This window comes from Eucalyptus grandis, chromosome 3, assembly GCF_016545825.1.
Source record: "Eucalyptus grandis isolate ANBG69807.140 chromosome 3, ASM1654582v1, whole genome shotgun sequence".
Classification (NCBI taxonomy): Eukaryota; Viridiplantae; Streptophyta; class Magnoliopsida; order Myrtales; family Myrtaceae; genus Eucalyptus; species Eucalyptus grandis.
The window spans coordinates 34,343,714-34,412,802 of record NC_052614.1 but is presented as its reverse complement, the minus strand read 5'-3'; the positions used below and the strand labels follow the sequence as shown (position 1 = coordinate 34,412,802).

The 69,089-nt window shown below is 40.1% G+C and overlaps 7 protein-coding genes and 2 long non-coding RNA genes across 11 annotated transcripts in view; 5 read left to right on the top strand and 4 right to left on the bottom strand.

Moving 5' to 3' along the window:
• The window catches only part of LOC104437302 (biotin carboxylase 2, chloroplastic), a 10,786-nt gene extending 3,379 nt beyond the window's left edge, over positions 1–7,407 (top strand). The window contains exons 6-16 of one of the 2 annotated variants that reach the window (XM_010050230.3): positions 180–251; positions 848–937; positions 1,146–1,205; positions 3,270–3,455; positions 3,564–3,656; positions 3,732–3,813; positions 4,845–4,951; positions 6,178–6,253; positions 6,436–6,482; positions 6,586–6,648; positions 7,053–7,407. In XM_010050230.3, coding sequence (XP_010048532.1) covers positions 180–251; positions 848–937; positions 1,146–1,205; positions 3,270–3,455; positions 3,564–3,656; positions 3,732–3,813; positions 4,845–4,951; positions 6,178–6,253; positions 6,436–6,482; positions 6,586–6,648; positions 7,053–7,070 — 894 coding nt within the window. In that variant the 3' untranslated portion in view covers positions 7,071–7,407. Of the gene's footprint in view, positions 1–179; positions 252–847; positions 938–1,145; positions 1,206–3,269; positions 3,456–3,563; positions 3,657–3,731; positions 3,814–4,844; positions 4,952–6,177; positions 6,254–6,435; positions 6,483–6,585; positions 6,649–7,030 lie in introns of both variants that reach the window. The other variant, XM_010050229.3, reaches the window with a different exon arrangement.
• A 6,055-nt stretch (positions 7,408–13,462) lies between these two features.
• Positions 13,463–14,415, top strand: LOC120291140. Its single transcript, XR_005548992.1, has 4 exons — positions 13,463–13,491; positions 13,585–13,650; positions 14,033–14,153; positions 14,259–14,415. It is a non-coding gene; the product is annotated as an uncharacterized LOC120291140 (long non-coding RNA).
• Positions 14,416–15,295: 880 nt separating this feature from the next.
• Positions 15,296–15,976, top strand: LOC120291139. The gene is made up of 3 exons (XR_005548991.1): positions 15,296–15,347; positions 15,635–15,741; positions 15,881–15,976. It is a non-coding gene; the product is annotated as an uncharacterized LOC120291139 (long non-coding RNA).
• A 3,462-nt stretch (positions 15,977–19,438) lies between these two features.
• Positions 19,439–25,402, top strand: LOC104437301 (peptidyl-prolyl cis-trans isomerase FKBP16-3, chloroplastic). Its single transcript, XM_010050225.3, has 8 exons — positions 19,439–19,568; positions 20,447–20,724; positions 21,249–21,332; positions 22,023–22,072; positions 22,752–22,800; positions 24,037–24,111; positions 24,775–24,902; positions 25,011–25,402. The coding sequence occupies exons 1-7, from the start codon at positions 19,520–19,522 to the stop codon at positions 24,892–24,894; spliced, it is 705 nt and encodes a 234-aa protein (XP_010048527.1). The 5' UTR covers positions 19,439–19,519; the 3' UTR covers positions 24,895–24,902; positions 25,011–25,402.
• A 1,504-nt stretch (positions 25,403–26,906) lies between these two features.
• LOC108958567 lies at positions 26,907–28,171 on the bottom strand. The gene is made up of 3 exons (XM_018870936.2): positions 27,925–28,171; positions 27,550–27,651; positions 26,907–27,272 (listed from the first exon to the last, which is right to left on the bottom strand). The coding sequence occupies exons 1-3, from the start codon at positions 28,060–28,062 to the stop codon at positions 27,009–27,011; spliced, it is 504 nt and encodes a 167-aa protein (XP_018726481.2). The 5' UTR covers positions 28,063–28,171; the 3' UTR covers positions 26,907–27,008.
• Positions 28,172–28,487: 316 nt separating this feature from the next.
• Positions 28,488–29,989, bottom strand: LOC120291826 (U-box domain-containing protein 35-like). The gene is made up of 4 exons (XM_039309575.1): positions 29,773–29,989; positions 29,456–29,535; positions 28,893–29,014; positions 28,488–28,689 (listed from the first exon to the last, which is right to left on the bottom strand). Exons 1-4 carry the CDS (start codon positions 29,987–29,989, stop codon positions 28,488–28,490), a joined length of 621 nt encoding a protein of 206 aa, XP_039165509.1.
• Positions 29,990–34,066: 4,077 nt separating this feature from the next.
• Positions 34,067–37,038, top strand: LOC104439564 (U-box domain-containing protein 51). Its single transcript, XM_039309574.1, has 8 exons — positions 34,067–34,289; positions 34,514–34,593; positions 35,008–35,129; positions 35,255–35,428; positions 35,738–36,044; positions 36,346–36,447; positions 36,582–36,800; positions 36,883–37,038. The coding sequence occupies exons 1-8, from the start codon at positions 34,067–34,069 to the stop codon at positions 37,036–37,038; spliced, it is 1,383 nt and encodes a 460-aa protein (XP_039165508.1).
• Positions 37,039–55,679: 18,641 nt separating this feature from the next.
• Positions 55,680–58,289, bottom strand: LOC104437300 (pollen receptor-like kinase 1). Its single transcript, XM_010050224.3, is given in 4 exon segments — positions 55,680–56,492; positions 56,719–57,243; positions 57,246–57,332; positions 57,626–58,289. Coding segments are annotated over 4 exon segments (1,959 nt in total). The 3' UTR covers positions 55,680–55,809.
• Positions 58,290–61,758: 3,469 nt separating this feature from the next.
• LOC104439563 (tRNA pseudouridine synthase A) lies at positions 61,759–68,458 on the bottom strand. Of its 2 annotated transcripts, none has more exons than XM_039310186.1 (9): positions 68,106–68,458; positions 67,899–68,004; positions 66,863–67,010; positions 66,179–66,324; positions 64,023–64,114; positions 63,566–63,912; positions 62,675–62,738; positions 62,431–62,493; positions 61,759–62,140 (listed from the first exon to the last, which is right to left on the bottom strand). In XM_039310186.1, exons 1-9 carry the CDS (start codon positions 68,319–68,321, stop codon positions 61,949–61,951), a joined length of 1,374 nt encoding a protein of 457 aa, XP_039166120.1. In that variant the 5' UTR covers positions 68,322–68,458; the 3' UTR covers positions 61,759–61,948. The 2 variants fall into 2 exon arrangements, with proteins under 2 accessions (XP_039166120.1, XP_039166119.1); XM_039310185.1 differs by having other exon boundaries at positions 66,863–67,044; positions 68,106–68,457.
• Positions 68,459–69,089: the final 631 nt, after the last annotated feature.

Genomic DNA, 69,089 nt, shown 5'->3' with positions numbered 1-69,089 from the left:
TTTCTGAGAGAAGGGAAGTGAATTTAATGTTTGAAGGTTAAATGTCACAAAAAATTAACTTTACTTTTATGGTCTGGACACTTCAACCTTTTCCTTTTCCTCTGCAAATCTAAGCATAAAAACTCCACTTGTGGGTAAGATGGATTCTTTTATGCTAATTTCTCATGTGATCAAGGCAGGCAACAGCAGGTGGTGGAGGACGTGGAATGCGTCTTGCTAAAGAGCCTGATGAGTTTGTAAAGTTGTTACAGGTATTATTTCTGTCTGCTCCATCTTTCTTGTGGATGCATAGTTCTCAGTTCTGATTTTAATTGTTGGCTACTACTTATTCTAAGTAAATCTGCCATAGGAAATGGAAGTTTATATATATATTGATGCTCTGACCTTTATCATTTATCAGTTTTGGTTGGGAGCTATGTGATTGTACCATTTGATGAACAGACAATAAAATCCATTTTCTGATCCATGTCCAGGCTTTCTATTTGTGACTGTATATATGGCCATCATCACAAGTCAAAGAAAAGAATGAAAAAGAACAGTGCGCTAATAATGTCCACCAGACACGATTTTCATAGATCTAACTTTGATGAGATGATTACTTTGAGGGTATTGTTGATTATTTTAGCAGCATCTAGGAGATGACCTGAAGCAAGTTTGATAAAAACATGGAGCTATGCTATACCTTTTGGACTTTATGCTTCATTGCATTACTAGTTTTGTCCCCATGGTTCTATCTTTGGACAATCTCAGATCTTGTTTCTTATCAAATTCAATGTTAATTCTTTTATCCTGCTGTGTTTTATTGATCTTCTGATGATGTTGGGCCTGCTCTGGCTGTGTTCTATAGCAAGCTAAGAGTGAGGCTGGGGCTGCATTTGGCAATGATGGAGTTTATCTGGAAAAGTGTATTCTGAATCCAAGGCACATTGAGTTCCAGGTAATCGCTGTCTTTAAACTTTGACAAGGCTTGCTGGAAATGATCACATTATGGAATTTAGCTGTAGAATATGCAGCTGCATGTGAGTGTTTTTGTCTTTGAGCACCAAAGATAAAAAAAGTGAGTGGTGGTACATCTAATATCTATTTCTTTGGTTGTATTTGTGGATTTTGATCCAATTTTGACTGCTTTACATGGCTCTCTTCAGGTTCTAGCTGATAAATATGGCAATGTTGTTCACTTTGGGGAGCGTGATTGCAGCATCCAGGTACTGCTGGCTTACATTTCTCATTGCAATTCAGTTGTGTCCAGGGGTGAGCATGTTCATGGAGGGGCCAGTTCTAGGCCAGGACTCTGGAACAGGAGAAGCACCAGATCCTCCCTATCTTTTTAACTTTCAATTTCAAATCTATGTTAATCGAGGCCTAACTTAAACAAATGGGCAGAAAATTTTCTGTATAAAGCAATTCAGGTCCAAGATAGTTAATTATCTATGTAAACTTGAAAAAATAATGTTAAAGTGAGTAAAATAGTTGATGTTGAGGCCAAAAAATGCTCAACTGCCTTCTGATGTTGGCACCTTAATGTGGGCCTCTAAATTAATTATTGAATGAGTACTTGCAGGTCACTTCCATCTTGATCGAATGTTACAGCATAGGGCTGTGAATTCCTACCATAGGCTTCCCCACTAAACTTTAACTAAGCCACAACATAATCTAAAACCACTATAAAAACTCAGTGTTACCTTGGAAGGTGGCCTAGCCTGTTCAATTTCAAGGTAGAACCACCTTCCGAGGCTGACATTAGAAACCTACTCAGGTATAGGCCACTGCTAGACCTTTCGAAGTGGACCAGCCAGGCTGGTTCTGGCAGATTCCCAATGTGAAGCAGGGCGGTGCTCAATCCTGTGTCATATTTGTGAAATTTAAGGTGCACGGTATCGCAAAATTGATCATGCTTGTATCAAATATCAAATGGTATCTTGGCCCTAAAACATATATTGAAGTGTACCTAACATTAGAAGCATTGGGAAAGTATATATGGTGGTTAGATTGGTTAAATCACAAGTCTTCAAATATTGAGGGCCTTCTTTATTAGACATAAGTTCTCACTTGAATTTTGATTAGGAAGTCTTACTATTGAATTTTTCTAGTAAGTGATGTTTATTGGACTCTCTAATGTTTAGAGAGTGTATTCACTCATTGGCATGTTATACTTTCAAAAACATATACTTCTAGATCTTGGGTTGGAAGAAGTCCTTGTCATAAATTTCTGGGTTGCATGATTTCACCCCAAATATGAGAGAAATCTTCATAACAAATAATCTCAAATCAAGGTAATGTCTGATTATTAAAAACTGTAGTGGGCTGGACTTTCCTTCCGACATAGCTGCTTAATGTGTATCTAGGTGAAATTTGGTAATCTATTGATATGGTTGTAGCTGGGTATCATGTTTTATATTTTGGTTCTCATGGAAAACATCCATACAACTTTCTAGTTTGGAAATAAGAATAAAGAATATCCAATGTTTTCTAATGTCATTTACTTGTTCTTTATTATCTTTCACTGGCTGTTCATAGGATAATATATGTAGTTCAGATATAATATGCCAACGTGACTATGTACATGTATACACTGTCAGGGTGGATGTGTTTGGGATTTCCTTTTAATCATAATTAATCTTGTCATAAAAGTAGTCCAGGAAATTATAAAAATTGCATCTTTCACTCCCTTCTCTAGCACCCTTCATGCTGTTCATGTGTGTTTGTGTCATTTATAGGGCAGTGAAGTATGTTTGATGTCAACTGGCAAATTTTCACCCTTAAACTGGAGTTAAATCCACGTAACCTGTGGATGCATTTCTTTCCTTGAATGAGTGAAAATTTTCTAAAGGTCAAAGTTGTTTTGATGTGATGCTTGATCTTGCTCTGTGTTATTTTGTGAAACAGTATAAAAGCAGCAGCAACAAACTAAGTCTTTTCCTGTTATGTGGAAAAATAACTTCTAACATTAGGACAGAATTAGCAGGCCATGGTCAAAACAAAAGCAACTCTAATGAAAAATGAGAGGACACACAATATCATCTTCAAGAGATGGTCCATCAGTCTATTCTTTGCCAAGAGCATGTCAAGATCCCAACATACCCTGTGTACCATCTAAGTTTGCAATTTCTGATTGTTGGATGTTCAATGAGGTCTCATCCCCTAATGAGGCTTTAACAGGAGAGGGGATTAACAAACATATATAAGTCTGAGATCCTTTACAAAGATGTAGATTTTGTTTGCTTCTAGCTTTAATCTTATGAATCTCATAAATATGATTTATCGAGCAGAGGCGGAATCAAAAGCTTTTGGAAGAAGCACCTTCCCCAGCATTGACCCCAGAGTTGCGAAAAGCCATGGGTGATGCAGCTGTTGCAGCAGCAGCATCTATTGGGTACATTGGTGTTGGGACAATCGAGTTCCTTTTGGATGAAAGAGGATCCTTCTACTTCATGGAAATGAACACTAGAATCCAGGTGAGAGCTGTTCTTGTTTTCTCAGGTACGGTGTTGAGGGTCTGTGCTGTTTATCTTTAGAAATATTAATGGAATTCCCTTTCTTTCTATGGTGGACTCCATGTTCAGGTTGAGCATCCAGTAACAGAAATGATTTCTTCTGTCGATCTGATCGAGGAGCAAATTCGCGTGGCAATGGGAGAGAAGCTCCGCTACAAACAGGTAAAGAAAGTTTAGAGCCGATAGGCTGCTGAAGTTTGACTTGTGGTCCTTGTTTACATTTTTTTCTGTTTGCAGGAAGATATTGTTCTCAGAGGACATTCAATAGAATGCCGTATCAATGCTGAAGATGCATTTAAAGGATTCCGGCCTGGACCAGGTACCGTTGATATTCTGCGATGAATGTTGGGGCAATGGTGTGAATATCTTGCATTCACGGGCACAAAAAATCTATAGTACCATTGCCTCTTTTCATAGGTCCAAGCTCTTAATTGTTGTAAATTTATTATAGGTTTGTTCCTCCCTTGATTGCATTCCGTCAGAATTCATGATTTGATAGACAGAATTTCCTTGCTTGACTGAGACATGTAGTTTTTCTGTTACTAGTTTAGAATGTGATTCAAAGCTTTGTAGTTTGTAGTCGTAGTTGTCCTATTAGGATATGAATCACGAATCAAAATCTTAATTCTATGTTTTGTGGATCATGAGTCGAATCGATTCACAAGGTTTGGTGAAGCAAAAATTATTTTGTCATGACAGAGATACATATAAATAAGTAGGAGTTGGCAAGGGATTTGGGTGGAAAGACCTATTTAATTCACATTCTCCCATTTTCTTTTGAATATAATAATATGCATGACAGCATACCCAAAACCAATCCCAACACAAACTCAATTCAAACCTGTTTGATTAACTTTTATTTTCAAAGCAATTGCTTAGCCTGCCCCTTCTACCACTCTGGTGCAACTGCCATCACTGCCATGTCTCCACATTTACCTCGATGGACCACAAGCCTATCACCACTTTTGCTGCTACCAACTTTGATACTGCAATAATCACGGCTTCTGCTATTAGAAAACTAATCTGCAGAAACATATTTCTATTAACATTTGACGAAACTTTTGTGCATTTTTGGGCACTAGCTACACCTATTGACTTGCCGTGCAATTTTGTTTTTATTCATTTGTTTGACATTTCATACTGTTAAGGCCTTAAATCAACTTGAGTTGCAAGATTTAGAGTTTTATCTGATAATATTGGTTGTTGGCTTAAATCCTCAGTCATTTTAGAGTTTCATACCTTTTTTGTTTTTTGGTCACGACATATTATTTCATTCACTCATTTTCTTATGAATTTCTCTATATAAAAATTAACTCGTGATCATAAATTTTCTCCTCTCTTGAAAACCAGGGAGAATAACAGCATACTTGCCTTCTGGAGGTCCTTTTGTTCGAATGGATAGCCATGTATATCCAGATTATGTGGTTCCTCCAAGCTATGATTCCTTGCTTGGGAAGGTTAGTCAAAATGTTGTCCCTCTCTGTTATTGTTTTGTGAGATTATGGCATGGTAAGCCAATCAATGGTTCTGTTGTTGGGTCTTATGTTCAAAGCATGATAGTAAATCTTCTTATGGTACATTGCTAATGCATTGTAATCACGAGGTTCTTTTCCCCCAGTTTATTGATTAGGATGATCAATTAAAAAATGGGAAATTACAAAAAGCATCTTGAAGTTTACATATACAAAAAAAAAAAAAAAACTATTCTCAATTTAAAAAAAATTCAATTTGAATCTCCTCCAAAGTACAAGGAAACATTTACCCCCCAAACTGTATAACCATCTCTTGCCGCTCCCTCTCTCTTCTCTTCCACCGTTTATACTTGGTCACATAGAGCAGACTTCGCCCAGCGCCCCCTGCCCCTCCACCCCCTGGCCCCCACCCACCCACCCCCGGCAGCCCGCAGGCACCACTGTCAGCATCACCTGATGCTGCCTTCTGTGCCTCTTGCCTCAATCCCGCCCTCTCCCCTCTCTCTCATGGAGCTGCCAGCAATGGGAGATCAAGCTTTGTGGGCCATGAGCTCAACCAGTATGGTCTTGCGTAAGCCACCAGTTCCGCCCCGAGGCTCATGCAAGCTTGGCAAGCTCCATGACAGAGTTCCTGGCAGCCATGGGATACTAGGACATGATCTGGGACAGTAGGGGGGCCTGGCGGACAGCTGGTGACAGTAGGAGAGATAGTGGAGGAGAGAGATGCGTAAGTTTTAAAGTGAGGACAGTGTTTGATATGCGAGTGCAAACCTTAGAAGGCTTCTTCCAATTATCCCTTAAAAATTTGATTCTGCTTGCAATCTTGAATTTAACATGGATAAAAATCATGAATATCCAGCATAATGAAGGCTTAACATATTCTAACTATTGAGTATGTCACAAGAGTGAGAAGAAATGCAAAGAGTGAGAAACGAGAATTGATTAGCAGTATGTTTGTTGACACTGATGTCTTCATTCTTAGGCTCAGTAAAAGAGCTCTGTGCATTGCATGAGATGAAGGGCTAGTGTTATAAAAGATGATAGCGAGACAGTCTTTGAAGTTGGGTTCTTAGCTTTAATAGATGACTCTTATTTGTTGATATTATTCATTGCTCTTCAGTACTCAAACTTGGTGTTTAGTATCTCTAAATGTATGCTTCTGCATGATGATTTACATGTTTTCTCCTATAATCTTTACATGGTCACTGCAGCTTATAGTATGGGGTCCTACAAGGGAAAAAGCAATTGAGCGTATGAAGAGGGCCCTCAATGACACTATCATAACAGGTAAGCACAGTTTTGTTAGCTCTGAGCTCCAACTGAAGTATTATTTTCCACATCTCCTTTTGTTGTCCTTTTGGTCCAATTTGGAAGAATAACCTTCATCTGCGATTCTTTTGAGGAATACTGAGGGGTTAGTTTGCAAACCAAGATATCTCTTATCCAAATATAATTTCTATTCACTGCAGGAGTTCCCACAACCATTGACTACCACAAACTTATCCTTGACATTGAGGTTCGCACACATCTTATACTTGCCTGGATAGGATCATCTGACTGGTCATAATTTTTTTTAGTCATTATGAAAGCTATTGAATTTGGTTTCTTTTACTCTGAAGGATTTCAGAAATGGCAAGGTGGATACTGCCTTTATTCCTAAGCATGAGGATGAGCTAAGGGAGGTAAGGGTTTGGAAAATTCAGAGCATTATGACCAGACATGAATCTAGTAATTTGCTACTCTGTTGAGTTGGGATGGCTAATCCTGACCCTCGACATTCTGTTTTATGCATAGCCAACCATTCTTCACCATTGTCTGGGTAAAAAACAACTATCTCCAATCAAATCTTGTACTTAGATCCAAACCTAGATATCTGCATATAATTTGGTACGAAATTCACTCATGAGAATATTGAATTATCTTTGATCTGCCTCCAGCATATTGGTCCTCTCGCACACTTCGATGTTCTTATGCATTTCCAATAGTATTGGATGATGATTCATTTCCCAATGCTCGTCTTGACTCACATTGTTTTCGGATTCTTTTGCCCCTGTATTCTAACAGCCTCAGAAAATGGTGTTGGCAGCACCCGCGAAGGAATTAACTGGTGCTACGGTCTAGATGGATCGTTTTACTCGAAGTCACTAGCATCCACAATGTTCATAGATGGAAGTATGTCGTCCTCAAACGGGGAGCTGAAAATCATTAATATACACTGGCGCGGCGGGTTTATCTGTTTTTGTTGGAATAAGTCAAGAGTTGTTGGATGAGTTATAGATCTTTGTTTCGTGTACGTTAGATGGCATGGGAACTCGTTAATTCACTGAAGCTATTTATGGGGCTGCTTCTTTTATTGTTCTGAACTTTAAATGCACATTTATATTTACCTTCTTCCCCAGTTATATTTCAGATTTGCCTAATTGGTTTCGCCACGAGATTAAGTGAATTAGCGTCATGTTCCTGTGATTTCCTACTGTGCCTATGTTGCATGTCATGAATGTATGGTAATATGATCATATTATTCTTTCGGCTTAAAAAATGATCTTCGAATTTCCTCTCCATATTAATTTGCGTGATTGATTTTGGAAATCTACAATTTACATCTCCAACAAGAAAACCGAAAGTAAACATATTAACCTCAACCCCTAATATCAGCAGTCTCCTCTCTGACCAGCATCGCTGCCTTTGACCCACGTTGCCTCCTCCAGCAACAACAAAGACGACGCTTACGACGCGCGGTCACCCCTCTCCATCCTACACCGTCCTCTTTTTCACCCTCTCTTCCCAATGCAGCTTGGTTCTCGACCCCATGACAGAACTCGAGTTCGATGCCACGGCCATGTTTAGGCTTGATGATGTGGTCGGGCTTGAGCCCGCCAGATCTCGGGCTCAGTGTTGGAACTTGGATGTGGGGCTTGAGCTTGGGGCAATGACAGAGCTAGCTCCGCACCGGAGCTTGGGGCCCACTCTCTCGGTAGCCAAGGAAGGGCCACTAATCTCATGGTAGACAGGACATGGGGAGGGAGAGACTGTGGCGGGGTGGCAGCTGTGGCCGAGTGTCATAGATGGATTATCAAGTCATCAATCCAAAGAGACAAGAACCATCGGATCGGCAGGTGGGACTTGATCTCCACCATTGGATCATGACAAGGGAATTTGTATCCATCAAGATGTATCTCTATTATTGGATTGGTCGAGATTGGGATTGAATTTCTCTACTGTTAGATCAATAGGTGGGAGCAAATCTACACCATTAGACTGGTATGTGATATTAACTTGTGAGAATTGATACCTACCATTAGATTGCGAGGTGAGACCAGCAATTGTATTTAGAAGGATTCTTGTATAAACAGGGTGCCTCCCCTCATTTGTATCCTCATATATACTCTTTCAGAGTAATAACACTTATATACTCTTTCAGAGTTTCTCTTTTTTGAACACTTCTCATCTAAGAGGCGATTCAAGCGGGCCTAAATGCTGGGTGGGGCGGGGGCAAGTAATATCAAAGCAAGTTGATTGAAGAAGTCCCTTGGGGAAAGGCTTACTTAGGCATCCAAGTAAGAGGCGATCAAGCTAAAGAGAGCCTAAATGCTGCAGGATTCACGATCTCAAGTATCGGTCTATGACAAGTAATATCAAAGCAAGTTGTCGAGAAGGTGATTGAGAGAAGTTTGTGGCTACATACTAGGCGTTTGAGAAAATGTTGGAACAAGTGGTTACCACTACTGCTGATGTTGGTGAGAAGGCCCAAGAGAAGGACACCCGTGTGAGGGCTAAGAGGGCTTCCTCAAAGGAATTCGTGTATTCCTTCGAAGAGAGACTCGCCAAGATGAAATCAACGATGGACAAGTTTTGCGAGGAGGTGAGGGAACAAATTGACTAGCTCAAAGAGTCACTCTGTGGAGATTTCTTAGGTGCCTTGAATGCAATCGCCTAGACATTGCACGAAAGAGGTGATGCCCTCGAGATCTTGACGGGGTGACCTTCAAGAGGAGCTCGAGATTGTTTAGCATGAATTCAAAGCTGACAATTTAATTATGGTAGGTGAGCTAGAGATGGCCAAAGATGAACTCAAGGCTTGCAAAAAGGCCATGGCACGAGGAGTGGTCACCATGATGCCAAGTCCAAGGGTGGATGCTTCAGAGCCAAAGTAGTTCAAGGAAGATCGGTCCACCAAAGAAGGGGACAACTTCATATAGGGCATGGAGCAACACTTCAATGCCATGATATATCAAGGATGATGAGACTAAGGTACAAATTGCTGCTATATACTTAACTAATGCAGCTTTGGTGGTGAAATAGGATGGAAGGCGGGGTGCCAAACTGATCATTCAATGGTTTGCCTTCGTCACTGCTTTTTGCGAGCAATTCTTCTTGGTCAATGACAAGAATGAAGCCCGGAGTAGACGACGCCGTCTCTCACACAAGAGAGATATCTGCAAGCATGTGCAGAGTTTTCCAAGTTATTCTTGGAGATTCCAGATATGACCGAGTTTGAGTCACTACTAGCATTCACAATGGGCTCAAGCCTTGGGCAAAGTTGGGATTGGAAAGCCTTGGAGTGAAAGAGCTATCGAGAGCTCTTACCATAGCTGAGTTTTTTATTGTTCTCCATTAGTTCAAAGCTCATAAGTCCAAGGGAAAAGGTGGGGGACGGATCACCACCATGACAAGGATGAGGAAGAGGAAGCTATTCATGATTGATGGGATGAGCAAGGAAAGCATCTGAATGGCAAGTTGACGAAGCCACAAGGAGAAGTGTATGAGAAACTGATCAAGTGCTTCTTTTGCAAAGGTCCATGCCTTGCTTGGGATTTCCCAAAGAAGGGTAAACTTTCAGCAATGCGAAGCGAGGAGGAGGACGAGGAACCAAAGCAAGAGAAGAAAGAAGTGCAGCTTGGGACATTGAATCTTCTCAACTCCATCAAGACTCGAGAACTACCCAAGAAACCTGCAAGTATGAGTTTGCCAATCGTGGAAGTCAAGGTTAATAACACAGAACTCTATACCTTGGTTGACATGGGCGTGTCAAACATGTTCATGTCGAACAAAGTGGAGAAGGGCTTAGGACTTTGAGTGGAGCCAACTAGACATAGGTTACAGGTGATCAACTCATATGATGTACTGGCTGTAGGCATCATTCGGGACTTGGAGTTACGCATAAGTGATTGGAAAGGCAAATTCTTTATCGAGGTAATTTTGCTTGTTGAAAATGATCTTGTTCTGAGTTTAGAATTCTTTGGTAGGATGGATACCATGATTCATATGAGACATTGAGAACTAAAGTACCCAAAATGCCCATTAATGGTGGCAATGATCCTTGGGTTGATGGAGACCAAAGTTGTCTTCGTGATATGACTGGATAAAAGGCCGAGAGTTGAGGGTGAAGGCACAACCTTTGGAGGAGCCAAAGGTGGAGTTGGAGCGATCGACCCCAACTCAAATTGAGATGTCAGTTCGTGTGCTTTTTCCGGAAGTGGAGGGACTTGTTGGGCAACATGGATGTGGCCGAACTGAGGAAGGAGTTGCGGTTCAAGAGCCATATAGCTGACAAGTACAGAATGGAAAGACCAAGTGACATGGGAGACGGAAGAATTGCTAATGTTTGATAAAGGCGATGGATTAAAGGAAAGATGCGATCGGGCAAGGGGAGAATTTCAAAGATTGATTGCCAAATCATCAACCCAAAGAGACATAATAACGGTGGGTGGGAGTCGATCTCATGTGGGCGGAGGGAATAAAACTGAAATTGGCATTTTCCCCATTCTTTTTGATTTTTTTTTTTCTTTTTCCTTTGGGTTAAAACCCTGCATCAAGATGGAAGATCGATTGAATTAAGTTGGCCGATCTTTCTTGCCTTCTACTCTTTTTTTTTTTTTTTTTGGTCGAAATAGAATATATATTAGATGAACGAGGATATACAACCAGCGAGAAGTGCATCACTAAGTACAATATTTAGGAAAGCAGGAGGAGGGAAGATCAGCCAATTGCCTGTTGAACCATGGGCCCTATGGGCTTTAGCAGCCCAATCTGCAGTGAGGTTAGCTTCTCGACTAATATGATTGATCGACGCATTAGGAGTGCGAGAAAGCAAATCGTCTAGAGCGGCAAAAAGGTGTTGCTCTCGCCGGGGCAGCTGCTTCCGTTGAAGAAACTCCACCGATGCGAGACAGTCGGATTCGATCGTTACACATTGAAGCTGCAGACCACTGCTTGATGAGATCTTTGGAGCCCTTAACATGGCGTAGATCTACGCTTGAAACGCCGATTGCGCAGGTACAGTACTGGTAAACATGTCTGTTAGTTCTCCTTTACAGTTTCGATAGATACAGGCTATTGCCCCTTGTGAAGTTCCCGGTACAAAAGCCCCATCGATGTTGCATTTGATTGTGCCGGCATCACAGTGGTTTCAACGATAATCCATACTAACATGTGATTTTGGAACCCTAGATTTTGGGGTTGAAGACTTTTGAAGATTTTCCACTGGGTTATAGCATTCTCAACCGCTTGGATGGAATTCGGAGCTTGCCGCGGAAGATGGCGTTGTTCCGTTGGCACCATATCTCCCACAAAAGGTTAGCAATCACTTGAAATTGGGGAAGAGCGAGATGCGTCGCTCGGTTAGCCAACCGGGCGTCAACCTTTAACGAGGTGAGAGTAAGCGGTATACCGATCTTAGAGTGTTTCCAAATGCCTCGTGTCCATGTGCGTAGAAAATAAGTGTTCAACGGTTTTACGGTTTTACGTTCACAAAGATGACGGTAGGGGTTGGAATGAGATGTCGATATAGAGATTGGCTTTTGTTGCGAGGGCATTTTTTGCGAGCCAACCACGGAAAAACTCGATCTTGGGAGCCGTGTGCATATGCCATATCCGTTTCCACAATTGATCCGGAGGTTGATAGGAAGATGAGGCCGTTGCGGGTAGGGCGTGATGAAGTGACGATAAGTGGTGATAGCAACTCTTTCAGTGAATGATCCTGATGTTGTGGCTGTCCATACTAATTGATCGAGTCGAGGAGGGATTTATAGAAGTGTTATAGATAGCATTTGCACTAACTGTGCGGTAAAAGAAATTGGAAATAATCTCCTGTTTCCAAGTTGCCGATGAAGAATCTAAGATATCACTGTAATGGTGGTTCCCCTTCATCTGCACTTCCTCCTAATTTACCAATAGGAAGCCAATAATCGTTTCTGATATTAATGTTGGCTCCATCTTTCACGAGCCATCGAGTTGTAGGAAGAATAGCATCCCTACCCTTTAAAATGCTTTTCCACCCCCATGAAGGCCTATAACCCAAAGTAGCAGTTTGAAAAGAAGAGTGTTTAAAATATAGACCTTTGAACAACACTGCTCCAAATTACATTAAGTCTTTGAAGTAGACGCCACGCTTGTTTGCCGAGCATCGCAAGATTAAAAGTAATCAGATCTCTAAAACCCATGCCCCCATTTGTTTCGATTGCTTGACATCCAACCATTTCATCCGAGTGTATGCCCGATTCATTATGCTGTTTACTCCACCAGAAATTTGATATCTTACGTTCCATTGATCTGCGAGAGGGATAGAGGGAGCATAAAAAGGGACATGGCGTCTTGGGGTAAGGCTGGATGATCGCCTTTAATAGAATCTCCTTTCCCTTTGGATAAAATTTTTCTTTCCAGCCAGCTAATTTAGCATCTATTCTTGCCAAAATCCAGGAAAACATCTCGCATTTTGAACGGCCCCAAATCAAGGAATACCCGGTATTTACCGAATCTGCTCACCACAGGTATTCGAAGTTCTCTTTGTAAAGTATCCTGTAGTGGTATAGGACAATTGTGGCTAAAAAATATGGCAGATTTGTTTCGGTTTAGAAGTTGACCTGTGGCCTGGCAGTACTGATTTATAAGATTATTGATATTTTGGCATTCAGAGAATGAAGCTTTGAGAAAGAAAACTGCATCATCTGCATAGAAAAGATGGGAAAGCTGAGGGCATGCTCTGTTGAATTGAATCCCCCGTAAGTGGCCGATATTAATTGCTTGTTTGATAACTGTCGATAAAGCATTGGCCATTAAGATAAAAATATAAGGAGAAGGGATCTCCTTGACGGATTCCTCCGGTAGGTGTAAAATATGGAAGCTGTTCTCCATTGAAACGGATGCTAAAAGAAACTGTTGTGATGCATGCCATAACCATCCTTACCCATTTATGCGAGAAACCTAGTTGTGTTAAATAAGCTTCAAGGAAATCCCATTCAACACGATCATAGGCTTTCTGCATGTCATGTCTTGAGTATAAGGTTGAACTTTGTTTTGTTTTGGATCGAACCTTAAGCGATGAAGTACTTCTGAATAACCATAATGTTATCTTGAATGCATGCGCCACTTACAAACGCTGCTTGTTCTTGATTGATCGGTGTGGGGAGCCAACACTTTAATCTGTTTGCCATGACCTTTGCTATGATCTTATATGCAAAATTACGAGAGACCGATAGGACGTCTTTTTGTTCAATGCTTTCGGGCGATGAACTTTTGGGACCAAGGTTAGTACCGTGCGATTTAAATTTGGATGCATATGGCCAGATGCAAAAAAGTCTTGCACATGCTTGACAATTGTATTTTTGATTATGGTCCAGTGATGCCTATAGAAGAGGCCATGGAGGCCGTCTGGACCAGGGGCCTTGGAAGGACCCAGTTGAAAGGTAGCTTGAGAAACCTCCTCTTCTGTTACTGCCCTGATAAGATGTTCATTCATTTGTGAAGTTACTATTGCTGGACATTGGCGGAGGAAGGGATGAAAATCTCTATGGCCTACTGATTGATAGAGTTGGGTAAAAAAACCCATTGTCATAGATTTAAGCTGATCGGGCTCTCTATGCCGATTCTGGTCTGCATCTTTAAGTAAGCAAATTTTGTTTATGTCTCCTTTGCACCTTTGTACAAGCATGAAAAATTTTGAATTCTTGTCTCCCCATGCTAACCGGTTGAGCCTTGAACGCGGCGCAAAATTGTTCCTCCCGATGCCACGGTTGCTGAATTTCATGTCTAATAGAAGTGGCTAACTCTTTATCTCCCCTTTGATAGGATGTTTCATTTGTAATATTCTGAAGTTGTTGCTTGAGTTGCATAATACGTTGCCCGGCATTACTGAAGCGAGATCGACTCAGTGTAGTGAGCTTATGAGATACTGCCTGTAATTTAGAGGGTAAGGAGGAATGGTTTCTTTCCCATGCTGCTTTAACGATTTCAGCACATTCTACATGGTGACTCCAATAAGCTTCATAATGAAATCTCTTCTGTGGCTTAACAGGCAGATAATGAGAGTGCAAGACAAGTGGGCAGTGATCAGAACCGATCGATGGTAAGGCGAAGACCATGGAAGATGGATAAGTAAAATTCCAATCCGAAGAGCAAAAAGCATGATCCAGCTTCTCCTTCACTAGCTCATCCCCATCTCGATTGTTTGACCAGGGTGAACTCACATCCTTTACTTGCTAACTCTATTAAAGCACAATCATCAAGTAATTTCGAAAAGATGTCATTACTGGAATAATGAGCTGGTCTTCTTCCGTCTTCTCCTGGGATATTGGAAGTCATTGAAGTCTCAATACATATCCGGGGTAAGTTTGTGGAGGCATGAATTATCCGGATCATATTCCAAAATCCTGCCTAGGATGGAAAGAAGGCTTTGGGCATGGAGACAGTAACTTGCATAGATATAGAAATCAGGTATCCAAAACTAACATATTTACATAATACCGACTCGACGAAAGAATCAGTAATGTCAAACGAGTCATTCCAAAAACTGCAAGACCTCGGAAAAGCCAACGGGATTCCTCAAAAGGAGTGAGAGAAAGGAAACGCTGCTGTAAGTTACGTACCCTTTGAAGCTGTATTTTTCGTTTCCATTAAAAACACAATATCGGGCCTTTTAGAGGCTACCAAAGCCCTTAATGCTTGGATTGTCAGGGGAGTGCCCAACCCCTGACAATTCCAACTTAATAGTTTCATTTTGACTGTGGGGGCTGTTTAGGGCCAGCCGCCAAAGCCCATGAGGAATGGTCATCAGCCTCGAAAACAGGGGTATCCAGTAAATGAGATTCATCCAACTCTGAAAGAGGATTTGCTCGGACATCATAAGGGGAGTATCTTTTAGTTTTCTTACTAGATCCTAGTCCTAGTTGAGTTCGAGGAGATTTATGTTTTTTCTGATGCGAAGAGTCAGAAGATAAAAGTTGAGTACCCTTTAACTTTGTTTCTGGGGGACCAAATCGGTGGTTAAGGAGTTATCTCGGCGAGTGCGGGTGGGATGACGAGAGGAAGGGATGGGAAACTCGGGAAGCGGGACTGTTGGAGGCGGAGGCTGGAAGAGGGAGGTGAAGAGATGGGGGAGTTTCAGGTATGGTCTCTTCCATAGGTTACGAATGTGAGAGAGGATTGTAAAAGGCATCCCAATAAGGGTCATGTCTTTGTTTGATTTTACACTCTTAGCCAAGGGCCATACACCATTGTATCACGTCCCTCGAATTGAGATTCCTCATACTGGAAATCCTTGCATGAAGTTGCATAATGGCCTAATTTCCCACAAGAGTAACAATAATGTGATAGTCTCTCATACCGGAAATCAAGCCAGAGAGGTTTTCCAGCGATACTAATGAGCTTCCCTGATTTTAATGGTTGATGCAGATCTATTTCAATGCGAATTCTCCCAGATGTATCGTGTTTAACTTCTAACACTCTGCCTATTTGTTGTACTGCTCTACTTAAGAGTTGTGGAGTGTTCCATTCCAGAGGTAATCCTATGACATGAACCCAGAAGGGGCATTTGGAGAAATCGTAACAATGTAATGGTGTATTTGGTTTCCAGGGTCGCAAGTTAACCGAGATGACCCGAGAACAACCGGGGTTCCATCTAATGCTCTGCGTTTTCAGTTTCAGAACGAAATTTGAAGATATAGATCCCACCATCCCGAGAAGAGATATCAACATGATCCACCCGCCGGGCCTTCGTCATTGCAACTTGAAAAGGTAAATTAATGGTGGGGTTTGTAAAGATATTACCAATCAAGATGAGGCGACACTCTTTGATATTGTACATTGTTGGAATATCTTCCCAGGACCTCCAATTCTTGTTCCGCACAGAGCCGTCCAAGTCGGTGACACAATGAAGCGATACGAGAGGAATCATCATTCTCTTCCGTAGCCATGAAGGAAATGTTAAGCAAGAGGAAGATTAGCGAAGAGGGACTCAGACCAGAACAACAAGTTTCAAGGGTTGCATGTGAAGGATCGGTGACATGCAGAACGAAAAAACGGAGAATTTGAGTGGAGACGGTTGAAAAGGAAGCATCCGAAAGCTAAGATGATAGAAAGTGAAGCAGAGAGAAGATGAAGATGGTCGAAGAGAAGGCAAAGTTGTTTTGTGGGGAATCTGGAAAAAGAGGAAGTAGGAGAAACTCGAACATAGCGCGAGAGAGAAAAAACTTGCCTTCTACTCTGCAACATGGAAACGAGCAATGATGACTTGAATCGTAGAGGGGCAGAGATTCATTCCGCAGTTGTTCATGCTCGAACCTACGAAGATGACTCTAAAATTACGTTTTTTTTTTTTTTTTTTTTTTTTTTTTTTTTTCCACTGCCATGCTTTACTCGTGTTTTCTGCAGTCAGTCATTTGAAATTTGTGAATATTCATCATTGGATATGTTGAACAAGTGCCGTTAGCCATTTTCACCAAGACCCTTTTCGCAAAATTATGAATCAAATAGGGATTAAAATACAAGAAATCGGAAAGTAAAAGGACATTGAAAAAAAAAAATTGGAACCTACAGGAAATGTATTTTGCAAGATTCCACCAGAGATTGGATTGCCAAATTCCACCGCGTAGGCATTTTCTATTGGAATTTGGTCGGCATTTATCTGGTGTGAAATTAGTTTTCTGAAAAGTATTAATTGTAAATAAATGAAAGCCTAATGCATTCACCTGTTGTTGACACCAAAAATATCCGTGTAAGCACGTGTTGGTCATGAGGGACAAAAAATTCTAAAATCGCTCTCATGGCTGTATATGGACCATAATCTACATCAGCTCCGTCCATAAGTGATTATGAAAATAAAAAATAGTCAAGAAATTTGAGAAACCTTGGGCTGAATTTCAACAAACACATAAGCAAAGACGTATGATTTCATAATGAAGCAATTGGTTGTCATGTGTTGAAGCCAAGGATCATTGATGAAGATATAACATTGACGGTAGAAATAGGCGAATGGTTAAAAGAGCGCCGAACTCAAGAGGAGTAGTTAATACTTGTTGGATAAGCTGCGAAAATGTTGTCAATAGGTTAGAAACTAAATATGAATAAGGCGGGTCGACATAGAATGTAGGGCAACTCTTGAGGAGGAAGTAACTGATTATTTTTTATTTTATTTTTTTTTGGTAAAGTAGTAACTGATTATTGACGGTTACTAGATTGGCCTATAAATACTGCAAGCAATCTAACAAAGAGCCCCTTCAAACATACATAAAATTATTTTATCTTGCTTTCAGCCTTATGTAGTGTAGCCTAGCTTAAAATTCCTATCATAGATTCAATTTCGGTGAATATCTATATCTTGGCAGTGTTGTCGATTAAATTCTAGGGCTAACCCATTATTCAGCGTTGTCAATTAGATTCCGATGTTGTCTACTCATTCTCATCTAAGAACAATGTTGGTTAAGTGTTGTTGCCTCTGTCTAGCATCGTTGATTAAATTTTGACGTTGTGTCCTCATACACACCTAGAAACAGTGTTAGCTAGATGTTGTTGCCACTATCCAACATTGTCGATTAGATTCCGACATTGTGTTCTCATACACATCTAGGACAATGTTCACTAGGTGTTGTTGCTTTTATCTAGCGTTGTCAATTAGATTCTGACGTTGTATCCTCATACACATTTAGGACCAGTGTTCACCAAGTGTTGTTGTCTTTGTCCATCGTTGTCGATTATATTCTGACGTTGTCTCCTCATACACATCTATAGATTAGTGTGCGCTAGGTGTTGTTATCACTGTCTAGTATCGTCAATAAGATTTTGACTTTGTGTCCTCATATCTATTTAGGAGTAGTGTCTACTAGGTATTATTCTCATTGTCTAGCGTTGTTGATTAGATTCCAACATTGTGTCATCAAACTTAGTAGAGAGCAATGCTTTTTAGGCATCCTATTAATATCTAGTATTATTGAAGCATCTTCCATATTGTATAAACCACTTTAATTTTAATGGGCTTTTATTATTATGTTAAAGTGAGTTTAACTGACCTCACTAATTAGGTTTTGATATTGACTATCAACTATCATTGATATTAAGCTCGTGTTAAGTCCACGAACTTCTTTGAATTTGATATTATAAAGTGTATAGTCTCATTTACATTTGACCATCTTTGTTCAAAACTAACACAAAACCTAAGTGTTTTTTAATAAAAATCAAACTATAATACTTGATGAAAAATATTTCACTATGAGATCCAAAATCGGCGAAACACCTATTAAATTAAAAAAAAAAAAAAATTGAGTATCTAGATGGAATTTCACTCAATTTCCATTGATGTAGTAATTACATCTTGTGTTGCATCATGCATCGCGTGTTCGTGTCTATGTTGATACTACTTAGGCGACGGCAACTCCATTGACAAACGCTGACACCCCACTTGTGATTAGGCAATAGCCACAGGCAAAGGGCCTAGCCCTCCTTGCGATGGTGGTTTTTTTGTCTTTTTTTTTTTTTTTTTAAAAACTTTTAGTCTATTTTTTTTGGTAACCAAGGACTCCACCACAAGCCCCTCGTGCCCGGATAGCACCAAGGGCCGGGTCGCTATATCTCGGGGAGACTAGGATAGAACCCCAACACCTTCCGCTTGTCTCTTAAGGCACATGCAGGTGGTTTGTTGCTTCTTATATCGAAGCGAAGGCCTCCACTTATAACGCTAGCAATTACGAGTTTTGAACTCTTGACCTCAGCGATTAAAGAGAGGCTCTTAATCAACATGGCTACCACAATCAACACTCAACCAACTTTTAGCCTTTTTTAGTTTGTCTTTTTTTGGAAAGACTTTAGGATTTTTATCCTACTCTAATTAAGATTTAGTGTAAAAATTAGGATTGAGATCAAAACGAGATGGTTTTAGTGCTTTAGTTAAATTTAACGTCACATAGGGAAGTGAAAATAAACAAAAATCACGTAGTATTTTTTATTGGTCAAATTGGATATAGTTAACAAAAAAACTTGACTACATCAAGTTTTAAAATTTAATTATATATATATTTTTAAATTTAAATATTCAAACGCACTTTGGTGATAAGTTTTAGAAATTTTAATATACTTATCTCATTAAATTTTATCACATTATGGCTATATGTAAAGATATATATTTTGTATATAATTTTTTTTTTTTTTTTTTTTTTTTGGTTTTTAAAACATAAACAAAGTAGCGAGAAGACTTTACCCAAAAAAAACAAAGTAGCGAGAAGATATCGTTATCCAGAGAGGGAGGGACGTTACTCTTCTCAGTTTCTTTCCACAAAGGAAGGGATTATGGCCGCTTCCTCTGTTTCCTCTCTCTTCCTTCCTTCTCCTGCTCCTGGTAATCTTCCCCTACCTTCTCTCTCTCTCTCTCTCTCTCTCTCTCTCATCGTGTTCTATTTCCATTCGTTCTTTTTGTTTGTCCTGTGTTGGGTTTCTGGAAGCGTTCGAGGTTATTGTCAATAATCCTCAATTCACTGATCTGCAAGCTTCGAGGTATCTTGAATGGTCGAGAGTGCTCACCATATGTATGCCCATGGAGACTTTATTAAGCGAACTTGCGAATGAGAACTTTCGTGATGATACTGGGCATTTTGGTGCAGTCATGTCATCTCATGCGATGACTTAATCAACCTGTGGAGACAGTTGACATTGTTTCTTGCTCTGAGAAGAATACACATAAGCGTCTCGTTGACCATATGGCTGGTGGATGTTTTGGGGCGTTATGCTGGATTTCGATTGAGTCCCTTTTGAATCTACCTTAAGTCGACCGAGTTTAACCAGTTGGGTCGGCCTGCATTGCTTGAATTTCCCTATTGGAAAGCTACATTTTGCATTTCTAGGACTCAGGTTGACATTTTTGTGGGTCATGTCACCAGTTTGACAAGGGTCTGAATAACAGGCAGTGAAGGAAGCTAGATTCCCAGTGCTTATTGAGGTAAATATGCTGTTCTGATAGAAATAACTTTGAGCTCAAACTGAACTGTTGATTGAAGCGCGGCACTCTTATTTTTAAGTTACCCCTGTTCAACCAAAAAAAAAAAAAACAAGAGTTACACCCCCAAAAGAAGCTGGATGGAGTTGTTGAGGTGGATTAGCGTTTATTGGCTGTTACTTTTTTGCATGACATGGAATAATATTCCTCTGAATTTCTTCTAGATTTTTCCCGTGTACTTATTTGTGGGCACCAGATTTGATGAGGAGTTGAGATTTTGTTAGGTTTGGATAGTGGTAAAACATCATGTACAAGTTGCCAAAGCAATGCTGGGAGAAGACTTGGAGGCCCATTTGTGCGGTGTTCTGGTGCAGTACCCAAAGTTTCAAATCTAGTGAAATGCGATGGGCATCTAAGCTCACTCAAACGTCGGGATGCAATTGGATTGCTGTGCGGACTATCTAGTTTCTTCATCAACTCATTCAATGTGATTGGAGCTGGCTTACCACCAGAGGAAAAGCCCAAATTATGTGATAGTACTTGTGAGAAAGAGCTTGAAAATGTATGGTGAGATCACATACCCTCTTCTCTTATGTTTTAACTAATTCAAGATGACTTGAATCTTGAGATGGCATAGCCTACTATCTAAGATGTTTTTTGGAGTTACTGCTACAAATTTCGTACGTAGTTATTGTAGGAAATCTTATCGGCTGATAGGTGTTGCTGTGGAATATTTTGGGGCTTCATATAAATTACAGATCCACTATAGAGGGTCTTGTTATTGAACTTTCCCTTCGACATAATGCGGTGTTTTGGAATTTGGGAAAAAGTGCTAGAATCCCAGTGTGCTGTGACAATCTTTTAATTTGTGGAAAATCATGCAAAAGGATTTAGTCTGTTGCATTGTAGTTTGCCATATCAAAGTCTAGAGTAGGACAATATACTACGCAGCTATTGCTTTGGCATATAAGTGCAGTTTGAAATCAAGTAGTGATATTGGGGTGATTATGATCATTGGCTTATTTATTTGCTTTTTCTTTCTATTTAATGGTCATTCTTAAGTTTGAAATCTTCTTTGCCATGAAGGTGCCAATGGTAACCACAGAATCTGGTCTGCAGTATAAGGATATAAAAGTTGGCGAAGGCCCTAGTCCACCTATTGGATTCCAAGTCAGTGAGCTCTTCTGCAAATTGGTTCTTCTACCTTCCTTCACCAAAAATATTTATGAATGAATTGCCGTCATTGGAATCTTAAAGTTCTGACATATGTAATTGCTACATGTCTTCTCTCCAGAGGGTCTTAACTGTACTAGTAAGGCTGACCAGAATTTCCTTGTCTTAACTGTACTAGTAAGGCTGACCAGAATTTCCTTAGTCTAACATTTGATAATGATGTTGATAGGAATGATTCATGAGATTTGTCTACACTCTAATTAGGGCACATGCATGAGATAGGCCTAATTATCTTAGTACATAACGTGGATAGGTAATTAATATTCTTTTTCTTCCTTTTGATGAGAGCAGTTTCTTTTTACATGTTTCCAAAACCATTGGAGTTTCAGCATAAATTAGTTTACTTCGGATCAAATTGTCTGAGTTGATTGAGTACTGAGTTAAAAAAGAATCCGTTTAAATATTAAGCTGTTGGTAATTCCTCTCCCATTTTGGCTTGGAATGTTTTAGTCACGTGCTGGTTTTGAATCAATATGTGCTGCCTAGCCATTTGACATTAAATTTTGGAAAACTTCAGGCTGAGAACTTTCCAAATATAGTGATGCCTCATGTTGACTAATAGCTTGCTTATCTTAGAAACTTATCCTCTTAAATTGACTTTCTTCATGTTAATATCACCACCCTTAGGTAGCTGCTAATTATGTTGCTATGGTTCCATCTGGGCAAATATTTGACAGGTATGCGAATCATTCCTTTGCTGCCATCTATCGATTTATCTTCGAAATCTTCTATGGACGACAATCATTTTTTAATGTTAGAAGCTGCTGTCTGAAATCTTGAAAATTTTCCCTCTTAACTGGATTGAGTTCAATCTGCTACAATAAAAGGTGTGTGCCTAGTTGCCAATTGAAGTATGTAGTTTATGTGTTTGGAGGGACGCTAGGGATCGGTGAAGGGAAAGAACTCTCTTCAACGCCTAAATTGTAATGTGGATTTGTGAGGTCATCAATGTTTTTCACTAGGAAGACGCTTGCCTTTGCATGTGCCACCAAAAAGCTGTAGGACAGGGAGAAATTATCTGATATTTATATCAGATGTTTCCTTGATGCTGGTGCTTAATTTGGAGGCACCAATCAAGCCAAAGTTCAGTTGTTGAGGTTTATGTTGCTTCTTTTTGTCTGGAGATTGAAGTCATTTTGATGCCAATCTTAAGTTAAGTGTGCTTGATAACTTTGTGTGCTCTTATCAACAGTTTTGTTGAAGTATCCCACATTGCTTGTCTAGGGGATTTTTATGGGCCTTATATTCATGTAGTCTCACTCCACCTGTTAGCTTAATTTTTAGGTTAAAGTTTCTAATAAGGTTCATCAACAGATCTTGATCTCTTCAGAATCATTTTCATGCTTCACTTTGCAGCTCATTGGAGAAAGGCCAGCTTTATATATTTCGTGTTGGCTCTGGTCAGGTGTGTTCTGCATATATCTTAAACACTGCATGTTGTTCATCAGATCATAAAATGAGTATTAATATATCTTTCTTTATGTTCACCTCTTTCCTGAAAATAGAACGGGTGTCATGTTGAGCACTAGTTCTGTTAAACGTCGTCGGAATATTAACATTTGTAGCTAATCATTTTTTCTTGTGATTGCCACAGTCTAAAAAATAAGCTAATCTTAGGAATCACACATATATGATCTTGTTTGGCCGTCAAAGAAGCACTAATCTTGGTCATGCCTTTTGATTTGTACTTTTCTCCTTTACAAGACTTGTCATCCCAACTATGTAATAGGATTGCTGATGATGATCTGGTGGGTTTGATCAATTGGTTTGAGAGAACTGGGTTTTGATTTGCAAACCTACAAATATCCCTCCAACCCAGGTTGTCTTCTGGTTGATTTTTTAACCTCACCTTACCTCATGCGCGTGGTTTTAATCCAAGATTTATCACAATGAATAACAAAATGATGTATTAGCATCTCTTTTACGTTTCTTAGGCAACTCTAAATGTCATGATTTGATCTGGAAATGACGTTAGCATAAATAAGGAAGTGCAGGCTAAGTTTGTTGCAGTTGAAACTGCATATTGATAATTTTAATGCCCACAAGTTTGAAGTTTTGAGTTTGATTCTTAAGGTTAAATAATTTGGGAAGGAAAATATATTTTTGCTGTTGATATCTACTTTTCATAAAGAAGCCGTTTTTTTTTATTCACCAAGTTCTAGATGTGTGCAAGCATGTGCTGAAGAATTTGGATTGCTTCTTTGCCCATTACAATCGTGTGCCCATTTGTAGGATCAGCTTTAAAGAATTTGCAAACTTAATGGGTTCAAATTGAATCAGTATTTCTATCTTTTTTTATTCCTCTGGCCAATTATTGGTACTTTCGATCTAATATACTATCAATAGTAAGCTCTTCTTAAACCAGAAGAGCCATATATGTAGAATTTATAGTGCCCAGTATTGTAACCTCTTTTATAATTTTCATGTTGTCGCATGATGATTTAAGAGACCCAAATGTCAAAGTTGCTACCTTTCTCCAGCTAATGGTGTTGTTTGCTGCATTACACAACAAGCATACACATTAAATGGCTTGTGTTAGTGCGCATATGCATGGATAGTTACATATTCACACAGCATGACCGTAGATATGCCATGCCTATCATTTTGCAAATGACAAATAGCAGTTGAAACGCTGGCTTAGGTGATCAAGGGACTTGACGAAGGGTTACTCAGTATGAAAATTGGAGGGAAGCGTCGATTGTACATTCCTGGATCAGTAAGTTCCTCAATTTCACAATGCCTGATTTTCAATGAGAAATAGCTGTAGGGAGGGTTCCCAAAGTAGGAAATGTTCTAGCAGCTGAATCATTCTTTATAGGGGTTTGGAGGTGTCCATGTTAATTGTTCTTTTCTTCTGGTGTGAAATTTTGAATTATAGGAAAAGATAGTGGGCACCGGAATTGATTAGCATTCACATCTTGAAACCGAACTGAATGGTATAATGAACTCAACTATGCTAATTCATTTAGTATATTTGCCTCATTAATCAGAGGATTCAGGTTTATGAAAACAATCTGGATTTTGGAAGGGATTGGAATCAAATTTTCCGTAGTTTAGCAGTAACAGGTAAATGCACCAAAGGGATTATTCAAGGAAGGAAAGCTTTTCGCATGTCATCTCTCATTTTAAATGTTTTGGAAGTTGAGTGCAAATTTATGGCTTTGAATTTTATTTTGGCCTTTTGACTACTTACATTTTTATCATCTACCAATTTAGCAACTTTTCATTGTCATACTTTGCTTGTCTTGCAAACTTACGTACATGTAGAAACAAGTACTTTTATTTCCTTTAGTGAAGTTTCTTAAAGATGAGTCAAAAATCTGTTTGACAAATGACGGTATCAGCTTAGTTCTGATGGTGAGATTTGCTCCTTCAACAGTTGGCATTCCCAAAAGGTCTCACTTCAGCTCCAGGAAGGCCGAGGGTGGCTGCAAATAGTCCTGTCATCTTTGATGTCAGTCTGGAATACATACCAGGACTCGAAGTTGATGAAGAATGATAGAACCGGTTGGTCTTCTTCTGTACTCTAATAACTGCACAAGCTTGGATGGTAAATCTATTTCGCTACTGTCATGGTATCATTGGGTTAATTCATTGATTTTTTTGATAAAACAGAGAATGAGAATTGTAGTCAACTGCATTTTTATCAAGAAGGTACCTTTTTTGGCCGTGGACAGGCAAAGGTTGGCGGTAAATAGAGTGACATGTTAACTCTTGAGATTTCAGCTCATGTTCACAGAACTCAAGCCTATTTTTCGTAGTTCCTTCTCATGTTGATGGCTGTGGAACTTAAAGTGCACTTAAATTATGTTTGGAAAATTCAAACTTTTGATAGATAGTGTGTTATACCATTTGCTCGATGAAGAGAAAACCTTTTGAATCTTGTTTCGAAGGATTTGGATATGTTTGACATTTTGTGACTTTGGATATCACGCCATGTGAATTTGGCGACTCGCAATGTCAATTCTGAGTAGCACATGAAAATAAATGTTCTTGTTTGCCCTATCCATTGTCATGTCAAGGAACGATTGTTATCCATTGTGTCTGTTTCTTTTGGGATAATGATAAATATAGTTTATAAATTTTGGCCTAATGTACAATGTAGTCCCTAATATTTTAAATTGTTCAATGTAATCTTAGAATTTTTAGTATATGTTCAATATAGTCTCTAAATGATATGAAAATGTTCAATTTAGTCAATACAATCCCAAATTGTATGAAAATATTTAATGTTTATTGAGTATTTTCATACAATTTAGAGACTGTATTGAACATTACAAAAAATTTAGGGGTTATATTGAATAAATTAAAATTTTAGGGACCATATTGCACATTGAGCTAAAGTATATGGACCGCATTGAACAAATTAAAAGTTTAGGGATCAAATTACATATTGAATCAAAATTCATGAATTATTTCTGTCATTTTCCCTTTCTTATTTCACTTCATTCTCCAGCTCTCCTTTTGGAGCGAGCAGATTTCCTCCCTTCTATTGCTTCCAATGGGTTTTGAATTAATGGGCTGCGGCTTTGGCATATGGAATAGGTTAGTGGGGCTGGAGAGGATGGGCTTGAGGGGCTTGTGGCTTGGGCGAAATTTGTCCATCTATAAAGGGGAAGCGCAAAAGCCTTTTTTTTTTCTTCAACACCATCATTTTTTCTACTATTTTTCTAAGAACTTTTATTTGCTAAGTTCGGATATAAGCATATCCTTAAAAGGTTTCATCTAGATTCTTGTTTGAATCTCAAGATCACCTGGATGCAAAACAATAATAGGGTATTGCCAAGTATAGAGCAAGAAAAAATGTACTATACTAACTAGGGGTTTAAAGTATGCGGATACTGACACATTAAAAAAAGGAACTCATTCGTGGAGTCCACCATCCCTATATATCAAAGGGACAGACCGGCGGAGGCCCTTGTTAGAGATTGGAGGTTCAGAGAAGGAGAATACCTCTGCTTCTTCTGGTTCTCCCAACAAAAACCAATTATCCACATTATCCCTTATTTATCTTTCTTTTCTTGTTTTTGCTATTTTCTATTTTTATAAGAACAAACGCTTGAATAGTCGACAAAATTTGGTGTCAACGGTCGACACAATGACCACAAGTGCACAAGGATCGTGACGCCCCGATACATGGTGATGGAAGAGAAAGAAGCTGGTGGTGCCGGTCAACGAGGGCAGCGATCGCAGCACAGTACACGAACTCACCCTTGCTAGAAACATAAAGCCCTATTTACCCTGAAAGTTTTGAAGAAGGAAAAAGAAAGCCAAACCTGAAAGACTGTCATTGTTGGTACCTCTGAGTTTTGTTCTTCAACTTGCAGGAAATGAAAAAAAAAAAGAAAAAGAGGAATCAAGAAAAGAGAGAATTTGCATTTGGGTTGATTTTGGGGGGCTTGGTTTGGATCAACTCGTTGCTACCATTTCTTATAGTGAAATTCCAGTTTTCTTGGGTGTTGCTCATCATCAATTGAATGAACCAGACTAGCCCTAATCAGCACCCTATTTTGCTTAATATTGTCTTATGAACGACCGTCTGAGCCCAACGTTTGTTCAACAACATTCATGTCCTCCTAATATGACAAACTCAACCAGCCCTTTTGACATGAGTCATTTTAGATAGATGAAATAAACATAGAGGAATATCAAAGCCACCATCACGTGGACCAAGCTCTGATACTCGACCTCCTTGCGTGGCTTCTTCTCGGCATCCAACCTCTTCAGTGCCTCCTCATCCGACGGTCGCCAAGCCTTCGCCGCCGCCATGCATTTCCCTCTCTCCTTCTCCATCGCTGCCAATGTGGCTTGCTCCGACAAACGTACTTCCAGCAGCTTCTTCTCCAATTCGTTCTGGTAGATGTGGCAATCCCTCACCTGCAAAATGTCACGGCAAAACATGACAGCATGATATAAAGCGAGATCAGCTATTTGATAAAAGCAAAAATAAATTAAGATGATACGGAGTGGGTGTATTTGTTATCAGATCTAGTGCTCTAAAATTAATTTTACATTGAGAAAAGACTACCGAATCCACATGATTCATGTATATAAACCGAATTCTGCACGTGAACAAGAATCGCCAGTCCTATAGTACTTATTAAACCTCGGACAGAATTTTAAAATATACATGCGATTTATAGCTTTTACTTACCGTCTGCTTCGCTCGGATTGTTTCCTTGCAGGCTGCATGGTACAGGTCTATTGTCCTCTTGAGCTCCAAGTTTGTCCTTAAGATTTCTTCTTCCACTGCTTCCTGCATATTTCACATAGCTAATTAACCAGATAACCTATATATAATCGCAGTATTTCTGGCTAGGATTTTTTCTGTTTAATATTTTCATGCTTGATTCAGTCATCTACGTAGTCATAGAACCGATGATGAATGCCGCTATCAGGTCGCTAAGAGAAACGAAAGACAGCAGCGTAAGTTGTAGCTTTTGACACGAGCTGCGTAACCGAGAGTTAATCATTCATTTCCAAGTCGTCAACAAATTTGAGTCGCATATAACATGGAAATGTTCCTTACAGCAGAACGTGATGACCATGACATTGACCCTCCACCATCTTGCGTCGCTGGCTCATGCGCTGAAGCGAAACTGAATGCGCTCGACCGCATGGACGTTTCATCATCTTCAAAACATAAGCTCGCCGAGGAACTGCTCATCCGTCCCAATCCCAGATCTTCATAGAAGGAAAGGAAACTGCTGTCGGTGCTCAGTCTCCCTGAGCTTGCACGGGAGAAATCATTCTCGCAAGTAGAGAGCTCATCGTACGGCCGGCTTCTCGGGCGTCCAGAGTTCATGATTGTTAGAATGTCAATTAACAGGCTAAAGCTATGGTAAAGAAAATCTGGCATAATGTAATGGCATGAGTTGTCAATGATTTTCATCATTTACCTTTAATCTAAATATCAAAATCGTAAGTCACATTAATTTCATGCGTCATTTAAAACACACTACTTCAACATGCCATGCTTTTCCACCGTCATCTCTTATCAAGAAATTGGAATTTTCCCGTCTTTTAAACATTTTAAAATGTCTAAATTCCATTATATATATAAGCACATTACGGACAGATGTGTCGCGTTGCTCAAAGAATTATTAGGGCAAATCTATACCTCGCATGGTTTAGCGTATCGACCTGTGCTGTCTCCTCAATTGTCAACAAGTTTGGGACGGGACAAGTGGCGGACCGCACAGATACAGCTTTTCCCTTGCCTACCACGTAAATATTGCAATAATTTGGTGCGTACTTCAAGATGGTGTTTGGTGTATCTGCGAACTTGAATAATCTGAAAGAAAAAAGCGTATAAATAAATAAAGGAAGGTTTTTAACCCGTCACGAACAACTGCTGGCTTTGATAAAGGGTCACGGGAACCCTGGAAATTCTTATGGGGACAGGATCCACTATGGATCGGATAATCTCATGGTCTCATGTTATGTTGTATGCAATGGAGGGGCAATGTTCAAACGTGAGAGGGATTGCGAAAGTACCTGGAAAAGCTCTTTCGTGAAGCCGTTCCGAGGAGCAAAGTGTCGACCGCATGTCTTGAGACATATTCAACTAAAGCTTTTGCTACATCTGAATTCTCAAGTACAACTACTTCATATTGTACCTGTCGAAATTAAAAATTAGAGGACAATATGCATGCTGCTACTAATACAATGAAGGACAAAAAGCATGTCGTTTGAAGTATAAAACCGAAAGTCAAAATGGACCTTCTTTATCAGAAGCTAGAAATTGTACTCACAAGAACACATACATGGATAGCGGTGTTGGCTTACAAACTACACAAAAACTTTTCATTCAATCTAGATTCATAAAGGTTTTCAGAAAAGGTACCTTCACAAGCAACTATAACTATAAAATATGGTCTCTACCCATCGGAAAAGCAAAAGTGTTAGAGAATTGTATATTGAACTGTTTGGTGAAAAGGCGTATTGTCAACCAGTGCTAGATGCAAGGCAAAATCTGTTTCATACAAATTTTATGTACTACTACTCTGTTTTTCATACTAATTTGGATAAGAATGGAAGGTGAGGAAGCAGAAATGCACGTGTTTCCGCAAGCAGTAGCAGCGGAAGCGAAGGAAGAGCTCTGTTGTTTGAGCATCGGGTTGCGCCTCGTCCGACCAGGCTGCACCAAAATATGAATCAATAAGTGTGAAAAGAATTGACGAAGAAAAGCGAAACACTAATTTTCAGCGATATTAGTTTTCTTGACCTTTTCTTTTAACTTTCCTGAAGCTCATAGTTCATAAAAACAGTCGATCAGAGAAGATAGGCGACTCATATCCATCAGGAGTCAAATAACGTTGGGGAGAGGGAGAGAGGGGAGGGAGGGAGGGAGAGAGAGAGAGAGAGAGAGAGAGACCTGGAAATGGAGGGGATGTCGAAGGCCGGCACTTGACATGAACGAGCTTTAGGGTCTGGTTTCGTGAGGAGACGACGTTCTCGATGGCCCATTTGAGAGCATATCTGCTGGACTTGTCCCTGTCAATTGCAACTGCTATTAACCTTTCCCTACCACCACCTTCACCTCCTCTCCCCGTCGCCGCCACATTGTCGTTGCTCCCTCTCAAGCTCACCATCGTCGTCGTGACCTTGTCATTGGCATGAAGAATTTGTACATGCGATTGAGATAGGATGTGCACCTCAGCATCTGCATGAAACTTTGGCTTCTCTCTTTCTTTCCTTCCTTCTATTGTCTGGTATTAGACTTTTTTTAGTTCCTTCTTCTAGATTTTCCGGGTTTTGTTGGGCAGTTATGGATGTATTGAGGATGGAGAGACTCGTCTCATCAGTTGGGGTCTTAGTTAGGTTTTGGTTTTCTTGTTTTCCCTCTCCAACTTATAAACACAAGTCAAAAGAAGTTAAAAAGACAGCTTGAGAAGGTCGTAATGGAACGTGTGTCGTAACTTCTACTCGACCGCTTTAACTTCTCCTGTCCCATTTGTCACGGTTCCTCTAGAAACCTTATCCCAAGTTGTTGCAACGTCCTAGTGAAACATCTAAACAGTTTTTGATGGTAAAATTGTCCAAAAATTTCTAAATATATTGCACTTTGACCATTGCTGGGCACTGGGTGAGGGCCAGCAACTCTCATAGGCCACTAGACGAAACGAAAAAATGTGAACAAGTTGTTATTTATTTTGATTTTGCTCCAAAATTTGCAAAACGAAAAATGAAACCCGCGAGCATCCTTTTACTAAGAAATTGGTGAATACATCCTTGTTTTAACATAGTTTTTTCGTAAAAAAATCACAATGACTTGTAAATATCTAAATTTTACATCAACTTACAACCGTAAAAATAGCAAAAGATTGTTTCATTCGTTCTTCCAATCAGTAGTAGGGTCAATATAGATAAATGAATAGTAGATATACATCATTTGAATCCTTGGGTACTTCGACCAAAAAAATAAAATAAAATTAATCCTTGGGTACTTTATGGTATATTAATATGTTAATGAAAGTTGATTGAAAATTTATTCACATTATATTGTTATATATACTTTAGTTATGAAAATCGTAATTTTGAATAATTAACTTTGATATTATGACTTATACTGGTAGTTTGCATTTTAAAATTAGGTGTTCCAAATTTTCCTATTACACCAATTTATTAGGAGATTTAATTTTAATTTCTTTCTTGTTTAAGATTATCTTGTCTCAGATTTTAGATTGTCTTTATTTGTAGATAGCACTACAGCCAAATATTGCTTCAAATAAAGGCTCAAAGTGTTCTTGTTTCCTCAAATAAGGGCATAAAATGAATATTGCTTCAAATAAAGACTCAAAGTATCATCATTTCCTCAAATAAGGGCTTGAAATGGATATTACTTCAAAAAATGACCTGAAGTGACCATATCAGTCTCAAAGAAAAGTTTGAAGTGATTATGGTTATTTCAAATAAGAGCCTAGCTTCGTCAACTAGCAAAAAATTCCAGCCAATCAAGGATATTTTTGTCCAAACACAATTTAAATTAAAATTATATTTGATTAAAAATTTGAAAAGGAAAGTTAAAAAAAGAAAAAAAAGAAATATAGCTCCCAATTGCCTATGGTCGTTGGCCAATTGTCAGTGGTAGGGCTGTGCATGGTCCAAGCGGGCGGTTCCCGACCTAGAATTGAGAACCGCCCACTAAGGACCGGTTCCGAAAAATTGGAACTGGGATCCACCCGGGAACTGGACCGCCCGGTCCGGTTCCCGAGTGGATCCATGGAACCGATCTTGACGCCTCAACTAATGCGACCCGACCACAATCAATCAACTCAATGCCAAAGCCACACAATTCCTAGGGCACAAAAACAGAGTCAGAGAGAGGGGAAAAGAGGAAGGGGATTGTGGAGGGAGGGGTGGCGGCCGTCCTTGCCCCAGCTAATGCCGCGGGTGGACTCAAGGTACTGGCGGACGAGGTGGCGGCACTTCTGGAGGTGGTTGATTCCCTCGACGCGGTAGCACCACTTGACGTGGTTGCGCAGGATCTTGGCCTTCTCGATGTCGATCCACTTCTCCCTCATTGCTGGCACGGTGGTTAGCGCGGAGGCGAGCCATGGAGTCGCGGGTCACTGCTGGGTGGAGCAGAGGCTGTGGCGGGTGGCGGCCGGCGCGAGGGCGAACAGCCGGCGGCGGGCGCGCGAGGGCGGCGACGGTCGCGGTCACTGGGGCGGAGACAGTCACAGAAGAACTGAAGAAGTCGAAGAAGTCAAAGAAGAAGAGAGACAAAGAAGAGAGACAGACGGTCACGGAGGAGAGAAGTCGAAGATGGACAAAGGAGAGAGGTCTCGATTAGGGTTTGTTTTGTTTTAGCAATACTTTAATATTAAAAAGGTTCCGGTTCGGTCCAAGTGGGCGGGCGGGCGGATCTGCCCATGGAACCGAGAACCGGACCGGTACCCACCGGTTCCCGTAAATTGGAACCAGGAACCGGACCGGTTCCCTAAAAAACCGTCGGTTCTGGGCGGTTCCTGAGTATTTTGCACACCCCTAGGTAGTGGCGATGGCCAATGGGGTTGCCTATGCTTGAGTGAAGGTAAGTGACCATCGCCAAACAGAGGCAAGGGCAAACAGGCCCTCGCTAGAAACAGGAGACAATAGCAACCATAAGTAAGAGGGAGTTTTTTTGTTTTTTGTTAGAATTTTTTTTTAATTTTGATATAATATAATTTAAATTTAAAATTAAATTGTGTTTGGACAAAAATATCTCTTATTAGTTAGAATTTTTGCTCGTTGGCGAGCCAGCAAAGCTAGGCCTTTATTTGCAATAGCCAAACCACTTCAAACTCTTTTTTGAGATTGATACGGTCCTTATTAGAAATAAGATCTGCTTCAGATCCTTATTTAAGAAAATGAGGTACCTTGGGCATTTATTTGAAATTTTTCAAAAAGTTAGTACATGGAATTATCAGAGTAATTTTCCAAAGTTCAAGAAAATGATGGGGGAAGACCCTAGAAACTCCTTGGTTCCTTAAATTTCAGTTGCCATCGTCGCATAAGTGAAATATATATATCTAACTATAAAAAGAGAAGTTCTAGACCTATTGCATTTTAGCTAATTCATTTCTAAACTTTTTAATTGTTCCAATTATGAGTTATATTATGTCAATTAAGTCTATCTAACTAATTTTAACTAGAAATTGCTGATGTGAACACTGACATTTCAACATAAATGCAAATCGTTCGACGTGACACAACTATCGCTAATGTGTACAATTTTTATAATTTCTGGATTTTTCATAATTTTTCTTCTTCTTTCTTTTCTTTTCTTTTATTTATTTATTTCTTTCTTTCCTTTTTTCCTAAGCTCGATGAGAGCTATTAGCCAACCCTTGACGATCACAGGCGAGGCTCAATCGACCTTCGTCGCTCACTAGGCAAGGGCACACAACCCTTGCCAATTGTGAGCGACGGTTGCAGCCCTTACCTATGGTCGGCGGCGGTTGGTTGGCCCTTGCTTGTGATCCACAAGGCTCAACCAACAATCCTCACTAGACTTGATAAGAAAAAAAAAAAGGAAAAGAAAGAAAGAAAAAAAAATTTAAAAAATTTGTCCATGTTAACACTAATCATCTTGCATGGTAATATCAATGTCCATATCAACGGTTTTTTTTTTTTTTTATTAAAATTGGCCGGATGAATTTAATTGGTAAAATGCGAAAATGTTAAGGACTCAATTGGTATAATCAAAAAAATTAGAATTAAATTGACAAAAATATAATTGATTTAGGTTTGTTGGGATAATTTTTCGGTTAAAATTTATTTGGATGTTTCCATCAAGGACGTTGCGACAATTTAGGGTATGGTTTTGAGGAACCATGACAAACGGTACAGGAGAAAGTCAAAGCGGTTGGTGAGAAGCAACGACAAACGTTCCGTTACCACCTTCTCAGGCTGTCCTTTTGAACTTCTGTTGATCTGTGTTTATAAAGTTGTAGGGGGAAAACAAGAAAACCAAAACCTAACTAAGACCCCAACTGATGAGACGAGTCTCTCCGTCCTCAATGCATCCAGAACTGCCCAATAAAACCCCTGGACATCTTGGAGAAGAAATTAAAAAAAGTACAATACCAGACGAAAAAAAGGAAAGAAAGGCAGAGACAAGCCAAACCTTTTTGCAGATACTGAGGTGAATATGCGCAAATAATCTCGCCATTGACAAGGTGACGATGACGGTGGTGAGCTTGAGACGGAGCAACGATAATGTGGTGGCGACGGGCAGAGGAGGTGAAGGCAGCAGTAGGGAAAGGCTGATCGCAGTTGCCATTGACAAGGACAAGCCCAGCAGATATGCTCTCAAATGGGCCATCGAGAACGTCATCTCCTTGCGAAACCAGACCCTCAAGCTCGTTCACGTCAAGAGCCGGCCTTCGACATCCTCTCCATTTCCAGGTCGGCTCTCTCTCCCTCTCGAACGTTATTTGACTCCTGATAGATATGAGTCACCTATCTTCTTCGATCAACTGTTTTCAAGAGATATTAGCTTTAGGAAAGTAAAAAAGAAAAGGTCGAGAAGTCTTAATCGTGGCGAATACTACTGCAAATTAGCATTTCGCTTTTCTCCTTCGATTTTCTTTTTCTTTTTCTCTACTTTATTGATTCATATTTTGGTGCAGCCTGTTCGGAAGAGACGCAACCCGACGCTCAAACAGCGGAGCTCTTCCTTCGCTTCCGCTGCTACTGCTTGCAGAGACATGTCCGTTTCGTCTTCCTCCATTCTTATCCAAATTAGTATGAAAAACAGAGTAATAGTACATAAAACTTGAATCTAGCACTGGTTGATAATATCTTTTTCCACGAACAGTTCATTATATAATATCTCTATCGATTTTCATTTTTTCAATGGGTAGAGACCGTATATTTCTTTTATCGTTGCTTGTGAAAGTAGCTTTTTTGAAAACCTTATTAAATCTAGACTGAATGAGAAGATTTTGTGAAGTCTTTAAGCTAACGCCGTGATCCATGTATGTGTTCTTGGGAGTGCAGTTTCTAGCTTTTGAAAAAGAAGGACCTTTTAGATTTTTGGGTTTATACTTCGAACAGTATGCTCTCTGTCTTTCATTGTATTAGTAGCAGCACGCTAATTGTCCTCTAATTTTAACTTCGACAGGTAAAATGTGACCTAGTTGTACTTGAGAATTCAGATGTAGCAAAAGCTTTAGTTGAATATGTCTCCAGATATGCGGTCGACACTTTGTTAATTGGAACGGCTTCACGAAGGAGTTTTTCCAGGTACTTTTGCAATCCCTCTTATGTTTGAACATTGCAAAATTCTCACGACACTTTATCAAAGCGAGCAGTTGTTCGTGACGGGTTAACAACCTTCCTTTATCTATATTTACGTTTTCTTCTTTCAGATTGTTCAAGTTTGTAGATACACCAAACACCATCTTGAAGTACGCGCCGGATTATTGCAATATATACGTAGTAGGCAAAGGAAAAGCCGTATCCGTGCGGCCCGCCACTTGTCCTCGCCCAAACTTGTTGACAATTGAGAAGACGGCACAAGTCGATACGCTTAACCATGTGAGGTAAGGATTTTGCCATCATAATTCTTTGAGCAACGCGACATATCAGTACATAACGGGTATATTCATGAGATCTGCAGGAAAGGAAGTTTAAACTTAAGAAATTTAGAGACTTTAAAATGTTCAAAAGAAGAAGAGAACTCCAATTTCTTGATAAGAGATGACGGTGGAAAGGCACGGCAGGATGAAGTAGTGCTTTTTAAATGACCCATGAAACTAGTGAGACTTTTGCTCAAGGATTTTAATATATAGATTAATGTCGATGAAAAATCATTGTCAGCTCCTGAATATTGCCATATTTTCTTACCATAGCTTATGCCTGTTGATTGATATTCTAACAATCATGAACTCTGGACACCCGAGCAGCCGGCCATACGATGAGCTCTCTACTTGCGAGAATGATTTCTCCCGGGCAAACTCCGGGAGACTGAGCACCAACAGCAGTTTCCTTTCCTTCTATGAAGATCTGGGGTTGGGACGGATGAGCAGTTCTTCGGCGTGCTTACGTTTTGAAGATGACGAAACCTCCACGAGGCTGAGCACGTTCAGTTTCGCTTCGGCGCTCGAGCCACCGACGAGAGATGGTGAACAGTCGATGCCGTGGTCATTGCATTTTGCTGTAAGGAACATTTCCATGTTATATGCACAACTCAAATTTGTTAACGAGTTGGAAATGGACGATTTCACACCTCTCTCTCTCTCTCTCCGCATTTGCTCGAGTCAAAAGCTACAACCCACGTGGCCGTCTTTCGTTTCCTTTAGCGACTCGATCGGCGCATTCATCATTGGTTCTATGACTGCGTAGCTGATTGAATCAAGCACGAAAAAGTTAAACAGTAAAAATCCTAGCCAGAAATATTTACGTGGTTAACATATTAATATATAGGTTATCTGGTTAATTGGCTGTATGAAATATGCAGGAAGCAGTGGAAGAAGAGATGTTAAGGACAAAACTGGAGCTCAAGAGGACAATAGACCTGTACCATGCAGCCTGCAAGGAAGCAATCGGAGCAAAGCAGACGGTAATTAAAAGTTGCAAATCGCGTGTATATTTAAAAATGTCGTCCAAGGTTTAGTATCATCTCAATTTATTATTGCTTTATTCATTGCTGATTTTGCTTTATTTTGTATTGTCTCGTCGCTGCAACATTTTCAGGTGAGGGATTGCCATAAATACCAGAACGAATTGGAGAAGAAGTTGCTGAAAGCACGTTCGTTGGAGCAAGCCGCATGGGCTGTGATGGAGAAGGAGAGAGAGAAAAGCAAGGCGGCGGAGAAGGCTCGGCGAATGGCTGACGAGGAGGCACGGAAGAGATGGGACGCCGAGAAGAAGGCACAAAAGGAAGTCGAGTTTCAGAGCTTGGTCCACATAATGGTGGCTTTGCTATTCTTCTATGTTTATTTCATCTATTTAAAATGACTCATGTCAAAAGGGCTGGTTGAGTTTGTCATGTTAGGAGGACATGAATGTTGTTGAACCAACGTTGGGTTCAGACGGTCTTCATAAGACAAAGATTAAGCAAAAGAGGGCGCTGGTTAGGGCTGGTCTGGGTCTTCCAATTGATGATGAGCAACATCCAAGAAAACTGGATTTTCACTATAAGAAATGGTAGGAACAAGTCGATCCAACCAAACCCCCCAAAATCATCAACCCAAATGCAGATATCTCTCATCTTAATTCCTTTTTTTTTTTTTTTTTTTTTTTGTGTGTGCAAGTTAAAGAACAAAACTCGGAGGCACCAACAAAGACCTCTTCCTGGTTTTGATTTCCTTTTTCTTGTTCAATCCTTTCGGGGGTAAATGGGACTTTAAGTTTCTAAGAGGGGAACGTACGTGTACTTGTTGGGGATGTTCCTGATCATGACAGTGGTGCGATCGCCACCCTCGTGGACCGGCACCGCCAGCTTCTTCCTCTTCCCCGTCGTGTCTCGGGGCTCCACGATCCTTATTTATTTGTGAGTATTGATCGTTGTGTTGACACTGCAATAGTACTCTACGACAGTTGGCAATCGTCAAAATCATCTCCAGTGAGCTCGGCCGAGACGCCTGCTTTTTGTTCTAGTTTTTCAAGCTTCGAGGAGCCATTTTTATCGGTCACTATCTTCGCTCAGCCATCCCCGAAACTTTGTATATCCATTCCATGGCTGGGGATGACAAAAACGAGCCCAAGCTTTCCTTAGAACCACCGTGGCCGAGAGGGTGCAGATCGTTTCCTTCACTTTGTGCACTATTCTCAGCTTCCATTAAAGGAGGTATAGAGGTTGCCACTCGCGATTGAGGTGCGCAACCTCATATTTGAGGTCACGTGACATGGATCTGAGGTTGCAAGACTCAGATCCAAGGTCGAGCGACTCCATTCATGGAGGTTGCCGGGAAGGATGAAGAAGAAAACGAAAATAAGAAAATAGAAAGTCGAAGTGTTTTTAAGAAATTATTTGATTGAGCTGAAAATCCACATCATCAAAGGAGAAAGAGAGAAGAATAATATGCGTCGAATTGACACGTTAGACTTTAACAACAATATTGGATGGATAAATAATGAGGCCAACCGATCAAAAATAAATAAATAAATAACGAGGCCAGATTTAGGTATAGAGTGAAAGGTTGTGATTTTTTACGAAACCAAAAAGAAATAAAAAAAAGTTAGAACTAAATTTGGATATGTAGTGAAAGTTAACGCTTTTAAAGGGAATTGGGCCGAATTTAATGGGGACGAAACTTGTCTATTAAGCCAAGCTGACACCTAAATTTTTGCATATAAGTCTTTTTTTTTTTCAAAAAATAAGTATATAGTTATATACCAAAAATATTTTGTTATTGCACATTACATTCATGCATTTCACAGTTAATTGCATTAATTGGAGTCATCGTGCATTTAGCTCATCTATTATGCATATAAACATAAGATAAGGTGACTCCAAAAATCTCTATATGAGATTGTTGAGCTGTGTTTGTGAAACAAGTCAAGACAGACCAGCAATTTCACCAATTGAATTGTGCTCGAGAGGCAAGTGAGGTGAGTGGTGAGTGAGGCGAGCAAGGCTGATGTGAGCGAAGAAGGTTACTTTTGTTTTTTTGGTTGAATTTGGGCTAGGTTTCTACTTTCTAATTTACATGTCAAAACCACATAAGAAAGAACAAAGGTGAAGGTGCAAGGGTTTAGAGTAGACAAAAAATATATAATATATTTTATATAATATATATGATAAATATAGGATTGGTCTGAATTGGATCAACTCTAAAATCTCAAAACCAATAACCAACCCACATAGAGTAAGGTCCATGGGTTCAGGAGCATGGATTGACTCAATCCCCCTTGGAAATTGGACTAGGACTAGCTAAATTGGGCCGATCTATGGTTAGGCGATTTCTACAGTATTATGAGATATCTAGCATTACCAAGGGATATCGGGCATTAAGAGACAACCGATGCACGAAAAAAAAAAAAAAAACTGGTTAATACCACGAAAAATCTCAACCTAGTAAATTTGTGACAAGTTTACTTCAAATTAATTTTTTAACCACCGAAAATCCCAAATTGATACACATGTTAAATTTGATTAATAACATGAAAAAAACATAAATTGATACATATTTATAATAAATGGAGGGTAAAATCCTAAAAAAACACACCAGGGAAAAGCAACCGGACAGAACAAAGGATTCACCTGCCGTGATCACGGAGATCAGGCTGTACCGGAGGGAGTTTACACCCATTTATCATGGAAGTTAGACTCGAAGATGATGGTGTCTAGTTGGTTGTCGTTTGAGATCCGAATGGATCCCGAAACATATGAGACAAAACGAACTAAAAATCTGCTTCGTCCAACCAATGACGGATGGACTGTACATACAATTCGGGTATGGCCAGGTGCTTCCGAGTCTTCCCTTCGTGCCCAGTGATAATTCTCTGTTTCCATCTCCTCGATTTCGTTCGCTGTGTTCGAGCTGGTTTTCATCTACTCCCTGACATTTGATTCATAAAGTGAAATCTTTTTTTTTCTTTTTTTTGGTAAAGGTAATAAACATAAAGTGAAATCTTATATGGTGTTTGTTTAGGGAAAACTATTCAATCGGTTCTAAACATATTATATAAATGTCAATTCAGTCTTGAACTTTTATAAATGTCAATTCAGTCTCGAACTTTTTAATTTTACAAATTTAATCTAAAACCTTTGCACGAAATTTCAATTTAGTCATTCCAATTAATTTTCTACAAAAAATCATCGACATGGCAGGACGTTACACCGTCTCAGCAATTTCCAATTAAAATTGACCAGAAGGATCATGTTGAAATTTTGCGCAAAAGTTTAGGACTACATAGGATTCTGTCCTGCGGCTTAATAATAAGTTGTTTAATTATAGCGCCAATCATCTCAGCTGCTTTATTTGCTTTGTTTTTGCCATTTAAGATCAACGTATTGCCTCTCTTACGGACATAATCTTTTTTGTAATAAGTCATATACATATTTGTTTTTAGGATATTTCATGAGAGGTTTTTTTTTTTTTTTTTTTGCCATAGTAGCTTATTTGGCAATTGCAGAATTGCATATTACAAAATAAAACTGAATAAGAGCACTTTTTTTTTTTTTTTTTTTTTGAAATAAGAGCACTTAAAAGTCATTCATTTTAGGGATAAAACTACAAAAAATCTTAATTATGCCACTATGACACATTTACCCCAACTTTTTATTTTGCAATAGAAAAAACCCCAAAATTATAATTTTGTGACATATTTAGCTCAAACTTTTTTTTTACACAGAAAATCCTAAAATTATGCACATTTGACACATTTGCCGTAAATTATTTTTTATGATGCAAAAAAGACAAAACTTGTACTTATATGACACATTTACCCAAATTTAGAGGTAAATATATCACATAAATATAAGTTTAGGTTTTTTTGTATAAAAAAAAAAATTTGGGTGAATTTGTCGCAATGAACATAAGATTTTTGGTCATTTTTTCCCTTCATTAAAATACCGATCAATAGGATTTAGATTGATGAACATAACCAAGTCCACAGACTCAATTTTTTGGTCCCCAACAATAGTATGACTTCCCTCGTTTTACTGGACTTTAACCAATCTAAAATGTATTAGTGACGACTTTAGCATGTAAGAATCAATGAGTAACCGAATTACAATTGATAGGGCTTGGGAGAGCGTGTGTGAAGCTTAAGTGCCACCTAGCGAGAGGGTCTACTTTGAGAGGGTCGCAACATGCATAAGTAATTTATCCTCGAAAACCATAAATTATTTTCAATTTTTGAATTTCCCAGCTACATTTAAGCTCCATTTGTTTTACGAATAATGGATATTCTGGAAAAAAATTTCCAAAATATGATTGATTGTATTGTTTGAAATAACAAGTCAATAAAAAATATTTTTATTATTAAGAACAATTTATGTCTAAAATATTTTTGTCAGTATGAAAGTATTTTTTCATTCATTTATTTTTGTAAGCGATACAAGCGATCATTTTTTAAGTAATATTTCTAAATTATTCATTTTTTGATAAATAAACGAAGTCAACAACTCTCCCAAATACTCATGGACTAAGCCCCATTTTGTTCGGCTTTCCCAAGAGGCTTTGGGCCCTCAAAGCTCTTTGGGAAAAATATTTTGCGTTTGGCAAACATTTTTGAAAGCTCATTGGCCAAATATCAGCATTCCCAATGTTGAAAGCTCAATGTTGGTTCGAACCAGCTTTGAGCATTTGGCATTTTGGGAATGCAATTTCACTGTTCACCACGTCACTGTTCATCTTCTTGCCCGTTTGTCTTCATCTTCCTTGCCTGAGAGTCGGGCTTCTCTAGCAGCCACCACTGCCGCTAAGGGGTTAAGCGTCCTGGGTGACAATCGCCTAGGGTGGTGTGACCTGCAACCCAGGCGGCGTCACTTAATTCGCACGTGCTAGGCAATGCCACCTGAGGTCTCGTAGACCCAGGCGGCATCACCTGGTGCGTGAACTAGGCGACGCCGCCTGGGTCTGCGCGACCTCAGGTGTCGGATCTAGCGGTCTGAAGGCCATATTTGGCCTCTGCGACCTCAGGCCACTAGATTTGGCAGTTCGGACCTCTGCAACCTTAGATGATAGCATCGCCTGAGGTCGTGACCTCAAGCGACCAGATCTAGCCGCCGGACTGCTAGATCTAGCTGTCGGCAGTTGGTCGACAATTAGCCGGCTGCCGGATTTGATTTTCAATTTTAAAAAAAAAAAAATAGTAAAAGCCCATTGCAAATGTGTGTTTTGCCAAACGATATTTATGATAAAGTTACCTCAATGCTATTTGAGATTACAATTTACCAAATGGTGTAACATTTTGGAAAACCCTTTTACCTCAAAGGTGTGACGTCCCGGTAGCGTCACGTACTAAGCGCAAGCGGAAATTATATGGATTATCTTTTCTTTACAGGACTTATTCATTACAAAGGTTTAACTAGCGTTGACCTTTAAAGGTTAGCATGTATAACATGGATATTTTAAAATCTAAATTTCATATACAAGGTTGTCCTATAATAGTCCTGCCATCTAACAAATAGACAATTCAACCAGGATGATAGATAAGGATCATGAGAAGCTTCATTACTTTCCTTAGTAACATCTGAGCTTACAAAAATCAACCTGGATCACTTCTAGTCTTGCACCTATATATACATTGCATTTACAAGTTCCAAAAGTGAAGATGCAAGTAAACAACCAGAAAAAAAGGGTGAGGGGGTTCTAACTCCACTATCCCACACAAGCCCACATCTATCAAAAAGCAAAAGACATTCCTCTAGCTTCTACACGATCACGGGCGTCTAGGCGCCATCCGTCCCAACTCCAGGTCCATCAGCACCAAAAGGAAGAGGACCAAATATCTCTCATTCATGGTTTATGAACCACACAACGAACCTCATCGGGATCAAGTCAGATATACTGTCGTCCATCCATAGTGTAGCCTCATACTTCGTAAAAGTCATCTCCACATCAGGGTCAAACACATCACTAAAGGTAGCCTCAATACTCGCTATCACACCATAACAAGCTATCGGCGGCATGTCCATACTAACAATCTGAAAAATATAAGGAATGAGCAACAACAATGCCCAATAAAGAAAGAATAAAACTCTAACCTAGACAATCCACAGCTGTCAAAGAAAACAAGAGAGACATAATCAAACAACTTAAGATATTAAGACAGGATTGTCACATGTATAACTAAATAAGTATTAGTGCATCACATGAACGATCACTCTATACCGGACATACTAAATGCATCTATACATATATCATAATCTCAATCTATATCCAAATGAAATGCAATAGTAGTATGCACAACTCACACGCCAAGTAGAAATGATAATTTAGTGTGAATATCAAGTCCACCCTCGATCAGTTTACCCATCGGAACACAGCCAGCTTGATCGAGTCACTTCCAGAAGCCCACATCCAAACTTCCATAATATTTCTATCATGGGCATCTCATTCCGAGACATTCCAATATCACACAATCAAGGCATCCCAAGATTACTCAGCATGGGCTATCTCACTCCGAGGCTTAGTATCCCACAACTGAGGCATCCTTGATCACACACAAGGACATCTCACTCCGAGGCATCTCAGTAACACAGGACCGAGGCATCCAAGAACACACAGCATGGGCATCCCACTCCCCAGGGCATCACCGGCATCTCAGTACCGATAGAAATCTCTTACTCATTCATGCGCACATTTCACACATCACACCTTTGATTAATGCAATCATAGCATGCACAAGACCTCATGAGTACATAATTTCCTCAAACATAATCAAGATCAAAACACATAATTCTCGTGCGCCAAACATCACACAGGTCCTGATTATAAAGTAAAACCATTTCGACATGTCTCATTCCATGCTAAACAGTTTTAACCCCATAATCACGCGCAACGCTTCGCACTCATTGCATACGCATGTCACCATTGGTATCTATACCATGACCATACTTCAAATGATGGATGAGATATGCTCATGCACAAACTAACCACTATCATGAGATCTTTAGACTCCATATATGTCACAAAAGTCAAGCACAAGAGACACAACAACTATAAAGCATTCTCGGATCAAAAAGAGGTTGTGAACTCAAATGAGCAGTTTCGAATATGGACTCAAAAAGTATATCTAATCTTATCGGAATGTTATGAAATTTTAGTATGTTATAGAAAAGATATAGATTAACATTTTTTGTGAAGAAACCTAAGTCTATATCTCAATTTATTAAGAGCAGTAATTTGTTGTTTCCTTCAAAATTCTGCAGTAACTTTCAGATTTAGTACCTACAGAAGAAATATCATTTCACCACCTGAATCTTGTCCGTTTGTTCTCAAATTTTGATATGTTGTTCCTAAAGATATGTCCTACAACCCTTTCATGAAGGGTTTAAAGTCCAATTATTTCTAGAAAATTACAGAAAATTCGTAGAATCATCAAAGGTCTTGCTGTCTCCTACAATACAACTTACTGTTTCAAAGAGAATTACTCCCGCCTACACGTTTTCGCATCCATTTGGCTATAACTAGAAGTCGAACTTAATCTAATGGGTGTTCTCTTAAATAAACTTGTTCTTTTTCTTATCTTCATCATTAAAAATCAAGGCGACACAAAACAAAAGGCTTTCCATCTATATTTCTCTAGAGCATGAATGTTTTGCACCGTTTTCTTCATCTTTAGCTCAACTAAACCATTAGTTTCTCTACAAATCCCTCTCGTAGTATTTCGACACTCTTCCATAGCATTTAAGGATAATCACAGTAGATCTTTACTTACATAGAACCTTCCACAGCTCGGTTCAAAACAAATACTCGCACCTTGACTCATCTACCGCAACATGCATCACTTTTCCTCACTCGGCAGTTACCACTACACCTTGCTCGACAATCACAGCTCACTCACTCTCAAGTTCCGAAACATGCAAGGCTCTAACATGACATGCAAAGACTCATAGCTTCAATCTAGGGTTCATCTAGCTCAACCCAACACAAAACAGCAACATCACACCTAATCCTCCACCATTTGGATAGTTCCACAAGTTCCCTTGGCAAAATCAGTGGATAGCTTCTAGTTTAGAGGTTCATCTTTCCTTACCTTTGTTCAGCTACTTGATGACTCAAAAATCTTTGAAGGTCAGCACCTATTCTCGCGCAAGAAGAAGAAAAATCACTGGAGTGTTGCTGGTTTCTTCACTGCTTGACCGAGAGAGATAGAGAGGAGAAGAAGAAGAGGTTTCGGTTCTTGGCTTTGAAGAGAGAGGGAATGGCACAAGTTAAGAGGAAAATAGAGCTATAAGCTAATCCCTAGAGTAGCATTAATCATTAGCAAATCTAATGATTATGTTTCTCTTCAGCTGTTTCGGTTTTGAGAAAACCGTGGGAGAAGAGAGAGAGAAGGGAGAAGAGAGAAGAATCATGGCCTCTATGCACGACTTCTTTCCAACATTTGTAGATCGATATCAATTAGTCTCTAATCTGCATCGTTAGTCGGTTTATTAGTTCCTAATGGTTTTCACTTAATCTCATTTCTCTTGTAATTATGCAAATTTAGGAAATCATATAACATATCAGGAATCCGACACTAATCTACGAAAGATTTATCACAAGAAAAGCTAAAGTTAGAAATCGATATTAGTATTACAATCACTAATCAAATCATCATAACTATAATCTATAAACTTAATCGAAAATAAAAACACTCGGGCCTAAATACCCGTCTCTGGCCCAACAGGCTTATTCTATGACAATCACGGCCCACTAAACTTAATTTACCATTCTAATGAATCTAATTCTTGGCCTGCTCCAAGCCAAGTCCAAGTCCAAATCTTCCATTCGATTAAACAAGTCCAATTCGTGTGGCCGCCAACTTCTCAAGCCCACACATTCCTCACGGTCCATCGGGTTTGCTTTCTGGCCCGATTTAAAATAATCCGAGCTCTTAACAATCTGATTACACTAATATGGTCGGTGAAATTTTGGGATGTCACAAAAGGTATTTGCATTCTCCCAAGAGTATTTTCCCAAAGCTGAACCAAACGAGCCCAAGCATGATTCATTAGTTGTGGGCTATGTAGCATCGACACTCTTCGGGAGCTTTCAAGTCGTGTCCGACACTCCGACACACTCTGACACGTTCCGACACGCGGTCAACAAGTGTCGGAAAATTTGACACATGGTCAACTCTCTCCGACATGCTCCGACACGCGAGTCCAAAATTCCAACACGCGATTCCAACACGCATGAGATCAATTTTAAAAATTTTCAATACTTGAGGGATCAACATATAAATATACAAAAAAAAAAAAAAAAAGAGGGAGGGTTGGTGGTTAGGCGCTGCTGTCGTTGCCACCGTCGGAGGAGGTCGGCGACCTCGCTGCCCATAGGTGGCGAGAGGGGAGGTGGGGGGGGTGGCCCTTGCTAGGCCGAGCGAGGCCATCGCCGGCCAGGTAAGGGCCAACGAGGCTTGCCCAGTGCGGGCGATGCCTCGCTTGAGGCACGAGCGAGGCTCGCCTAGATCTAGGCGATGCCGCACCCTCACTCGGGCCCAGTGAGGGTCGCCAACCCTCGCCTAGGGTTGGGGAGGCTCACCAGCCACAGGCAAGGGCCGGCGTCGCCCAAATCTAGGCGATCCTCGCCGGCCCCAGCCGATGCATCGCCCAGATCTAGGTGAGCCTCGTCCAGGCCTCGCCAAGGCCAACGAGGGTCGCCCTCTCGCCGCTGCCCTCGCCAGCTCCATCCGACAGGTGGCTAGGCACGCCGGCGACGAGGGCGGGTAGTGGCACCGGCGTGCCCACCACAACCCCGCCTATTTTTTTTTTTTTTTTTTTTTTTTTAGTTTTGGTTCTTTTAGAATTATTTTAGTTTTTTTAAAAGTCTTTTACTATGAGAGAAGTAATAAAAAAATGCTATATATGATAAATAAATAAATTTAAAATACCACTCCAGCATTTTTCTTTAAAAATTATTTTTTCCCTCTAAATTTTATGTTTTATTGTAACAAATTAAAATAATGAATAATATGAATTAATATTTTTAGTGTAAATTAATTTTATGTTCTTTTTATTATAATTTATTTATGTATTTATATATAAAAATATATTTAATATATAACGTGTTAAAACGTGTCAGAATTATCTATTTTTAAGAAATGATGTATCGGCATGTCGTGTCGTGTCGTGTCATGTCGCGTATCGCATGTCGTGTCGATGCTACATAGGTTGTGAAAACTCAAGCACTCCATTCATCTAAGAATTTTAATGGGCACCACTGGACTTCAAAACCTCACGGCATCTCTCTTTACTTCAATTTTCTCTAAGTATGCCGATTTCAAGAAGTATTCGACAGAATCGTGTTTGCATGGTACTAATTCAACCGGTTTGAGGTGTTGTATATTGGGAGGCATAATTTATGGAGTTGCTTAGCACCCTTGGCAGAAACTAATCACCTTAAGAAGATTCAGTTAGCCGTACCTCACCTCCTGTATAATTCCTTTATGAGTTTATAGAATCTTACAAATCTATATTTGGTTTGTAAATAATCATATTTACTTGTAAAGATTATATGGTTGCTATAATTAACTTTTATTGCTTTCTTAATGTTATCATCTTTTTTTTTTTCTTTTTTTTACAATGAGCAGTTTTACATATTTCTTCTCCAATATGTTATTTTTCTAACATTAGAATACCTCTTTTTATGGTGGGCAGCTCTAATAGGTCCTTAAGGGTGGTGTTGGGAATGACTGATCCCCGAAAAACGGATTCGACATTAAATTGAACCCCTAAATCAATGCGGAAGACGAGCCCGGGATAAACAACACGTATCACCGATCCTAAAGCACACCACGGATTCGAGCGTACCTTTTTGCCACAGATTAAACACCGACGCCATTAGAGGAAGAGAAACTTGGTCCTGTTCGATCTGGTGAAGCAAATTGGCCTTCGTGCTTCACTGTTTTGCTTTTGGAGAAAACGACAGAGAGAGAGAGAGAGCGTTGAGAAAAACGTACGTATTTTCCTTTTGAACAAAACGGTGTGTTTTTCTCTCTCTCCTCCCTTTTATACCTCTCTCCTTCCACGGGCCCTATTCCCGTGGGCCGGGCTTTCTCCGCCCAACTTGGGCGGACGGGCCTTAAGCCCAATACTAATAAAGCCTTCATCTCCCACTCGCACATGGTGGGCCGAACAGAATTCTCTTTACCTCTTTTCAACATTCATACCGGTGATGACCAGCATACTTTGAGAGCTCGTTGCTATACATCTATTAGGAATATATAGCAGCTCATAATGGGCGTCACACTCTGAGTAGATTTAGTATGCAGTACCCTAAATCGATCGATCACATTTTATATCTCTCTTGATCTCTTTCAAACATGATATATATATTATATTCACAATTACAGTTATCACAAAAACAATCATAATTGGTCGACCAGTGAATATAAAAACTACAATGTGATTCTCCAAAATCGATTTTCCTCTTTCCTTCAAACTCTCAATTTCAGTTCAGCTTGCTTTTCTAGAAATGTCCCATTAGATCGAATCAACTCATGACCATTGGCAACATCCTAAGATAGCAAACACTAAATAGAAACCTTGAGAATAAGTAAAAGTCATGAGGGCACTAAAATTGAGGAACTCTTTTCCTCAAGAGTCTCACACGTCATAAAAGTTGAGATCAAACTTTTTGCCACTCTTATTGGTCGGCTCATGCATACGTAGTATGAAATACGTATTACGGTATTAACTCATTTCCCATGGAGCGTATGTCTATACCTTTCAATACCGTACAGATGATAGTTTAGACATACCCAATGTCTAACTTGAGTGCACGTATCTACTCATTTACAAAATTCATCAGAACTCACATTTGGCATCTTAGACAAATAAAGTAAAATATGTTGGGTATTTTACTTTCGGACATCATGAGTATTATGTCATCAGCTTAACACTTAGTTAAGGCGACGTCATCAGCTTAACACTTAGTTAAGGCGACGTGCGTATTTTAAGCTTGAGCTCTCGATTATCACCTAGATAATAAGCTTAAAAACAGTCTCATCTCTATTTATCACACAGTAAATAGAGGCGATTACCCGTGTGAGTGGGCTAATCTTTTATCTGTCCGACATACTTCCTCAACTTATAATAATACATTGAGTATTAAGATACATAAAGATAATACAAAGATTCATAGGCATTAATAATGAAACAACACTAGTTCATAAATGTGAATAACTCAGGGAAATTACAATATAGTACATCAGACTCTACGCAATCCTAGAGATTTTATATGACCACAAAACACATCTCTAGGTATTGGCTTTGTCATAGGATCTGCTACCATTCTATGCGTAGATATGTACTTGTAAGTTCACATCCTTTCGTGCAACCATATCCTTGACAAAGTTATACTTGGTATCTATATGTTTGGTCTTGCCATGATATTTTGGATCTTTGGTGTACGCTATAGCTGCTTGGCTATCACAGTTAACCAATAATGGATTTGCAGCTTTCTCAATAACACCTAAATGATCCAAGAATCTCTTAAGCCAAACTCCTTCTTGTACTACTGCTGATAATGCCACGAACTCAGCTTCCATCGTGGATAAGGCTATGCACGTTTGCTTCTTACTACTCCATGATATGGCGCCATTGCTCAGTAAGAAAGCAAATCCTGAGGTAGATTTTCTTTCATCTAAATCTCCTCCCCAATCAACATCTGAATAGCCTTCAAGTCGCAGATCCTTTCCTTGGTAATTCAACTTGTAATCAGCAGTTCCCTTCAGATACCTCAGTATTCTCTTAACGGCCTTCAAATGTGATGGACCTGGATTGGATTGGTATCTACTCACCATTCCAACTGCAAAACATATGTCGGGTCTTGTACACATCATAGTGTACATCAAGCTCCCAACAGCACTTGCATAAGGAACATGTTTCATTTGTTCCTTCATTTGTATCTACTCACCATTCCAACTGCAAAACATATGTCGGGTCTTGTACACATCATAGCGTACATCAAGCTCCCAACAGCACTTGCATAAGGAACATGTTTCATTTGTTCCTTCTCTTGTGGAGTCCTTGGACACAGTCTATAGCTCAATCCTTCACCTTTTGTAATAGGAGTGTCTATGGGTTTACAATCTTGCATACGAAATCATTCAAGAACCTTATTTATATAGGTTTCTTGCGAAAGAGACAACGATCTCTTCGAACGATCTCTTGAAATCTTAACTCCAAGAATGTATGCAGCCTCACCCATGTCCTTCATTTCAAAGTTGGAAGACAACCAACTCTTGACAATCTTAACAAACTCCATATTGCTTCCAGCAATTAGTATATCATCAACATATAATGATATGATCACAAATTGATCCTTGGATCTTTTGATATATACACAATGATCCTCATCAATCATCGTAAAATCATATGCCATTATGGCATTATGAAAACGTATATACCATTGTCTTGATGACTGCTTAAGACCATATATCGACCTCAAAAGTCGACATACTTTTTCTTCTTGGTCTTTCACTATGAAACCAGTAGGTTGTTCCATAAATATTTCTTCCTCTAATTCTCCATTGAGGAAAGCAATCTTTACATCCATTTGATGTAACTCAAGATCCAGACTAGCCACTATTGCCAAAATAATGCGAATCGAGGTAAATCTCACTACAGGAGAAAACGTATCTTCATAATCAATTCCTTCCTGTTGATTATACCCCTTCGCCACAAGGCGAGCCTTATGCCTTTCTATCGAGCCATCAGTCTTTCGCTTTATTTTGAGAACCCATTTGTTCCCAATAGCTCTGCGTCCTTTTGGCAGATCAACCAGTTCCCAAACTTGGTTTGATTTCATCGACTCCATTTCCTCTTCCATTGCATTAATCCATTTTTCCTTACTAGGGCAATTCAGAGCCTCATTTATATTTCTTGGCTCATCCTCATCTTGTGGAGCAACCATAAAAGTTTCCCCTTCAATGTCAAAACGTTGACGGGGAATACTTTGGCGACTTGTTCGCCGTATGGGAGATTGTACACTTTGCACATCATCCCCCATCATGCTTCCACTTGGATTAGGTAATGATGATGTCGTCTCATCATGTGGTTGCAATTGAGAATGAGTTGAATTCAATTCATCACTTCTCATATTACTCCCACTTGGACGAACTCCACTAACATCATTATCCTGATCCAAGGTCTCAAATAGGGAACAATCTTCCCCTATTTCGCCCTTCTTAGGAAATTCATCCTCTAAGAAGGAACAAACTCCACTATTTCCCCTATTTCGCCGTATGTGACATCTCGTGATTCAAACTCAGTTATACTCCCACTTTCCTGCTCACCTATGAACACATATCCTTTCGAGTGTTCAGAGTACCTTATGAAAATACTCTTCTTTCCTCTGGGACCCAATTTCCCAAATTTGTGAGAGGACTCATGTGTATAGGCGGCACAACCCCATGGCTTAAGAAAACTTAAGTCTGGTTTTCTACCCGTCCATAACTCATATGGAGTGGAAGTAACTGATTTGGAAGGCACACGGTTAAGTATATAGGCAGCGTTAACAACGCATCACTCCAAAAAGTAATAGGTAAGTTAGCATGCGCCATCATGGACCTAACCATTTCCAAGTAGGGTTCTGTTTCTTCTCTCCGCAACACCATTTTGTTGAGGAGTATATGGAATAGACAATTGTCTTTCTATTCCTTTTTCATCACATAATTTTCTGAACTCATCAGATAAATATTCTCGACCTCGATCGGATCTCAATACTTTTATTTTCTTGTCTAATTGATTCTCTATCAGGTTCATAAACCTTTTAAAACAACTTATTGCTTTAGATTTATGAGAAATCAAATAGACATATCCGAATCGAGTATAATCATCAATAAAAGTGATGAAATAAACAGCCCCATGCCTTCCTTTCACATTCATTGGACCACATACATCAGAATGGATTAAATGCAGAGGAAATTCAGCTCTTTTTCCTTTTCCAAATGGTTTCCTTGTCGTTTTCCCTTCTAGGCAATGCTGACATATGGACAAATCGACTTTTTCAATATTGCCCAACAAGCCCTCTTTAGCTAGTCTATTCATACGCTGTTGGCCAATGTGACCAAGTCTAGCATGCCACACATTCACATCATTATCATATTTATTGGGAGACGTGAGAAGGGAATAACAAACATTAGCATTAACATAATCAATATCTAATACAATAAAACTATCCAGAAAATAACCACAACCATAGTAATTTGTATCCAAAAACAAATTCACACCTCTATTACAAAAGTTCATATTAAAACCTAGTCTAACCCAACACTAAAACAGACACTAAATTCCGACGAATCTCCGGAGCATACAACACATCATGAAGGAACAAAGTGCGTCCACCACACATATTCAGTTGGCATGTGCCAATTCCTTTCACTTCAGCTCTGGAGTTGTTTCCCACATAGATCCACTTAGTTCCGCTTGGTACTCGTCGGAATTCCACGAAGGATCCTCTATCCTTCGCTACATGGTTCGTCGCTCCCGAATCCACAGTCCACAAAGGATTAGACTCAATTAAGAACACAGAACTCGACACATAAGCAAAGTTCTGAAAAGTACAAGGGGTGCATACCTTCTTTGGCTCACGATAGTCGCGAGCATAGTGACCCTTCTTGTCACAGTTGTAGCATTTCACCCTTGCAAGCTTTTTCATGCGAGGACGCTTCCCTCTTTCATGTTGGTTAAACTTGGGTTTCTTCCCTGAAGGACCTGCTTCTTCCTTGCCTTTCCCCTTATCAAACCAATTAGGGCGCTTGCGCTTGGAGCTCGAAGCTCCATTTGAGCTAGAACTTGCATGATAGAGTTCAGCATCCGGCTTAGCCACCAACAGGCGGTCCTCTTCCAGCTCAAGATGACGCATTGCATCCTCAAAGGTTTTGATATTTTCATTATGAGTCAGGTGCACCTTCATATGCTCCCAACTCTGAGGCAAGGAACGAATCACTTTGCTTGCACTTGCTGCTCATCTCGTGAGGACATGGCCAGCATCTTTCACCTCGGTTATCATGTTTGACATCTTTCTAAGATGTTGCTTCATGGTCTGACCATGAGGCTTCTTATAAGAGTCAAACCTGATAGTGAGCTGCTTCAGTCTAGTCACCGAAGTATGACCAAATCTAGCTGCCAATGCCTCCCACATTTCTTTGGCATTGTCAAAACGCCGAAACTCTTGCATGACGTCATTTTCCATGCTGCTCAGCAACGTGATGCGAGCTAGAGAGTTCTTTCTTTTCCACGCAGAAAAAGCTTCTTTGTCTCTTTTGTGCTATGCATGGTTCCCTCTTCAGGTTCTACCATGGTCGGGTTTAGAGCCTCAAGTGCTTCTTGCTCTTCCAAAGACATACTTGGATTTTCATTTGCCAAATTTCATAGTTGTCACCATTGAGCTTTTCACCTTTGTTCAGCTCGGCAACTATGCTCTTTGTGGCTGAAGCCATTGATCTGAACAAATCAGACAAATATGCACGAATTATTAATGCCTATTTATGCATCCCTATTTACATAGACCCATCATATTAATGAATAATTTCAAGTAAGGCTTCAGAATCAAAAGGTCACTATGTTTCCAATTATCCTCCAAAATCCTAACTTAAAACTATCATCAATATAATTGTCTTATGCAAAATCAATTCTATGAAGCTACAAAAACTTCTAAAACTACCCACTAATTACCCACAAAGAACCAGCAATAATAAAAGCAATATATAATAGACATCCAATAAAACAATAATGCTTTCAATTAACACAATTAGGTAGTAATCATTACATAATATGTCCAACAAATCACACTTAACATATATCGCCCAATACAACTAACACCAAGTCGGCACGAACCGGGAAAGATCCTCTTTTGTTCAATTTCTTGATCTTTTCCCTTGAAACAATACAATAATATTCATTTACAAAATCCATCACAATTTTCTTATAGGAAGTAGCTCCGTTGACATCCCATATGCGATTCAACACATCTTGCCATTCAGGTGGAAGAGTGTTTATGAAAAATCGCACCATCTCTGACTGTGACATAGAACGACCATTCCATATGACCTGTTGAATTTTCCCGTTGACTTCAAGAACATGATCAATTAAGTCACCTCTCTCCCATCGATGATCAGTTAGCTCAGCTATCAACTTAGACACCTATCATTTTTGTTCATCGGAATCGCGCGAATAGGTGTGCGCAACCTCGGGGGAGGCATTGTTCCTGCAACAAATGCAGAACAAATAAGGGATCACATTATAATCCACATAGACTTAATTGAAAAAGAAACACATTCTTTTCCTCCTCCTTTTTTTTTTTTTTTTTTTTTTTTTTTTTTTTTTTCGGGTCAACGTCAACGGTCAAAGTCAACAGTCAACGGTCATCAGTCAACGGTCAACGATGGTCAACGGTCGTCGGACCGATCTGACCGGACAGACCACTCGGACTGGTCGGACCGGTTCGGGCGAACCGACGGCACGTGCCGCACGCGTGCGCCGGATGACGTCACACAGGCGTCATCCGGTGCCGACGTCCTCAGGTTGGGTCGGGTCGTGTTGCCGGTCGGGTCGTCGGCCGGTGACCGTCCGGCGAAACGTCGTCGTGCTGACGTCATCGATGACGTCACCCTAGCGGTTATTGACCGTTGGGTGACGTCATGATGATGTCAACACGCGTTGGTCCGCGGATCGGCGCGTGCCGGTTCGCCGGCCGGTGGTGCGCACGCGCCGGTTCGCCGACCGGCGCGTGTGCCGCACGCGCTGGGCGAGCAAGCGCTTCTGGGCGCGTCGCGCCCACGCGTAGCGGCTTCTGGCCACGCGTGTGGGCGCGTGCGGCGTCGCCCGGCGGCGCACGGCGTGTCTCCAGACTCGTCTCGACGTCGCCTTTCTCCCCATGTGTTCAGAAAACAATTTCGACTTACGAAAAACCAGAAAAATGGCCGAAGAACACTCGGGTGTCGGGATTTCTCGCCCCGATCCGTACGGCCGAATTGCTTTTGCGAAAAATCAATCAAAAATCATCAAACAAGTCGGGAAAACGTGATTTAAAGCTTTGATACCAATGTTGGGAATGATTGATCTCCAAAAAACGGATTCGACACTAAATCGAACCCCTAAATCAATGTGGAAGACGAGCCCGGGATAAACAACACGTATCACCGATCCTAAAGCACACCACGGATTCGAGCATATCTTTTTGCCACAGATTAAACACCGACACCGTTAGAGGAAGAAAAACTTGGTCTTGTTCGATCCGGTGAAGCAAATTGGCCTTCGTGCTTCACTGTTTTGCTTTTGGAGAAAACGACAGAGAGAGAGAGAGAGAGCGTTGAGAAAAACGTACGTATTTTCCTTTTGAACAAAACGGTGTGTTTTTCTCTCTCTCCTCCCTTTTATACCTCTCTCCTTCCACGGGCCCTATTCCCGTGGGCCGGGCTTTCTCAGCCCAACTTGGGCGGACGGGCCTTAAGCCCAATACTAATAAAGCCTTCAGGTGGATAGGGCAAGTGCGAGAACTAAAACTTGGCACGTTGGTGGAGAGTACTAGGGTCATTGAATTGGTGGCAATGAGGGATGATCAAGCGGAATAGGTGAAGGGTTAGATTTGCTGTCTAGGAAAAACTTCTGCATTTGCTGAAGAAATGTGGGCTATTAAGAAAGGATACCTATTGCTTCAGATATAAATATAACCTGTTAGAGATTGAATCTGATGCCGGTAATTTGACATATGCTTTGTAGAATACTAATGTCGACATGCCTAACTTGAACTCAATTATGCATGAACGCAGGGACATGTTGGCTGCGTTGCCACAGGTGAAGATTAAGCATGTGCAAGGGACGCAAATCCCTATGCGGACGAGTTAGCGAAGATGGGATTGACGGCACCTATGATATATCTACTTCTGATTGTATTTCTTCTGGTTTGCAAACTTCGGTTGTATTGGATAAGCAAAGAGCTATATCCTAGGAGACTCAGACTAGGCGTTGGCCTTGGTTGGTACTAATATTTTGAGTACTTATATAAGCACGTTTCTACTGGAAACAGAAAAATCTACAGTAATAGCATTGTCTTGTTGTTGTCTGAGTTGAACAAAAAAGCTAAAATTACAACAAGTGTTCTCATTAGGTCGGACCGCGTTTAAAACAAATCGTTCGAACAACCCCACCTCGGTCATGATCCGCAGCAGCTTTTGCCCCCTTATAAATGAATAAGTTTTGACGAAAGGTACAAAATCAGCCACCCCCTAGCTGGTATCAACTTGTAGAACACTTATATTCCTCCTCTAAATTGTCAGATCTCTTCTGAAACTCGAAATTCTACGAATTGCTTCAGATGGGAATAGAGAAATTGATTTCATCAGATAGCCCCCTCGATGAGCGAACATCACTTTCGCCTGCGTAAGAAGAATAGAAGTCCTCGTCGTTGTCCTTTTCTCTCACCTCCTCAATCTTCTGCACGACCTCCTTCATGTCCCACCTCTTCTCGACGTCACCCTCGCAACACCTCAAACCAATCTTGAGGAGTTTTAGCATCTCGCCCTCGCTTTCGCTCTTGGCCCTCATCTCCTTGTCGAACACCTCGGCCGGCCACTGATCAGCTTCCCCAGCGACTAACCTGACCCACGTTGCCAAGTCATCCTGATCGCTCCCCTGTTGACCCTGCTGCAGGAAGTTGGCAGGGAACTTTCCTGTCAGGATCTCCAGGATCAGGATTCCAAGGCTCCAGACGTCGGTCTTCTTTGTGATGCGCTTGTTCTGAAGGTATTCGGGCGACTTGTAGGCAACCATGAGGTCCTGAGCGTTTTCCTGATTGATCACTGGGATGAGCCCGTAGTCGGTGAGAAGAGGCTCGAGGGTTGTGGCAAGGAGGACATTGGATGACTTGAGGTGACCGTGTGGGGCAATGAGGCTGGGGAGTTCGTTGTAGAGATAGGTAAGTCCTTTAGCCACTCCCTTAACGACTTTCAGCCTCGTCGGCCAGTCAAGAGCAGGCTTGCCTCGCGCATGGTTGCCTGTAATTAATGAACGGCATAAATTCCATGCCCATGAAACGTCCCAATTAGCACGATCTTTTTTGATACAGATATCAAATCTGTATGCACTCGACCTAATGAAAGCAGAGCGACATATATTGAATGGAAATCTATTCCATGAATCGCCTCGCTAGACACACTTATAGCAGACAAAAAGACTAAGTGAACCTATGAAAAAACAAGTGCCTTGTACCAATGAACTTACTGTGTAGATAAACAGCCAAGCTTCCATTCTCGACGTAATCAGAGACCAAGAGCTTCTCTTCCTTTCTGTAGTAGTAAGCCACAAGAGGAAGCAAGTTGGGGTGTCTCAGCCTGCCCAGCCTCCTCATGTGCTCTTGGAACTCCTCTCTGCCAACATTGTTCATTTGCCGGAACCTCTTGACCACCATGGCTGACCCACTAAACAGGGCTGCTTTGTAAGATGACCCAAAGCACCCGCTCCCCAATATCTCTGCCGATGCTTTCAGCAAGTCCTGCAGGTCAAACTTCTCCCGATCTTCCCTGACGAATGACAGCTTGAAGTTCTCGGCCTTCTTGCCACTACTGGAGTTGTCGGGTGAGCCATGCCTGACATGGCCTTCTTCCTTGAAGCTCGCCTTCTTCTGCAGGTTGGATGGTGGAGGGGCCTCAATCGATTGTGAGGTCTGGTTCCGCCTTCGCAGGCAAAAGATCAGCAAGACAAGGGCCATCAGGAAGAGTACACTAGCCACGATCGCATAAATCAAGATGGCGGTGAAACTTGAGCTGCCCTTTTATCTGATGATGCTGGAGCAGCCGTGCATGGACTTAACGGTGCTCCGCACAATCCTTCATTGCCTGTCAGACAATATGTTTTTAGGAGTTTCCTCAAAAATTGGTTAGAACAAGCACTTAGTGATTCTCTTGTTTGAAGGAAACTTTTCATTGTAATGTGGAAGAATACAATGATCTAATGTTTGTTTTCAATATGGACGAATTCACAAGTTGCATAATAACGAGTCTGTATGATCAAGATGTAATTTTAAGGAAGTTTCTGAATTCTAGCTTATGGAGCATTTTGAAGATGCTTCGCATGAGAGCTCAATTAATCTTTTGCAGTAACTGGGGCCTTTTCGCTGTGTGGAACTTACCTGAAAATGAGCTAGAGTTCATGTTAGCAAGGCTGGCCGGGATTGGACCATCCAGTTCGTTGTTGGATACATCCAAAAGCAAGAGATTGTGCTGCGCAAAAGCCGGGATCTGTCCCGTGAATTGGTTCCCTTCGAGCCTCAGCTCCAAAAGCCTTGGCAGTTGCGTCAATGACGAAGGTATGGCGCCCTCGAACTGGTTTCCTGCCAAATGCAGCTTCTTCAAATACGACATACCCTCGAAGGAATCGGCGGGGATCTCCCCTGAGAAACGGTTGTATGACAGGAAAACGGATTTCAGAGCCCCAAGCTTCTTGATCTCGGGCATCGGGCCATTGAAGCTGTTGTTCATGAAGCTCAAAGTCCTCAAGGACGGCAACCCCGCCAGGGAGTCCACATCAATCTCACCCTCAAGCCCCCTGTTCTCAAGCTGCAGCCCCCAGACGCTGCCCTTCATGCAAAGGACACCAATCCAATTCGCCTGGTCACCGATGCACGGGGAGCCGCTATTCCAGTTGGCCAACGCATTGCTCTGATCATCCAGGGAGCTCTTGAACTTGAGGAGGGAATCGGCTTCCGAGGAGGCGCTGAAGGTGGTGGCCACTCCATCAAGCAATAGGATAACAAATAAGAGGCTCCAAAACGTTGGTCGAGCTCGGGGAGCCATGATCGACGGTGGTATGGCTATGCGCACTCGTCGTCGTCGGGCCGCCGCGTGCAGCGCCCTTCTGAAGGGGCCAGGCTGCAATTGAGGAGGCTCTTTTCTTGGTGGATTATTGGGGGGCGGGTGAGAGAAAGGGCTTGGGAGGTAGGGGATATTGGATGGACAACACACGAGCACAAAGCAAGCACCCTTGAGAGAGATTGCCAAGAATAGGAGATGGAGACAATATGGGGGGGAAAGAGAGAGAGAGAGAGAGAGTGGAAAGGGAGGCAAAGAACAAATTAAGGAGGGAGGTTGATGTCTCACTTTTGCATGAGCTGTACAAAATGCTGTTGCTAGGAGAGATCTCAGGCTGGCCTCTAAGTTGGACAGACAAATTTGGCAAAGATCACTCTTCATCTAGTTATTTTACAGTTGGCTGGATTATCTTGCTTATCTGTGATGTAGCAGTGATCAGAAGAAACTAACCCTGGTGTTTGTGAGCTAGAATTGGTCAATTACCACCATCCACGAGCCGCTCCCCCTCTTCTTTCTAACAAAGGAGTGGTTCTTGAGTCTTGACCAAGTTGAGAGACTACTTGCTAATTTGCCATGCAACTGAAATTGTCTTAAGGATTTATCAAGAATTAGGAGTAATCTTGGGGTGATTTTGATCTTTTGAAATATGTGATAAGCTCGTCACATGTTATTAATGAGGAAAATATTAATGATATCATTATTATGTAAGCATCGACGTCCACTTGCTAGTTTTTTCATTTTTATATTGTCTCGTCACCACGAAAAGGGCAACTCTATTTTCACTCCAAATACGGAATAAAGCATACCTTTATTACTTGAAATGCCTAAGATGCCCTCCATTAAAATAGGCAATGAAGATTAGGCCGAAAAAATAGGCAATGAAGTTGGCCAAAAAATGCAAGTAAATTGGGATCTAAACACACGAGCACAACCTAACTCCATCTTCTCGCTAACGAAGTTTGAACTTAATTGTGAGTGTGACCCTAAAATCACCATTGCCTCAAGTGCATTTGATTTACTAATTTGTTTGCTGGCTTTGATAGTTTTGCAGCTTGTCTTCATGGAATTTTTAGTTGGGTGGTGTGTGTATTTATTGAATTTTTCCTTTTTGGCTTCAAGATGATGTTTAAATCCCAATTAACCTACCTTTTTTTTTTTTCCTGGCGAACTTAGTTGTCCATTTTAATTTAAGGCATTTTTTTTACTTTTCATCTAATAAAGAATTTTAGCCGAATAGAGAGTGAAAAAAGAGTTGCCCCACAAATATTCATAGGTAGTGGACATAGATTTTAGTTACGTGATGAAGAAAACAAGGATCGAGTAAGGGTGTGTTTGTTTGTGTTTTTGTTCAAAAATTGTTTTAGGGAATAGAAATAGAAAAAACTATTTCTGTTCTAGGGAACAATTTTTAACCAAAAAAACACGTTTGGTAAACTTGTTTCGGGAATAAAAAAAAGAACCGAAATACGTTTGGTAAATTTGTGTTCTTTTTTTGTTTCTTTTAATTTTTTAATTTTTTAATTTTTTAATTTTTAATTTTTAATTTTTTAATTTTTTAATTTTTTAATTTTTAATTTTTAATTTTTAATTTTTAATTTTTTTCTTCTTTTGGTCGATCGCCGGCCTCGGCCATGGCCGACGACCAGCTGACGAGGGCCGGCGGCCTCACCTAGCCATGACGAGGCTCGCTAGCCCCGGGCCGAGGCCGAGCTCGCCCAACCAAGGCAAGGCCGAGCCTCGCCGAGGGGCCGACGACGCTTAGCCTCACTCGGCCGACGACACTTTGGCGAGGTCATCAGCCCTCGATGGCGTCGCTAGCCCTCCATGACCGGTCGCCGGTCATGGCCGAGGCCGTGATCACCAAAGAAAAAGAATAAGAAAAGAAAAAGAAAAGAAAGAAGAGGGAGAAAATTTGTTTCTCCAAATTGTTCTAGAAACAAGAAATAAGTTTTTTTTTTCTTGTTTTTGTTCCAAATTTATTCTCGGAAACAAAAAAAAATAGATTTGGAACAAAAATGCAAACAAACGCATTTCTTTTTTTTTTTGTTCTCTGGAACAAAAAAACAAGAATTCTGTTCATGAACAAAAAATAAGAACACAAACAAACACTACCTAAGAGAACACACGAGTTGCGTCTCAGGTTGCTTCATGCTTGGTTTCTTTTTTCAGGTGTGGTGAATTCCTTCGGAACCAGATGATTCGAGACTGAGATTGAGATCGAGATCAGGTTGCTTTGCTCTTGGTTTTGCATGAACCAAATGTGATCATTATAAATAAACGTAAGTAGCTCGGCTCAGTGGTGATAAAAGGGCAGCCTAGTGCTCGAAGCTCCCACACATGCGCGGTCTGGTTGAAAGGTAAGGCTGTGTATATCAGACCCGAATTCATCTATCATCACTTTAACAAAGGGTCAATTCCCTAAAAACTACAAATTTTGAGTCTAATTCCAATCTACCCTAATTTTTTCTCTTGCCTAAAAAAAAATTCCAAACTTTAGGTCTAATCCCAAATCTGCCCTATTTTTTTTTTTTTTTTTTTATCTTAGAAAATCTCAAATTTTAGGTTTAGTCCCAAACCTACCTTAAACTTTTCTTTTATCTGAAAAAAAAAGAAAAGAAAAAAAAAAAAACCCAAACTTTTCTTTGTCTCATAAAAACCCCAAACTTTAGGTCCAATCTTAAATCTACCCTAATTTTTTTGTCAAAAAGAAAAATATCAATTTTTACTCTAATCCTAAATTTACCCCCATAAGCTCTATATCCAAAGTCGCGAATAGCCGTCCCTAATTTTTATATCCTAAAACGATTTTATTTTGAAGATAAATTTTCATATCGTCTTATCGATGTGTATTTATTATTGTTGTAAAAATGCCACATTAAATTGGGACTGGAACATGGATTAGATTTGAGAATAGATTAAAAATTGATGATTATTTTTAAGCAAAAAAAAAAAAAATTGGAGCAGATTTGAAACTAAATCTACATTTTATGGTTTTTTTTAGACGCAAGAAAATTTTGTGGCATTTTAGATTAAACTTAAAATTTGTGATTTTTTTTTAAGACAAAAAAAATTCGGGACTAATGTAGAGCAGAACCTAAAGTTTGAAGTTTTTTGTTCTTTTTCTAAATTGGTCCTTTTAACAATGGTAATTTCATATCCACCCGTGGACAGCGCAGTTGATTGAGATCTCTCTTCCAACGAAGGAGGTCAAGGCTTGGTAGTGGGTTGCTGAGCCAGTTTCTCCTGAGGTATAGTCGTTGTTGAGCCTCCACCGCGGAGGCTCGTGAGACTCCAAATCGGCGTAAACCGACAAGGGCAAACTCCAGCAGATCCTCAGTCACCCAAAAAAAAAAAAAAAAAAAAAAAAAAACAATGGTAATTTCATCATAACAAAAGTGGACTTCACCCAAGAACGGATGCTACTTTAGCAGATTTAGGAATCACAAAACCCAGCTATCTAAAAATCAATTTCTCTGATGGTGGTTCTCTTTGTCGACAATCATATGAAGCATGAGAATTTGATAGGATCAAAACTAACAAATATCTGTCCCCAACCGCAGAATTGCAAGGAAAATGGAATACGAAAATGCCTGTCTATATCAAGAATGATTTGGTTGTTTAATGACCCAACATGGATATCAAGTTCAAGATCCCTTAATGAGGCAAGTTTTCGGATTGAAATCTGTATACCCGACATCAACGAGACACAGGCCATCAGGAGGAGCTGGAGGAGCAGTCGCCCGTCTACATGTTGAATCCATCAGCTTCATCAACACATCCTCCTCTGAACCTGCCACTGCTTCTCTTATTGATGTCGCAACAAGAACCCGAACCATCTGCACAATGATCGACCACCGCAAGAGGTTTTTAAGGCTAAAACTAACAGCAGATTAAACTGATACAATTACAGAACTGAAAAATCTTAGGAGTTCAAAGGTTAAATGGGTGATTGCATAGGAAGACATGTAAATCAGCAATCATGATGGTTCAGATCTTTCATCAAATTCCATAGGAAAATCCTATAGAACAGTACATAAAAGCTGCAAAGGACTGCTGACCCAAAAAACATGAATTGACGTGCCCATGCTCTCACAAACAGTATTTTCTCAATAGACATGAAGAGTACCTTCCGAAGGAATCGATTAGCAACCAGCTCAATGAACATAACTTTTCTTCCTTCTTGGCAATCCTAGTTTAACATAAAAGAGAGTGCTATTAGCCATAAAGTTGAAGAACATTAAAAAAAAAAAAAAAGTTACTGCATCTTTCAACCAGCCCAAAGCAAAAAAAATAAGTGGATCAGATCAATAGTTGACCAAGCATTGAAGTGAATAAAAACTATGAAATATTGCAGAAGCGAAAATACTCACCGTGCCTTTTAATCTGCCCAAAGCAGCACGAGCATGATACAGGAAACATTCTGTTGGTGGGCCACTGAAAAAAAGAGATTTTCAGTAAGGCACAAAAGCACGAGTCCCTCATGTGAGCTCACAGCAGTGAAATGCCAGAGCAAGGATCCTCAGAGCACTGAGAAATCAACTTACCCGCCAATGCATATTCACGATTCAGTTAGCATTCTTTCCAAGGGAATCAAACAATAAGCAGGTACACTACCATCCAGACATAGATATCCATTATCCAAATGAGTTCTTTACCAACTGTACACTACCACTTTTGATATCTGGTTCTTTCATATTTCTCAAATTCTCTATCAACTGAGGCTTCACAACTTTGAGACTTACCATTGTATATTTGGCACCTTCCTCATGGATTTGCCAGTTAATACTTAGATCTGGTCACCCATGTATCTCTTCAGGAGATACCTCTATCTCGGCTTCAATTTTCTCTTGCTTGGCTACCGATTCTTAGACAAGAATTAGATTTTGCACAACTATCTTGAATAGATGAACATCACCTTCCCCCGTGCATGAATTGTGATTTTTTAAAATCTTCTCATCTATTAATGTTCACAACTGCTTAGTATTTCTTGCAAACACGAACCAGTTAACTTTAACCAAATAGCACAATATGAACTTAGCTCTGGTTTTAGAGTGACTCCTCCAAGAGGTATTAATTAGATGTCTAAAAGGGAAAAACTTTTCACTTTAATAAAAGTAAACGATGTACACTGGCTCAACAAACTGTTAAAAAGGTGACAATTCTAAAACTCCTCAGAACAAGCCTTTCTCGTAATACAGAAGAAATCGACAACAGTATTATGGTAAAAGAAATAAAATTCAAACACAAATATGAAAGCTCACATATTTCTTGAGGCCTTAGTATCTCGAGCAAACATCTTGTATGACAATAATTTCCCTTCTAGAAGCTGCAAAAATTGATTCACCCGACTAACTTCAAAGCTCACTTGTTTATTTCCACCTTCAAAATCCTCATCCTTGTCAGATAAGATTAAACTCTGAAGATCCTCATTATCAATATCATTCCCAAATCCATTGCTTCTGCATGCACTATTAGCTTTTGAACTCATTTTGTCAACATGCTCTGTAGTCCCCTCCCTTGCCTCCCCATTTTCTCCATCATTGAAAGGAAATATATACAAATAACGCCTCCACTTTGCAGAGAAATTGGGATGGAATGAACGTGATACCTACACTAACCTTCCACATCAGTGTTTTACATGAATTAAGTGCATAAAGATCTCCCCAGCAAAACAAAATCAGCACCTTTTTTTGCCAAAAGTAATTAGCAAACCATTACCTCAGAAACAGATATAGCCCTGAGTCTCCCTGGTGCTGCAGTATTAATGGCAAGTTCAATATGTTGAGGTTCAACATCCTTTCTCCATGTATCTGGATATATGTAGCCCAAAACAGTAACTTAGTAGCTCCGCCTAAATATATGGAATAAAAGTAATCATGAATGATAAGTGAATCAGAGGTTTTATCTGTTCATCCATGAGCCACCAAACTCATCTGATCTAGTTGTAGGACCTACTTGAGAACAAGTAGTAAAAAAATCCTTTTCTATAAGATTGTTGGGGTGTTCATAAAATCATGTTGTAAGATTGAATCATATTTTAAGATTTTATATAATATGAAAGTGCCATATTAATGATAAAATTTGCCTGTATATATCTGGCTTCCATACTTTTAAAGTGTATACAGCAATTATAAATTTATCAGCCCCACACCTGAAGAAGTCAAATTTTCAATGTTATTTGTCAAATTCTTTATTTTTTATTTGTATTTGATGCAAAGTGGCATCAGTTACTTGGATTGTCCACTAATCTTTCGCATGGATGTTAATTTAATAGAAGGTCATGTTAACCCAACATGAAAAAACATTTATATATTGTGAACCATAAATTCCTCTATCCCACATGGCCCATGTTGTGCAAGATTTTTAGTGCGGTTGACTCATTATACTAAAGCTCTCTGCCATTTGGATGAATACTTCATCCCATAAAAACTATTTTACAGATTATATAAATCCTGTCAAGATTAGGCGAGATTAAATATGACATTATGTTGAGCAACATTGGGAAGTCTCCATCTCCGATATCCATTAGGCGATGACCAGTCTTATCAATCTATTTTTTTCTTTTCAGGTTTAAAATAGTCATAAAATCCTATTAATGTACACGAAGACATTGCAAAGCATTTGCAATCTAACTACAAGAGAAAAGACCCAAATACTTCAGCAAGTAGATAGCTCAGAGAACAGCTCCCACAAAACCAACAAAGATATAGTGGTCAACTACTTATCTTTCACAACACATGAGGACCTTTCCACATCGTTATAGGTGCTTACGTGGAATAAAAAAGAAGGCATAAAAACCAAACAACTTTCTTGATTCAAGGTAATCACCTCAAGCTGTATGCTGCATCTTCACTAAGCTTGCGGGAAACCCAAATCCTCAACCCTCCTCCTCCCCCTCCATAACAACCCCCCCACCCACCCAAAAAAAAAAAAAAAAAACAAATAATTGAAATATATGGCTCTCCTTTGATTAAACAAGAAGGTTTCTCATACATTAAGATAGCATCTGTGAACAAAGCATTTCCAAGCATACAGGAATTATAAGGTATCATTTACATAGAGCCACACATCATTAGCGACTCTGGCATTCTTCCTTCACTATTCAGGTTTATGTTACTTTCCCTGGGTAATAATAAAAGGAAGTTCTTTAGGTCACTATTCTCTTTACAATTGGGGTTGACTTAGTGTTAAAAAACGGTTTTATGGGCATGGGGTACACAAGCTAGGTTATCCAAACCACCAAGTGCAAAAACAGTTATGTTTGACCATGAACTGGGATTCAACTTGTGTCTAACAAAATCAACCAGGAATGCGAGGCATCTCATATGTCTGAGATAAAAACTGTCACTACAACAATCTATAAGTGTTTCTCACATTCCTTGTTAGGCTAGATTCACTTTTATAAGTAATTAAATAGGATTCATTTGGTTGAGATCTTGCTTCAAAGAGGAGCCATGAGATATTAGTCTCTTTTAAGTAAAAAAGACAACTCTAATCTAGCCAACCAACAATCCATTTTCCAACATACTTGCAAATTCCAATCGTTTTTTTTCTATCCTATCTAACTTTGGGATTTCATGATGTTTAAAGCTATGAAGAACCAGAAATAACGGGAGAGTCTGATGTGAACCTGTTTTAAGGCCCCCTCTCATTGCCTGTAAAATGAATATTTTAAATTCTTGAAAATGAGAAGGATACCTTTCACTAAAACTGCCCTAATTAACACAGCAGGAAGTAGATAAAGTTTGTCATGCTTGATATTTCCTTTTCAAGATAGAAATGAATATGGTTGAAAGGAAGTCACTCAAAAATTGAAAACTGTTTAATAAGATAGATGCATAGGAGAAATTCAATGAGAATGAATAATAACATACAGAATGAACAGACTTGCCCCAAAGCTGTTACTCCCTTATCGGTACGCCCAGCAACCAAAGCACAGCCCTCCACTGGCAAGGACTTGTCCTTTAGGAGCTTAGCTTTCTTCTCATCCACAAAATCCCCAAGAGATCTTTCTATTGAGCTGTCCAAAGTAAAAGTTCATATATATAGATCATGTCAAAGTTTCAACCCAAGGTTCATGTAAAGTTTCACGACTAATAGGGGAATTAGATGCCAGGATTAGGCATGGATATAGGAGAGAAAAATTGCAGCATATAGCTTCACTTTTCTTAGTTTGGTGGGTGGATGTCAGTAAGTACATGTGAGTGTCTGCAAGTGTGATTTTACCCTCCCTCATGGTGAGTGATTGGTTGCCATTAGCATATTCAACCTCCCAAAAGACACTTTAGAACTGGGTCTACATGTTGCAGTAGAGGACTATTTGACAAAGCTTTGAGTCAGCACCAAAGTTGGAAATTAAAGAGTTGTCATGAGGCGGATATAGATTACAGTGTTCATATAAATGACAAATACAGGGAAGATAGGCAACACCAGAAAATTATGACAAAGAAAGCATGGAATTGACAGTAAACCAAATACAACGTAATCCATAGATAAGACAACACATTGAGTGTAGACTTAGGACGCTCAAGATAGAAGCAGAAGGTGAAACAACTTACCCCTGGACAGTGTTTAAGCCAGGCTGCTTTTGCCAACCATCAAAAGAACCACCATGATAAGTAAGGACAATCTTGTATGTTCTTCTTTCCCATCTGCCAGACCTTTTTCCTCCTGGAAGACTGTCTAGTCCAGACTTCTCACAAGCCTCTGGAATTTCGGTAGCATCATGAACAAGAGATCTCTGATGAAAAAATTCCCTATATTAAGTACAATAATCTAGACATTACACATACCTATTACAATTAATCACTAACACCACCAAAAACTTGCATTAACAAATATCCACGCACAGAATCCTTGCTACTGTTATCAGAATTTACAGATTCTCAGTTCAGCTTATTCTATACAGTTTGAGCAACGATCGCATTTCTTCCAACGACCCTTTAAAGAGACACCCTAATGCGTACCATTTTGCAGATTCCATCTATTAAACTGATGCAACTTATTTAGTCTCGGTAATACATACTCCAGAAGTTTATATTTTACCTAAGACAAACACATACATTAACCAATAGATTTTGTACTTTGCATATGAGAAAACTTCTTTGTCTTATATGATCATATCAAACTAAGCCAAACTCATGTCATGAGGACTATCCCCAGAACATCATGGCAGGAGAAGATTGAAGTATGGCGATTCCATTTCCATCTGCTGCGATATTAGCAAGAACTACTTCCAATTTCTAACAGAGGGAGACTGAATATGCCTTTTGTGCCACACCAGAGCTCAGTAACTCTTCCAGATCAGACATTGGAAAAACACAGACCGGACACATGCTAATACATCCCCGCGCGAAATGTTCACTGCTAATTCAACAGCACATGGAAGAACCAAACATATAAACACCAAGTTCGACTCTACTCAAAACAAATTCCACGGAAACGCTGAACTAATCCCCCCATGAAGAAGATAAGAATAGCTCCAACATCTGACCCCCACCCCTCAAATACAACAACATAAAAAGCCGGTCGGGCAGCTAGATTTTAACTCAGATCAGCATCAGAAAGGAAGCAACGACTGGCACAAACCATCACCTCGGCCCCGAACAGCTCGGAGAGCGATGACCGCCCATCGACGACGTCGGAGTAGAAGTCCCGAACTTCTTGCCAGGGCCTGTTGTGCATGAACTCGAAGCTCTCCCTGCGAGAAACAGGAGGAGCAAGACCACCAATCATCTCCATAAAGAGGTAAAAAGATTTATTACGGATAGCGGCAGGTCCTAGGAAGGATAGGGTCCGCACCTCGCCGTCCACCGCTCGTGTCTGGAAGGGAGGACGTGGTCGTAGTGGACGTGGACCCTCTCCTCGCCGGCCTCCGCCGGCGGCTCTCCGCCTGCCATCGAGAGGGTCGGAGGCGGTGGGCGGTTGCAGGTCGCGGCGCCTCGAGGGCGTTTGATCGGGAAGGAGCTCGGGAGGGAAGCTCGATTGCCGCCGCGGAATGAAGCGGCCAACATTCATTCACTGCCACCGGAATTTCGCAGCAACGGATGGTGAAAAGTGCGCGGGTTTGCGAGTCGCCGCCGGGTGCGGGCGTCGGCGTCGGCGGCGGCGGCGGGGGGCCGTGGTCAGCACAAGGATGTTGCTTGGTTCCTTATTTATTTATTTATTTATTTATACTCTGATCACTCGGAAGAGGACGACTAACAATGTCATATGCTCCTGTTTTTTACTAGTAAAATTATATTAGAAGTATCAAAAATTTCTCACAGTGCTAATGCCAAAATTATTGATCAGCTAGCTTAGGGTTCATGTGATAAAAATTTTCTACTTCTTTATTTCTCCGTTTCTCTATTCTCCGAAACAGATTTAATGAAATCTGTTTGATAACGCAATTTGATTTTTTTATTTCTGTAATGATTTCTATTTCAGAAATAAATTTAAAAAATAAATTAGAAGTACCATCGCCTTAGTGGCCGTGATAATTTAAGCTCTCTCCACCTCACAAAGGAGAGGAGTTCGAATTCTCTCACGATCGCTTGGGGTCTTAAGTGGGATCAATACCAGCATGCTTGCATCGGTACTGTTCAAACTACTTTGAATGCAGGAACAGTCTTTGTCACACTATATCCCAACTTCAACATCGCTCTTTCGGATCCCCAGTTACTTTCTTTTATGAAAGTACAAGTCCAACTTACTGGAGCCCCTCAAACTGCTGACTCTGTAGCTGCTACATTACATTACCAGATGGTTTATCGAGTGCAGAACCATGCACTTGACCTCAACTTC

Excerpts from the sequence above, each read along its gene's own strand:
- LOC120291826 (XM_039309575.1), bottom strand. The coding sequence starts at position 29,989 with ATGGTGAGCTTGAGAGGGAGCAACGACAATGTGGCGGCGACGGGGAGA. Across the intron at positions 29,536-29,772 it reads GACATCCCCTCCATTTCCAG|CCTGGTCGGACGAGGCGCAA; the intron begins GTCTCTCTCTCT and ends ATTTTGGTGCAG. Across the intron at positions 29,015-29,455 it reads GCTACTGCTTGCGGAAACAC|GTACAATATGAAGTAGTTGT; the intron begins GTGCATTTCTGC and ends TAATTTCGACAG.
- LOC104439564 (XM_039309574.1), top strand. The coding sequence starts at position 34,067 with ATGACGGTGGTGAGCTTGAGACGGAGCAACGATAATGTGGTGGCGACG. Across the intron at positions 35,130-35,254 it reads TCACGAAGGAGTTTTTCCAG|ATTGTTCAAGTTTGTAGATA; the intron begins GTACTTTTGCAA and ends TTCTTCTTTCAG. Across the intron at positions 36,448-36,581 it reads CAATCGGAGCAAAGCAGACG|GTGAGGGATTGCCATAAATA; the intron begins GTAATTAAAAGT and ends CAACATTTTCAG.
- LOC104437301 (XM_010050225.3), top strand. The coding sequence starts at position 19,520 with ATGGCCGCTTCCTCTGTTTCCTCTCTCTTCCTTCCTTCTCCTGCTCCT. Across the intron at positions 19,569-20,446 it reads CCTTCCTTCTCCTGCTCCTG|GTTTGGATAGTGGTAAAACA; the intron begins GTAATCTTCCCC and ends AGATTTTGTTAG. Across the intron at positions 20,725-21,248 it reads GTGAGAAAGAGCTTGAAAAT|GTGCCAATGGTAACCACAGA; the intron begins GTATGGTGAGAT and ends TTTGCCATGAAG.
- LOC108958567 (XM_018870936.2), bottom strand. The coding sequence starts at position 28,062 with ATGAGCAGTTCCTCGGCGAGCTTATGTTTTGAAGATGATGAAACGTCC. Across the intron at positions 27,652-27,924 it reads CATGGTCATCACGTTCTGCT|GAAGCAGTGGAAGAAGAAAT; the intron begins GTAAGGAACATT and ends TGAAATATGCAG. Across the intron at positions 27,273-27,549 it reads CAATCCGAGCGAAGCAGACG|GTGAGGGATTGCCACATCTA; the intron begins GTAAGTAAAAGC and ends GACATTTTGCAG.
- LOC104439563 (XM_039310185.1), bottom strand. The coding sequence starts at position 68,317 with ATGTTGGCCGCTTCATTCCGCGGCGGCAATCGAGCTTCCCTCCCGAGC. Across the intron at positions 64,115-66,178 it reads GGGGCAAGTCTGTTCATTCT|ATACATGGAGAAAGGATGTT; the intron begins GTATGTTATTAT and ends ACATATATCCAG. Across the intron at positions 63,913-64,022 it reads GGGCTATATCTGTTTCTGAG|GTATCACGTTCATTCCATCC; the intron begins GTAATGGTTTGC and ends AGGTTAGTGTAG.